Source organism: Entelurus aequoreus, linkage group LG04 (genome assembly GCF_033978785.1).
Source record: "Entelurus aequoreus isolate RoL-2023_Sb linkage group LG04, RoL_Eaeq_v1.1, whole genome shotgun sequence".
Lineage (NCBI taxonomy): Eukaryota > Metazoa > Chordata > Actinopteri > Syngnathiformes > Syngnathidae > Entelurus > Entelurus aequoreus.
The window spans coordinates 6,006,909-6,071,908 of record NC_084734.1 but is presented as its reverse complement, the minus strand read 5'-3'; the positions used below and the strand labels follow the sequence as shown (position 1 = coordinate 6,071,908).

Genomic DNA, 65,000 nt, shown 5'->3' with positions numbered 1-65,000 from the left:
AACACCACACACACAACAATTGACAGGAGACACAAACACCACACACAACAATTGAGAGGAGACACAAACACCACACACACACAACAATTGAGAGGAGACACAAACACCACACACACACAACAATTGAGAGGAGACACAAACACCACACACAACAATTGAGAGGAGACACAAACACCACACACACAACAATTGAGAGGAGACACAAACACCACACACAACAATTGAGAGGAGACACAAACACCACACACAACAATTGAGAGGAGACACAAACACCACACACAACAATTGAGAGGAGACACAAACACCACACACAACAATTGAGAGGAGACACAAACACCACACACAACAATTGAGAGGAGACACAAACACCACACACAACAATTGAGAGGAGACACAAACACCACACACAACAATTGAGAGGAGACACAAACACCACACACAACAATTGAGAGGAGACACAAACACCACACACACAACAATTGACAGGAGACACAAACACCACACACAACAATTGAGAGGAGACACAAACACCACACACACACAACAATTGAGAGGAGACACAAACACCACACACACACAACAATTGAGAGGAGACACAAACACCACACACAACAATTGAGAGGAGACACAAACACCACACACACAACAATTGAGAGGAGACACAAACACCACACACAACAATTGAGAGGAGACACAAACACCACACACAACAATTGAGAGGAGACACAAACACCACACACAACAATTGAGAGGAGACACAAACACCACACACACAACAATTGAGAGGAGACACAAACACCACACACAACAATTGAGAGGAGACACAAACACCACACACAACAATTGAGAGGAGACACAAACACCACACACAACAATTGAGAGGAGACACAAACACCACACACAACAATTGAGAGGAGACACAAACACCACACACACAACAATTGAGAGGAGACACAAACACCACACACAACAATTGAGAGGAGACACAAACACCACACACAACAATTGAGAGGAGACACAAACACCACACACAACAATTGAGAGGAGACACAAACACCACACACAACAATTGAGAGGAGACACAAACACCACACACACAACAATTGAGAGGAGACACAAACACCACACACACAACAATTGAGAGGAGACACAAACACCACACACACAACAATTGAGAGGAGACACAAACACCACACACAACAATTGAGAGGAGACACAAACACCACACACACAACAATTGACAGGAGACACAAACACCACACACACAACAATTGAGAGGAGACACAAACACCACACACACAACAATTGAGAGGAGACACAAACACCACACACAACAATTGAGAGGAGACACAAACACCACACACAACAATTGAGAGGAGACACAAACACCACACACAACAATTGAGAGGAGACACAAACACCACACACAACAATTGAGAGGAGACACAAACACCACACACAACAATTGAGAGGAGACACAAACACCACACACAACAATTGAGAGGAGACACAAACACCACACACAACAATTGAGAGGAGACACAAACACCACACACACAACAATTGAGAGGAGACACAAACACCACACACACAACAATTGAGAGGAGACACAAACACCACACACACAACAATTGAGAGGAGACACAAACACCACACACAACAATTGAGAGGAGACACAAACACCACACACAACAATTGAGAGGAGACACAAACACCACACACACAACAATTGAGAGGAGACACAAACACCACACACAACAATTGAGAGGAGACACAAACACCACACACAACAATTGAGAGGAGACACAAACACCACACACAACAATTGAGAGGAGACACAAACACAACAAACAAAAATGAATATTATCAACAACAGTATCAATATTAGTTACAATTTCAACATAGCAGTGATTAAAAATCCCTCATTGATATTATCATTAGACATTTATAAAAAAGAACAATAGTGTGACAGTGGCTTACACTTGCATCACATCTCATAAGCTTGACAACACACTGTGTCCAATATTTTCACAAAGATAAAATAAGTCATATTTTTGCTTCATTTAATAGTTGAAACTAATGTACATTATTGATAAAACATTGTCCTTTACAATTATAAAACCTTTTTACTCTGCTTGCATGTCAGCAGACTGGAGTAGATCCTGCTCAAATCTATGTATTCCATCAATAGAGTAGATCCTGCTCAAATCTATGTATTCCATCAATAGAGTAGATCCTGCTCAAATCTATGTATTCCATCAATAGAGTAGATCCTGCTCAAATCTATGTATTCCATCAATAGAGTAGATCCTGCTCAAATCTATGTATTCCATCAATAGAGTAGATCCTGCTCAAATCTATGTATTCCATCAATAGAGTAGATCCTGCTCAAATCTATGTATTTCATCAATAGAGTAGATCCTGCTCAAATCTATGTATTCCATCAATAGAGTAGATCCTGCTCAAATCTATGTATTCCATCAATAGAGTAGATCCTGCTCAAATCTATGTATTTCATCAATAGAGTAGATCCTGCTCAAATCTATGTATTCCATCAATAGAGTAGATCCTGCTCAAATCTATGTATTCCATCAATAGAGTAGATCCTGCTCAAATCTATGTATTCCATCAATAGAGTAGATCCTGCTCAAATCTATGTATTCCATCAATAGAGTAGATCCTGCTCAAATCTATGTATTTCATCAATAGAGTAGATCCTGCTCAAATCTATGTATTCCATCAATAGAGTAGATCCTGCTCAAATCTATGTATTCCATCAATAGAGTAGATCCTGCTCAAATCTATGTATTTCATCAATAGAGTAGATCCTGCTCAAATCTATGTATTCCATCAATAGAGTAGATCCTGCTCAAATCTATGTATTCCATCAATAGAGTAGATCCTGCTCAAATCTATGTATTCCATCAATAGAGTAGATCCTGCTCAAATCTATGTATTCCATCAATAGAGTAGATCCTGCTCAAATCTATGTATTCCATCAATAGAGTAGATCCTGCTCAAATCTATGTATTCCATCAATAGAGTAGATCCTGCTCAAATCTATGTATTCCATCAATAGACAATCGGAAAAATATGGTTTTTGAATCGAGAATCGTGTTTAATCGAAAAAAATTGATTTAGAATCAAATCGTGACCCCAAGAATCGATATTGAATCGAATCGTGGGACACCCAAAGATTCACAGCCCTAGCGCGCACGCGCGCACACACACACACACACACACACACACACACACACACACACACACACACACACACACACACACACACACACACACACACACACACACACACACACACACACACACACACACACACACACACACACACACACACACACACACACACACACACACACAGTAAACTATATGTATGTTCGAAATGAACTTCTATAAAAAGCATAACCTTTGAAGAAAATAGACATTCCTACAATAATTGCGAGTCAAAGCTCATACAGTACATGAATGGCGTGGCAGTGACGGTTGTAGAACCAACTGTGTGCTAATAATTAGTTAAATGTTAGTTTCATGTCCACCGCATGTTTTTTGTAGCCACTGACAAGCTTTTGGCACCGTTGTGGTTTTTAGCCGCTTTTCTTGCAGAATTGCTAGAACTCTTTGAAATGGTTTGCGGTCTAGTTGTAGAGTTAAAAACAAATCCATTCATCCTCTTACTACCGCTTGTCCCCCGGGGTTAAAAGTAAAAAGTAGAGATGTCCGATAATGGCTTTTTTGCCGATATCCGATATTGTCCAGCTCTTAATTACAGATTCTGATATCAAGCGATACGGATATATACAGTGGTGGAATGAACACATTATTATGCCTCATTTTGTTGTGATGGATGCATTAAACAATGTAACACGGTTTGACAAAATAAATCAACTCAAGTTATGTAAAAAAGTGCCAACATGGCACTGCCATATTTATTAATGAAGTCACAAAGTGCATTCTTTTTTTTAACATGCCTCAAAACAGCAGCTTGGAATTTGGGACATGCTCTCCCTGAGAGAATCCTGATACTCACTACAACTATGGCAAATACTATACTTTGACTTTCACAAAGTGCATTCTTTTTTTTAACATGCCTCTAAACAACAGCTAGAAAAACAATGAAGGCACAGTCCAGAGTAATAAAGTCATAGTCCTCATTTAGTGCAAGACTGCCAGGTATAAGAGGACATTATAAACTGGGCTCCATGTGCCCTGCTCTGATGTATTTGTATGACAAATGTTCTGCAAGCTAGTGGTGAGTGCTTGAAGTGGCCTGGCAGTCTTCTGAAATGCTGCGTTGAGACAGGCCACCTCCGCTCACTGCAAGCTGCAAAGTGTGCGCCATGCAGGGCGGACTAGCCATCGTAGCTTTTGCCACACCGCGTGCGTTGTCCCTGACCACAACGTGGGCTTTCACCCTATGGTGGTTTTTGTTGTATTTTAGTTTTTCTCAGCGGAGTCTTTAAGCGACAACTGTGTGGTACTACTTTTTTTCTGTGTTTGCTTTTCATCCATCTTCTTCTTGTATTCATGGTGTATGTCCTCATGATTCTTGAAGAGGTGGGAGATCTAATTGCTCGTATTAAAGGAAGACGTCTCGGTTCCTCCTCGCAAAACCAACTTTTTGCAGTCATTGCAAATTGCCAGTTTTTTATCCGTCAGAGACACTTTAAAATAATCCCAAACCATAGACATGGTGTCAGTCAGTCATCGAGCGAGCTCGCTTGTTAGCCATGGCTCCAGCACCGGCAACAACACAACTCTTCTTGTTGTTATGCTGCGGTTTGATGATGTCATCAAGCGTCGCCAGTAAACCTCTCATGCTGCAACTCCTGTGTTGTGAGTGGGACAGGGGCTGCTGACTGGGATATGCCACTGCTCTTTACTTCTGCCTACGGCCGTACAGCGGCGTTTTAAAAAGTCATTCATTTTACTTTTTGAAACCGATACCGATAATTTCTGATATTACATTTTAAAGCATTTATCGGCAGGCCGATATTATCGGACATCTCTCGTCCCCAACAAAAAAATCATCTGTATAATTGCTTTCCTTGTTTTTATTTCAAAAGAAACATGTGACATTTAATAAAGATGAGATACATTATTGATATGCACGACTGAAATGATTAAAATGCTGGTAAAACACTGAAAAAGTAATGGAACGCTCAAAGGCTTTTAGTTGAATAATTAGTTAAATGTTAGTTTCATGTCCACCGCATGTTTTTTGTAGCCATTGACAAGCTTTTGGCACCGTTGTGGTTTTTAGCCGCTCTTCTTGCAGAATTGCTAGATTTCTTTGAAATTGTTTGCGGTCTAGTTGTAGATATGAGTTTTTAAAAAATCCATTCATGCTTTTACTACCGCTTGTCCCCCGGGGTTAAAAGTAAAAGGTTTTACTTCTTTAAAAAGAGCCCGCCCACCTTGTGCTGTGAAACAGGATGAAATGATGCTACCGCCACCATGCTAGACACTTGCTACAGACGACACACAAAACATGCACGCCGTACCTTTCACAATGCAGCATTTCCAGAGGGAGGATTTGGATCACGTTTAGGCATCGGTCCACTTCCATGGCTTTCAAAGCCACGGTGTGCACGTTTCTGCTGCTGTAAAACAAGCAAATAAAAATGAGAAACAGTCAAAAGTTCCATTTGAAGCTTTGATAGTTGAAAACAAGCAGACGTGAGCGGACGTTGTCTAAGAAATGATCTTTATTTATAAAAACATCAGTATGACAAGTTACATAACTTCGGTTTTTTTTCTCTTTAAAAAAAAAGCAACTGTCAGAGGCAAGGCAGGTATGAATGGTACATGGATAGGCAACATTACAAATATATCATGTGTGTAGACAACCGGAAAGAACAATAATAAAAAAAAAATGTGCATAATGATCTTACCCACCATTGCAACACAGGACACTCAAAGTACAAATAAACTAGACAGAAAAAGGGCAGTAAAGAAAGAAACCAAAATGGATGACAAAAATATGCATCTTGTCTGCCTACTATAAAAAAACTGTACTGACTCGAGTCTCCTCTAAGCAAATACACCTCGTACTATCTTCCGTCGGCGGGTTGGAACACCAGCGTGTGCCAAGCACGAGCATTCAGTCGACTAGAAGGTGAAGTCATCCTAAATAGCAGACACAAGTGATTAAACAGGAAGTGGTTCAAATGTGCACTTATTGCCAGCTTCACTTCCCAACGTCATCAATCAAGCCAGATGTGGAATTTTGGAATTAAAAAAAAAAAACATACAAATTTCTTACACATTGAAAAAACCCCCAAAAAAACCCATTAAGAACAAAATTGACAGACATGAGCACAAAAATAAACAATGTGTCTGCGCTTGCATACAAAAATGAATTCAACAACAACAACAACAAAAAAAGGTCCATAGGTGTTTCTCCCCTCACACACACACGTCTGCTTTTTCTTGTGTACACCTGTGCCAACCCCAAAGCGGAGAAAATAATTCTACACAACACTTCTATACAAACATTCTCCATCTACAGGGCGACTCGTCGGGTCTGACGGGCCGCATCCAGCCCTCCCGACAATCCCCTTGAAGGGACCATTTAAATAAAAGCCAAAACTAATGCGGTTTTGTTTGTATATGTACAGTATATATCCTACACTGAGAGGTCTACACACACAATCTCATTGTTAGGATGCAAGCAGAAAAATAGCAAAGAGGGCAAAAACACCAGAATTAAATGATTGTCAACAGAGGTGATTGCCTCTAGAGATTTATAACTTAATACAAAGAGTTCTGCTGCTACGGTCAAATAGTACAACATAAAAGAAAGAAAAGTATGTCTTGGTGTTGCAAACTTAATTCAGCTGCAACACGACCACGTTCTTTGGATGCCAAACAGTCGTCTCATTGGTCCGCTGGGAGATGGTACAAGGAAGAGAAAGAGAAGGGGACACACACACACACACACACACGAGGAGAGTGTGTGTGTGTGTGTGTGTGTGTGGACCATCCTTCCCTTAGTAGCCGGGCAGGGATGGCCCAGTTTGGGTGATGCACACGATCAGTTTTTCTGCAGAAAAAAAACAAAAATAAACACAAATTGATTTTTGACATTTTAGCTTATAAACTGTCTCTCTCAAAGTGTATTATTTACATTTGAACACACATGAGTGTACACTTGCTTCCAGTCACATGATGCTTGCCCTATATTTCCAGGAGCCTACAATAACACAATATTGTCAAACTATATCAGGGATATTCAAATAAATTGTCTTGGGAGCCACATTTCCAAAAAGCTAAGGACTAGGGGGCGGTCTTCTTCCTTCACTATTAGTCTGCTTTTGTTTATGCTGTAGAACCAGTGTTCTCTACAGTGGACATTTGATTTGGGTCTATTTACTTTGTCAGAGCTACAGAAGCACTTTGCTGGTTTTGAAGACCTTCTGCAAAAGTAGCTGGTCAGAGATCATATCTATTACAGTAGTCCGGTACTAGTATAGTACTGCGATACTAATCAATCATATTCGGTACTATACCACCTCACGTCATGACAATGCTGGTTTTACGAGCAGAGGAGCATATTGGGCAGCGCACACCCACAGAGTACTTACAAGCAGACACAGTGTGTAGACAGAAAAGGGAGAATGGACGCATTTTGGCTTAAAAAGTCAAGATAAAGGTGAAGTTATAACACTGAAACACCCTCAGGAAGAGCTGCTTTAAGACATGGCTAGCTAGCTAGCAGCTAACATCCATCCACATTGTTTTAGCTACTTCTAAATCACTAATCCTCGCCTCCATGGCGACAAATAAAAGTATGTTTCTTACAAGTATCATTATCACTGCAGGACGAGGAATAGCTAAACATGCTTCACTACACACCGGCATCACAATGTCAACAAATGCCATGGGTGGAGCTACACCTGACATCCACTGTAATGATACCAAGTACAGGAACGTATCTAGTCGATACTACTATGAATACATTGATAAAATATTTTTTGTTTTTTTTAAAGTTTAAATTATGTTTATAAAGTCAGTAAATATGTCCCTGGACACATGAGGACTTTGAAAATGACCAATGTATGATCCTGTAACTACTTGGTATCGGACTGATACCCAAATTTGCAATATCATCCAAAATTAATGTAAAGTATCAAAAAAGAGAAAAATAAGTGATTATTACATTTGAACAGAAGTGTAGATAGAACATGTTGAAACAGAAAGTAAGCAGATATTAACAGTAAATGAACCAGTAGATTAATAAGTAATTTTCTACCACTTGTCCTTAATGTTGACAAAATAATAGGTAGATCAATGACAATATGTTACTGCCAATGTTCCCTCTAAGGTGCGCGCTTGCGCAATTGCGCACTGCTCACGCGTCCTCTGCGCACAGCAAATTAATGCCGCGCAGAAAATCAAAAATCCCACCTGAACTTTAAACAAAATAAACACATTACAATTTATTCTGTATGATTTTGCAATGCAACTCTGTGAGTGACAGGTGACAACAAGAGTGGCCCCAATGAATAAAACAATCTTTGTCAACACACTTCAATTATCGTCTGTCGAGACACTTTACGGACAGGAATTCCATCAATCACTTTATTGAGCAAAACTGTTTGTAAACACACCAAAAACATGGGAAAAAAACTTTTATCTATAAAAACTGGTAATTTTCTGCCATACAAACCAGGCTTAAACCAACAACATCATCCGTGGTTTCAACAGAAGCCGCTCGCTCCGTCTCACCTGCACCAACACCTGGCACTTAGCCAGTGCTGCGTTTATGGCCACACAAAAAGTCAGACAACCCCAACGCCACACAATGTGTAAATGCCAGGTTGTAACACTCTGACTCCACAATCACATGTGTGCTTATTTTACTGCCATTTATTAACAATGTTAATCTAAGGATATTATTCATGAAATATTGTCACTAGATTACATAAATGCTAATAAAAAGATGTATTTTACAGACAGAAAGTTACAGGAACTAAATGTAATCTCTGAAAGGGGTAACATTTCTTTTAAAGGCAGGACCCGCAGCCAGACATACAATGCTAGCACATAGCTCATGAAAAACATGTTTTTTTGTTATTGTCATTGTAAGAGGGCAAAATCCCTTCCATCCATTTTCTACCGCTTGTCCCATTCGGGGTTGCTGGAGCCTATCTCAGCTGCATTCGTGCGGAAGGCGGGGTACAGGCTGGACAAGTCACTACCTCATCACAGGGCCAACACAGATAGACAGACAACATTCACACACTAGGGACCATTTAGTGTTGCCAATCAACCTATACCCAGGTGCATGTCTTTGGAGGTGGGAGGGGCCTATCCCCAAGTGCATGTCTTTGGAGGTGGGAGGGGCCTATCCCCAGGTGCATGTCTTTGGAGGTGGGAGGGGCCTATCCCCAGGTGCATGTCTTTGGAGGAAGCCGGAGTAGAACCCCCGCAGTCATGGGGAGAACATGCAAACTCCACACAGAAAGACCCAGAACCCGGGGATCGAACCCAGGACCTTCGTATTAGGAGGCAGACGCACTAACCCCTCCGGCAAAATCACTTGTATCAGAAAATGATTTGAATAAAACATTGAAATGGTTCTGCAGGTGTGATGTTGCTCACATGTGCTCCACTGAATGCTCAGGGAGTTTGTGCCTTTGCTCACACATGAAGAATTAGAGGGAACATTGGTTAGTGCATACGTCAGCACCTAAATTACGAGTCTTTGTTTGCTTACTTACTACTAAAAAGACAAGTTGTCTAGTATGTTCACTATTTTATTTAAGGACTAAATTGCAATAATAAACATATGTTTCATGTACCCCAAGATTTTTTGTTACAATAAAGCCAATTATGCCATTTTTTGTGGTGCCCTTTATTTAGAAAAATATCGAAATACATTTTGGCACTGGTACCAAAATGTTGGTATCGGGACAACACTAGATTAATTGTCCAGCCCTACTTCAGTTACATCATTACACAAAGTAAATAGGTCATTTTGAGGTAGTAACAGAGCAAAGGAGCATTGGTACGTGTCCATGCAGGACGAGAAGTCAGTAGGACATACCATGCTGTTACATGCAGAAGGGGGGTAGAGGGGGAGGGCTAACCATCATAGGAGTCCAACAGAGGCAGGGAGCCCTTTCTTCCCCCATACACCCCTCTCTGAGAGACAACCACAGCAAAAGAAAGAGAAGAGGGGGGGGGGGGATAGATAGTTTTAAGTGAAACAAGTTAATTGTGAGGTTGTAAAAAAAGTGACTGGGTTTAGTGTTGTTAAAGCGAGCGGTCCAGCAACGAGGATGATCAGTGTTTATAAAGTACCGGTAAAGTGTCTGTGGTGTCGTCGAGAGTGTGTCTCCTCTCCCTCTGGTCCAGTGTTGAGTAAGCCTCTGGAGAAGGATGACATGAATGAGCGTAAAGGGACACACTTTTAACACGGTGTTGTTTAAAAGCAAGCCACACACACCAGAGCCGAGGTCATTAAGTGGAATCATATTTCGCTTCTCTCCTGTGGTGGGACAAAAACAAGGTCAACTCCCACATATGGATGCTCTTCTTAGGGTCAAAGGCAGCAACACCCACCTCTGTCCAGCAGCGGCGTGGTGGTCTCTCCATAGGTGCCGTTGACTCGAGTGCTCGGGCCGTTGGCTGTGATGGAGTTTAGGTTGATCTGGAAGTCCGACTTCTTCCAACCGTCTTTCTCAAGAGGCCGACGCAGCTCCTTGTGGGCCCAGACCAGCTGCAGCACCTGACCTGCCGCTCGGACCTCACGATCAGAGCGCTTGCTGTACAACGAGATGTTCAAAGATGTTTTGAAATGTAATTGGATGAACAAAGTGAACATGCTTCTTACGTACCCGTTTTTATTAACAAGCACAAGCCTTTCGATGCCCTGCGAGGCCCTGAGGGTCTTTGCCGCCTCCAAACTGCTGCCTAGCACCTCAGCCAGCGTGCTTAGTACTGACACCACAGTCTCCTCTGACAGAGCACGCCCAGATTGGCCTCCGGGTAGATTTGCTACAAGGTGGGGCACCGCATGCAGACCTGCACAAGAAACACAGCTCACCTCAGAAGGATGCATTTTAGGGTTGTCCTGATACCAATAATTTAGTACCGGCACCAAAATGTATATCGATACTTTTCCAAATAAAAGGGAACTCCAAAAAATGGCAATATCGGCTTTATTTTAACAGAATATCTTCCACTACATTAAACACTCAGTCAAAGAACAATTTTACAAGGTTAAAATATAAATTAAAAGGCGTTGAAATGGCATCAACCCTGAAGGGAACGTATGCCCTGTGCTCCTCGACTCCAGTCTGCACCGGACCAAACAGCAGGACAGGTGTAACAACTACATTATTACCTGTCACTCTTTATAACTCATTGGGCAGATCTGAATGCTTATTCTTTAAATGTTTACCTAAGTTTGAAGCAAAGGTGCTAATACTAATCGCCACATTTGGCGAGGCATGTTTTAAAGCAGCTGTTGTGAGAGTAGCGTATGTGTGTGTGCTCCTTTAAGAATGGCAGTATGTGGGGTGAGTGTGAGTAAGTGAGTGGGCAAGTTAGGAGAGGTAGCGCTAGCATGTGCAGGAGTGTCAATAGCATGGTGGATGTCCGGTTGTGCCCTGTTGAAATTATAAATAAAGTGACCAAGTTGTAACTGTTAAGTGCAGGTGAATAAACATGACGTTTATTCTCGTTCACAACTTTTAATCTCAGAGAAAAAAACGAAAACACTCAATCCCCACTTCCCGCCCAAAAACACTGCACATGCGTAACGTGAAAGGTCTCCCAATCAATCCAATCCACTTGATTTAAATAGCACATTTAAACAACAAGAATGTTTCCAAAGTGCTGCACAGCCATGTTAAAAACAAAATTATGCTCCACCAATGACTGAATAAAAACAAAAAATAAATAAATATAAAACCAATATGAATAAATATGATTAAAAACGATTTTAATGGGTAAAACCAATTAAAACAGTTAATAGAAATCAAAATTTATAAAAAAAAAACAGAGGACAACTCACGTAGTGTTAAAAGCCAAAGAATAAAAGTGGGTCTTAAGATGAGACTTAAAACACTCCACTATGGAAGCAGTTTGAACATGGAGGGGCAGAGTGTTCCAGAGTTTAGGGCCGACCACAGAGAAGGCTCCCTGGTTCTAAGTCTCGTCCTGGGCACCACGAGCTGGAGCTGGCTCTCGGACCTCAGAGCGCACGCAGGAGTGTAAATTTGGATGAGGTCCGAGATATACTGAGGTGCCAGTCCATGTAAAGCTTTAAAAGCAAACAGCAAGGATTTCAAATCAATTGTAAAATGAACATGGAGCCAGTGCAAACTCTGAGGAATTGGGGTCATATGCTGGCGTCTCCTGGCCTGTTAAAAGTCCTGCTGCCGCGTTCTGCACTAACTGCAACCGGGAGAGAGCTTTTTGGCTAATGCCAGCATAAAGTGCATTGCAGTAGTCCAGGCCACTTCAAATAAAAGTATGCACCACTTGTTCAAAAAGGTTAAAAGATAAAAACGGTTTTACCTTTACTAAAAGACGAAGATGATAAAAACACGATTTTAAAACGCCATTGACTTGTTTGTCAAGTTTCAAATGGCTGTCTGAAGCAGCCAAGCAGGAAAAGTGTAAAACAGTACTTGCAGCGCAATGCCTCCCTGTTTGAAGTGTCACCTTTATTGTTGGTTTTGAAGCCAAAATACCACTATATTGTACTTTCCCACCCTCTTTATTAACCAGTACAATTATAGTTTTTTGCCATTTTTCCTCTACAAGATGTTATTACTTGTATGCACTTTGTGAGTGCGTTTTGACACACACAGCATCATGCGCCTCGGCTCTGTAGTCACCGCCACAAAGCGACACTCGGGTGAAAGAACGGTACCGGTACTTTTCAAAAGGTGGTATAGTACCGATTTCATTTGATTAGTACCGGTATACCGTACACCCCTAATGCCTTTTAACACCAACAGAAAAAAGGACCGTTGATGTCCAATCTCACCAAGAAGTTCAGAGTTCCGGTTGTCAATGGCGAGGTTTCTTAGGGCTCCGGACATTGCCCTCACCACACGATCATTGCTGTGAGCCAGCAGTTCAGTCATCATAGGGAGACCCTTCTCTAGACGCACAGTAGCACGGATGTAACGGCCAAACTGAAGAGGGAATCAGAGGAAAATTGTGAATATTATTTTGCTGTTGTCTTATCAGCAGAATCAGAGAATACATGGCTTCAAAGTACAAAAACAACAAACGGTAATACTAGAGATGTCCGATATTGGTCAACAGCCATACAGGTCACACTGAGGGTGACCGTATAAACAACTTTAACACTGTTACAAATATGCGCCACACTGTGAACCCACACCAAACAAGAATGACAAACACATTTCGGGAGAACATCCGCACTGTAACACAACATAAACACAACAGAACAAATACCCAGAACCCCTTGCAGCACTAACTCTTCCGGGACGCTACTATATACAGCCCCCGCTACCCCTACCCCCCTAACCCCGCCCACTTCAACCTCCTCATGCTCTCTCAGGGAGAGCATGTCCCAAATTCCAAGTTGCTGTTTTGAGGCATGTTAAAAAAAATAATGCACTTTGTGACTTCAATAATAAATATGGCAGTGCCATGTTGGCATTTTTTTCCATAACTTGAGTTGATTGTATTTATTTATTGTTTAATGCATCCAGCGGGGCATCACAACAACATTAGGCATAATAATGTGATAATTCCACCACTGTATATATCGGTATCGGTTGATATCGGAATCTGTAATTAAGAGTTGAACAATATCGGACATCTCTAGGTAATGCTACTAATTTGTAAAAGTACTAACAGTCCATCGGCCTGCACACAGGTTCTGGATGGCCCCGGCAGCAGCTTCCAGCACTGAGGGGTTCTTGCTCTCTCTTAGCAGCGACGTGTAAAGTCGAACAACTTCTGGTTGGAACAGCAGCTCATAACCTGAGACAGAGATATTATTTCATCATGAACATGTATCCATAGTACACATGCTTAAGTGTATATAGACAGACCTTTGGCAGGCGTTGTCCTCTTTGGAATGTCAACTTGGTCTGCACTTCCATCATCGCCGTCTTTCTTTCCTGCAGAAACAAATAAGGAAAGACATGATAGTTAAGGAACAATCATATAACAATTTTAAAAAGATTGTTCACTGTGTTGTCAAATGCAACCACATGTGCAGTGAAACGAGCAAAGTCGGCATGCGATGGTTTTCATGTAAGCACCATGCATGTGCAATATGAATTCAATTGTAGGAAATAACATTTGGTGTTAGTGGAACAATGACCACAGAAACGCATGACAATCTTACCTTTGGAAAACCATTCATCTAAAAAGGCGGAGGAGAAAGGAGGAGAGGAGAAAAACAAACAGCAGGAGAGTGAAAAACTGCCACCAACAAGCCCAGACACCTTGTAATTGACCATCAGGTCTCCGCATACTGACCTTTGCCCTTCCGAGAGCCAAAGCAGCCACCCTTGTTGGATCCAGGTGCAGGTCCCTGGTTGATCGGCGCGCTTTCAGCGTAGCGATCACAGCTGGGGACCTCACGGTGAACTTGGTAGGACAGATTTCTTAAGAGGCACATGCAGTTCTCCACCAACTGCAGCAGGCACACAAGCATTTCAATCAAATGTTGTGTTTTTACAACCTTTTTTGAGCCAAGATGCATTTTTTTCCATAGAAAAAATGCGTAGGCACACCACCAGCAGAAATCATTAAAAAATGAAACTCAACAGACAATAAAAAGTCGTCGCAATTGTTGGATATGACTTTAAAGCATAACCAAGCATGTATCACTATAGCTCTTGTCTCAAAGTAGGTGTACTGTCACATCACACCCTGACTTATTTGGACTTTTTTGCTGTTTTCCCGTGTGTAGTATTTTAGATCTTGTCTTGCGCTCCTATTTTGGTGGCTTTTCCAGTTTCATGTCTTCCTTTGAGCGCTATTCCCCGCACCTGCTTTCTTTTAGCAATCAAGAATATTTAAGTTGTTGCTATCTTTTTCTGTGTGGACATTGTTGTCATGTCATGTACGCATGTACTTTGTGGACGCCGTCTCTGCTCCACACGCAGTAAGTTTTTGCTGTCGTCCAGCATTCTGTTTTTGTTTACTTTGTAGCCAGTTCACTTTTAGTTTCGTTCTACATAGCCATCCCTAAGCTTTAATGCCTTTTCTTAGGGGCACTCACCTTTTGTTTATTTTTGGTTTAAGCATTAGACACCTTTTTACCTGCACCCTGCCTCCCGCTGTCGTCTGCTTATTGTGATCACGACAAACCATCGTCGTCTCACGCGACGTGTTCCCGACATCTACAAAGCAATTAGCTACTGGCTTCCACCTACTGATATGGTATAGTATAACATGGTTACTCTGCCGAGCTCTAGACAGCACAGACACTCAACAACAACACATTATAATTACTGGTTTGCAAAAAATATTTTTAACCCAAATAGGTGAAACTGGATAATCTGCCATCACAGTGGTTGAAAAACACAGCTTTAGTGACAATCAAAATGACGTATCAAGGGGGAGAAGTTACCTTATTGTCCACATCTTTGCGGTTGATCTGTGACTGAACAATGTACATCAGCGAATCCACTAATCCTGTGCACTCTCTTAGCTTCCGCCGTGCCTCGCTGCGCTCTGAACTCACATTCCTGTCGCACAGAGGACAAATTTGAACATTTAATTACACATTTGTTTAAATGCGGCCCTGGCCGCAGCTTTTCCTCTGCTGCTCATGTTGGTACCTCAGGCAGCCAGCAGTGTTGGTCAAAGCGGTTTCCCACTCCAGATGGCGTGGTTTGCAGCTTTCCTCTCCTCCATTGCTCCCGCGCTCCCAGCCCGAGTGAGGCACTATCACCTCATCTGCCAGAGCGTGCAGGGCGTGGTCCACGATCTCCATCTTGACGGAGTCGTGGGATGAAAGGTTCCACAGTGTGCCTGGAATGACATCAGTATTCCAATATTACATTGCATTGCTGGCAATAGAATAAAGATTACACCTACACATGAAACGGTGCCATTTTAGGGTTTTGCAGACCAAGCCCTTTGGGGTCAGAAAAACAGGCTTCAGCAAGATTTAACGGCCTCTAGTGTTGGGTTTGTATCCTGCACTTGAACTCAAGTAGTAAACATACTTCCCTTTTCTAGCAGTATGACACATTAGCGGTAGTCTGATACTAAATGCAGGGAATTACATGTGGGGAAACACGCAGCAAGACTCAAATAGTCTTTCCTCGCCACTTATTGTGCTTTCAGTGCATCTTAGATTTTAAAGTACCATTGAGTACGTTGAGATTTGATTACCCAATTAAGTTTCATGTTGAACCTACAGCAGTTTTAGAGTGTATAAAGTGATTTAAAAGCCTATAAGTGTTTATATACAGTACAGGCTAAAAGTTTGGACACGCCTCCTCATTCAATGCGAATTAACAAAAAAAGGTGAAAGCACTAAAAACATGTTTTATATTCTAGCTTCTTCAAAATAGCCACCCTTTGCTCGGATTACTGCTTTGCACACCCTTGGCATTCTCTCCATGAGCTTCAAGCACACTTGTGAAGTGAAAACTATTTCAGGTGACTACCTGTTGAAGCTCATGGAGAGAATGCCAAGAGCATGCAAAGCAGTAATCAGAGCAAAGGGTGGCTATTTTGAAGAAACAAGAATATAAAAACATGTTTTCAGTTATTTCAGCTTTTGTTGTTAAGTACATAACTCCACATGTGTTCATTCATAGTTGTGATGTGACAATCTACAATGTAAATAGTCATGAAAATAAAGAAAACGCATTGAATGAGAAGGTGTGTTCAAACTTTTGGCCTGTACTGTATGTGTGTGTGTGCAAGCTGTGTAGAGTGGTTATAATGACGTTAAATTCGTATAAAAGAATACAAAATCATGAATAAAATAGCGCCCCTACGTTGCAAAAATTCACCGACCCCGGGCAGCGGTGTCCAGAACGTAATCCTGCTATAAATCGAGGAAAAAAACGTATCGGGGAAATAGTATAAAGAGTAATAAATAAAGGTTTCTCACAGAGCAACTGGTAATTAAGGATCTTATCTGGAAACTAATTAACTTCTGGAAAAAGAATCACATAATTATGCATACTAAAATGTTCATACATCACGTGAGAAAAGTGTGGTGACAAGTACCGGTGATAGTGTCCGTGAGGTCCTGGTCACGGGTCTTCCTCAGCAATCGAATAAGAGCTGGCACACCATCGCAGTTCTTGATGGCAATCTTGTTGTCTTGGTCCCGTCCATATGAGATGTTCTTTAGTGCCCCGCAGGCCGAGTGGTGCACGTCTTTGCTGGGGTGGTCCAGCAGCGACACTAAGGCGGGTATACCCTTTAGGCGGCGCACCTCTGATTTAACCTGCGCATAATGAACATTACATTAGCACCATCAAATCGAGGAAAACGACTGAATGATTATGACCTTTCACCTTGTCATTTTTGAACGTGAGATGCTGGAGGAAGGCAGCTGCGTTGGTTTTGACCGGATCCAAGCGATAGTTCAACATAGCAATCACCTCAGGCAGCTCTGGTTGTCGCCATGAGGCAGGAGGACCTTTCCTTAGGGTGCTGTCTAATGAAGCCATGCTTCCTCGCTCCATGCTCATGGGTACAGCCCATGCATATGGGTCAACTCCTCCCATATCACTATCCAGAGTATCTTCACAACTTCTGTATCACAAGGAGATAAATGTTTGTGTGAAAACAAAACGTGTGTCTGTGCTGCATTGGCTTCAATGTTTTACCTGAGTCGTCGTCTATCCATACCACCAGGGCCAGGTCCCAGCCGTGGCATGGTGCCATAACCGCCGGGGTGCATGGGTGGAGGCCCCATGCCGTAGTCGTCATATCCCACACTGCGCTGGTCATCTTCCAGACCGTAATGACCATGGTTGTATCGCATCTCCATTGCAGAGCCCATGGCCCTCATTCCCCTGCCCACCTGGGGCTGTGCCGCATAGGGGTCCATCTGCTGGCGGCTTGGGGCCCGATAACCAGAATCCAGAGTTCTGTAGCCATCAACTGGCCTATAGAAAGACACAATGTGGCAATGTTTGGATTCTAAATACTAAGGAAGACAATTTTGTGTGATTGTGTCACAATGCTTCTTCACACTTGACTTAAAGGCCTACTGAATTTTTATTTAAACGGGAATAGCAGATCCATTCTATGTGTCATACTTGATCATTTCGCGATATTGCCATATTTTTGCTGAAAGGATTTAGTATAGAACGACGACGATAAAGTTCGCAACTTTTGGTCGCTGATAAAAAAAAAGCCTTGCCTATACCGGAAGTAGCGTGACGTCACAGGAGGTAGGATTCCTCACAATTCCCCATTGTTTACACCAGCAGTGAGAGAGATTCGGACCGAGAAAACGACGATTACCCCATTAATTTGAGCGAGGATGAAAGATTCGTGGATGAGGAACGTTAGAGTGAAGGACTAGAGAGGCAGTGCAGGGTGTATATTTTTTCGCTCTGACCGTAACTTAGGTACATGCTGGTTCATTGGATTCCCCACACTCCTTTTTCTATTGTGGATCACGGATTTGTATTTCAAACCACCTGGGATACTATATCCTCTTGAAAATGAGAGTCGAGAACGCGAAATGGACATTCACAGTGACTTTTATCTCCACGACAATACATCGTTGAAGCTCTTTAGCTACGGAGCTAACGTGATAGCATCATGCTCAAATGCAGATAGAAACAAAATTTTAAAAAACCCTGACTGGAAGAACAGACAGAAGATCAACAATACTATTAAACCACGGACATGTAAATACACGGTTAATAATTTCCAGCTTGGCGAAGCTTAACAATTGAAGCTAACTTACCTACGGAGCGGCGGCGGGCGTTGTAGCTTTCGACGACACCCCGGCCGCCATCAAAGTCGGCAAGAAACATATATTTCCCCAAAGTTACGTACGTGACATGCACATAGCGACACGCACGTACGGGCAAGCCATCAAATGTTTGGAAGCCAAAGCTGTACTCACGGTAGCGTGTCTGCTATCCAGCTCAAACACAACACAACCTCCTGGTTGTGTTGCTGTAGTCAGCCGCTAATACACCGATCGCACCTACAACTTTCTTCTTTGCAGTCTCCACTGTCCATTAAACAAATTGCAAAAGATTCACCAACACAGATGTCCAGAATACTGTGGAATTGTTCGATGAAAACAGAGCAGTTTGTATGGTGACACATTGGGTACGAATACTTCCGTTGCCGTCGTGACGTCACGCGCATACGTCATCATACCGAGACGTTTTCAGCCGGATATTTCCATGGGAAATTTAAAAAGTCACTTTATAAGTTAACCCGGCCGTATTGGCATGTGTTGCAATGTTAAGATGTCATCATTGATATATAAACTATCAGACTGCGTGGTCGCTAGTAGTGGCTTTCAGTAGGCCTTTAAAGAGTATCTTCACAATACATCACTGCTACCAATAGAAACAAGTTGTCGGACTCCCTCAAACTTACTTTGACTCAGACTTCCTGGCAACAAAAGTGACCGTTTCCATGACATGAACAAACATTGCAGTGCGGAAATGAGTTTGTTGCCCACATTTCATTACCGCATTTGTTGTATTTTGCTTTCGTCTTAAAGAGGAACTTACTGCACGAACTAAAAAAAAAAGCTAGCAAAACAAGTTTGAAAGACATTTTCCTTTATTTTTTATCAACCTGCTCTCCCAATCCCTGAATCGTCTATAACCTCACACTTTGAAAACTCCTTCTCTGTACTAAGAAAAGTGGTACCTGTAGCGTTCATCCATGTGTGAGCCCCGGCTTAAGCTTGTGTATGCCTCTGATGGTGGTCCTCCCCTGTAGTCATCGTAGGCCCCTACTGGGCTGTAGTGGTAGTTTCTGGGCACCGTGGCAGTGGGGTAGTCTCCTCCTCCCATGTGCCTATATGGACGGTCCAGTGTGGCGCTGTAGCCCCCCATAGACATGCCGCCGTCAATGGACATGGAGTCTGTCGGCATGACTGTGCGTGAGATCGGCTTCTTCAGCTGTAGAAGAGATTCAGACAATTACGTTAGCGCTCTAGGTTTAATGTGGACATGTAAATATCCGGATCACAACATTTGAACAACCGTCGTCTTCAGGTTACATTTTTCTTAGTTATCTCTTGAGAATGGCACACATAACCCACCCCATTGTCTGGCCGTCGTGTGGTTCCTTCTTCAGAAAAAACTGAGTGTGCTTCATGGGAGTCATCCTCTGGTGTGTAGCTCTCATCTAGAGTGCTGTGTGCTGGGTCCACCATCCTGTACTATAGCAGACAGACCCCCACCCCCACCCGTATATGAATGCAAATATTCACCAACTAAATGATTGAACAAGTTGTCAAATTACTCTTAAAAACAATTACCTGTGTGCCGTTAAGGTAGGAGTCTGTCAATTTCAGTCGTTCTATGTCTGCATCCCCTAAACGCCCGTTCTGGAATGTGACAAGAGAGATGAGTGTAATCGGGCGAACAACCAACTGCATATTTACTAAAACAGCATTAAATGTGAGGTTATGGGCTCTTTCCGACAGTCTAGTCTCTTATGAAACAATAAGAATAGGCTCGTTCACTGGTCTGTGAATCACTGCAAGGCATGAGGGAGGACATTTTGGAATGCAGCCGTGCATCTTTCACACCCTATTTCCTCCACGGCCTCCCTTGAAAATCGGTTACATAATCAATGTCTGTCATCTTGTATAGACTTTATTAACCCTGACTAACACTCGGTTTGATGCAACACAACAGCCTCAGTTACTGCGTAAGCATGCAGCTTTCGTATTTTCAAGCCTATTCTATGGAAAGAGTTGCACTGTAATAGCAAAGGGGTATTTTTTCTTTGAAAATGGGAAGTGCAGATTGTACGAGAAGTGGAGATTTCCCTGTAAGCAATTTCTTCTCATACCATCTTCATCAACTCTCTGAATTTTTAGTGCAGTATTCGGATGCAAGGCACGATTGTTATTCTCACTGGAAATAAAATACACTTGAGCTACACTAATCAAGCCTGTCCAAGGTTTCTCACAGTCAAAACATTCTAATGAATGTCAAGTGAGCCCAAAAGGAAGACAAATATTTACAGATAGAATTGAAAATAACGTTCAGTCTCCGCTGCCAAGAGATGCCTGAACAGCATGATCCACAGGCACAATGACACAAGATACACTGATCATTAACAGCCTACAGGCAAAGACAACATGGACAGTAACTGAACATATGTAGTTTCCAGACATGAACTACGCTTGTTGACAAAGAACGCCACTAACACAACTATAAGCTCTCTTTAAAAAATGTCAACCCAAACATATTAGCCAGGTCGGCCAAAGACCACAGCTCATTTTGTATTGGGCCTCTGCTTTTTTGTAAAAAAATAATAATTAAAAAGCTATATTTCCTTGGTGATATAAAACACTAAGATGTTAATGTTTTCTTTAAATAGCTTAGATCGACCTACATTGGATTGGTTTTAGCTTTCTGACAGAAGTTTTAAGACGGGGGCAAAGCATGATATAAAACACTGGCTATACCAATTTACAGAGCTTGATGTCAATCAATATGCACCATAACTCACATGCTAGCTTTCAACAAAACACAATAATTGAAGACAAAGCGTATGCGACAGCCATGCCAGATGGCTGCATTCCACAGCGTGCTGGAACAGGAAGAGGAAAATAACTGAGATTTCATATCTGGGGGTTGAATAGATGTGTGCATTTGGTGAGTGGCAGCGAAGGCATGCTGACAAAAGTGTGATGATGATGAATATTGTGACAACCTCAAGCACGATGATGGTAACTTCATATGTGCAATACATTTTCAGAGAGATGCAGATAGCAATGCAGTGTAAATGCAGACTGACAAACATGGACCACTGGTGGAGTGAAGGCAGGGCGGAGATGGGAGCAGGTTTACTGATGACTGAAAGGCGATGATGATTTCAATGACAGTATGATCCATGTAAATGTTCAGGCAAAAAAAAAAAAGGTCCATAGGAGGCTCTGGACTAGGCGTTTTGTGATTTTGCTGGCGTTACCTGTGTGTGAGGGAGGGAGCGACCCAGCGTTGAAGGGCTGGTGGCAGGGAGGCCCACTCTCCTCCTCTCATCTTCCAACGCCCGAGTCAGCTGTTCAAACTGCACCTCCTGCTCCCTTACAGACTCCAGCAGAGCTGCTGCGCTCTCACACTGCTCCATACACACTACACGGCCCCCAGGGGGAGAAGGGGGGCGTTATAGGTTACACATAAAATCTCAAGGATCAAGATTTGAAGGTTCCAAAACTACATACGGCTTATTTCTGTCTTACTATTTGGGAATTGGCCGACAAAAAACAACAAGCTAAGAAGTACAATACAAATAAATGAGATTTAAAACATTTTTTTATCTATATTTATCCCTGCTTTTGCCACAGAACACATGATAGGGGAGCTTTGACAACATCAAACAACAATGTTTGGGGCCAACATGCCATTGTTGCATTTTCAAACACTACTGAAAAAAACTGTTTTCGGCAAAATTAAGTTGCATACAGTACAGGCCAAAAGTTTGGACACACCTGCTCCTCATTCAATTTGTTTTCTTAATTTTCATGACTATTTACATTGTAGATTGTCACATCACAACTATGAATGTACACATGTGGAGTTATGTACTTCACAACAAAAGGTGAAACATCTGAAAACATGTTTTATATTCTAGTTTCTTCAAAATAGCCACCCTTTGCTCTGATTACTTTTTCGCACACTCTTGGCATTCTCCTGATGAGCTTCAAGGGGTAGTCACCTGAAATGGTTTTCACTTCACAGGTGTGCTTGAAGCTCATGGAGAGAATGCCAAGAGTGTGCAAAGCAGTAATCAGAGCAAAGGGTGGCTATTTTGAAGAAACTAGAATATATGTTTTCAGTTTTTCACCTTTTGTTGTTAAGTACATAACTCCACATGTGTTCATTCATAGTTGTGATGTGACAATCTACAATGTAAATAGTCATGGAAATAAAGATAACGCATTAAATGAGAAGGTGTGTCCTAACTTTTGGCCTGTACAATTTCTACAACATATATATTTTACTTGTTTACGTCTGTGCATTTTATGGTGGTGCTGGTATAAAAGTATTATAGAGGTCCTTTCCAATCAAAGAGTTAAAGCTCCCCATCCAGGAACAGAGAAATACACACCTGTGGGCGTGGTTTGATAGAAGAGGTGAGAGATCACGCCAAGGTCAGATGTCAAGCTCTAGTTGTTCATTGGTAGAAGGTCAATGAAGCACCAAGCCCAGAAACAGGAGGGAGAAAAGGACTGCTCAGAGAGAGAGAGAGAGAGGGAGGGAAAAAACAAAGAAGTGTTTCAGCAAAGGATAGGGCTGTTTGAAAAGCGGTGAAAAGGCCAAACTAGTGTCAGCGGGGGATGTGTTTGCTCTCAAGGAGACCAACCTAATGTTCAACAATCCCTCTACCTAGCTGTTGTTATCTCGCCTGAGCTCTCAATGACAAGACAGCCCAACAAGCACAAGCTCAGACCCCGTTATCAGCCAACTGATTCACCCTCAGGAGGTTGGTCAGCTGCTCTCCACAAGGTGAATCAACTTAGCTGTGGCTCAGCAAACACCTGCATGACTGGTTTGACAAGGTAGCAAGGAAGGAGGGGGTGGGGGGGGGTTGTATTTTCAACAGGTCTCTGTCTTGCCAACACGCACAGGGACACATGGGTAACTGTAAAGCCAGAATGAGTTGGGCAACAAACAGGCTTCATATTACATTCCAGGCAGCAGGTGTCCGAGTGCATGACAGGTGGCGTGTTAAAAGGTTTAAATGAAACAATGAGTAATAAAAGGTCACACATTATCACATTTTTCATTAATCTCAGGGATCTCACAATTATGTACAAGAAGTGCGTTAAACCATTGGTTTGGATTACAATTTGGACAATGTATAAGTCCAACTGGTAGAACTGGGTATCATCATTATGGCCAATTTCCCAAATCCATTAGATTTAAATTCATAAGGTTCTAAACATATTCATGGAGATTTGATTTGCACTCAGTTATTGTGACCAAAATGATCACGGTTATCATTATCGCGGTAATTTTAAATGTGCTCAAAACTTTCAAAAACTACTTCAACCAATTCAAAATGTATATATGGACCTCAAGTAGAAAATTGAATGTGCATATTAAAGCAACACAAGCATTATAAACAAAGTATTATGGCAGAAACAAAATAATACTATAAATATATAATAATAAATTACAATTTTGAAGATGGCACCTTATTAAAGTTAAAGTAGCAATGATTGTCACACACACACACACACACACACACACACACACACACACACACACACACACACACACACACACACACACACACACACACACACACACACACACACACACACACACACACACACACACACTAGGTGTGGCGAAATTATTCTCTGCATTTGACCCATCACCCTTGTTCACCCCCTGGGAGGTGAGGGGAGCAGTGGGCAGCAGCAGTTGCCGCGCCCGGGAGTCATTTTTGGTGATTTAACCCCCAATTCCAAGCCTTGATGCTGAGTGCCAAGCAGGGAGGTAATGGCTCCCATTTTTATAGTCTTTGGTATGACTCGGCCGGGGTTTGAACTCACAACCTACCCATCTCAGGGCGGACACTCTAACCACTAGGCCACTGAGTAGGTGGCCTAGTCACCTACGTCTTAGGGACATAAGACATAACTGCACTTTTTGTTCATATGGATACAAATAGTGTTAATATATGAGGTCAAGTCTTATACATAGGACTGCACAATTATGGGCAAAATAATATGATTATTTTTATCTATATTGAAATCATGATTATTAATCATGATTATTCATAGTTAGGTAAAACAGTGTTGGGGTGTGAACGTGACGCCATCAGTCCAACTGGATATCATCATTACGGCCAATTTCCCAAATCGATTAGAAGACCCAGGACACGTTGGGAAGACTATGTCTCCTGGCTGGCCTGGGAACGCCTCGGGATTCCCCGGGAAGAGCGGGACGAAGTGGCTGGGGAGAGGGAAGTCTGGTCTTCCCTGCTTAGGCTGCTGCCCCCGTGACCCGACCTCGGATAAGCGGAAGAAGGTGGATGGATTAGATTTAAATTCATATGGTTCTAAACCTATTCATCTAAATTTGATTTGCACTCAAATATTAAAAATGTTTCAAATCTGTAAATAAATAAAAAAATACAACTGTAGTAGGGTTTTTAAACTTTGGACAGTTTAAACTTTAAGTCCTAAAAGTGCAGTTTTCAAATAATAAATTAATTGCAAGTGAAAATGTACTTTCATTGCAACACTCCATCACTACAAATTGCATTACGGTATTGTTTCTGTAACGAATAACAGTAAATATGTAAGCTATTCTTCTCATAGTCAGACAAGTTGTACAAACAGGCGAGCAATTTTATTAGGAAGGCTGGTTTTTAGGCGCACAAGACAACAATGCTGTGATGGAAGATGTAGACAAAAGTACAGTACCTCTTGAGTAGGGCAGAAATCTAAATCACAATTAATTGAACCCTTTACCTCAATTTCAACCAATGCACGATTATTCCACTCATCTACTCCTCTACTATTTGATCAATGTCACACTTATTGTGGCCAAACAACAAAGAATCCTAACGGGGTTCAAGCTGCTCACGTTGTACTGTTGACTGAGTGATTCACTTTTCTGCTTCCGTGTAGCGGACTGAATAGGATAGTGTTACTTTCCTGCTGGGTTTCTGGTAGACTTCATATTTTGCGACATCTGGCTTCCTACATGTAACAACACAATCCGTACTGTATTCCAAGGTGATGGTGCATTAGTAGAGAGACAATCAAAAAGGAGGGAAAAAAGAATCAAAATAATACAGTTTGTCTTTGGTTAAAAGATTTGAGTGAAGTTTTAAATATTTTTCGATTAATCACAGAGCCATCCTTTCTTCAGTGATGATTTTGCAAGACTCTTAGTTACAAACATAATCAATTGTAAGGACTCAGATTCAGTCAGATTTGGATAATCATTCCGTAGTGTGGTTCACTTGGAGCACAAGCCGCTTGAAGCCGTACATTTTTGCCAACAAAAAGGAAGCTGGCTTCCATTATTATTTGTCTGCATGGTCCGCTGGGAGTCGGGTGATAATATTATGCTAGTAGGTCCCTCACTTTCTTACGTTTTGCCCTGGACGGCTTGTTGTCAGCATAGTCCATGTGACACTGCTGCTGCCGAGGTGTAATCAATATTATGCCTTGTGAATCGATATTGCAAAATGAAAAAACATATAGATCCATCCATTATCGATCAAAAGGATTTTTTTACACAGCACTAACTACAGGGAACACAGCGCTTCGTGTGTTTGTAGCTTTAATGGTTATTATCTTTGTTTGTCCATGCCTGTCTCCAAGTTGTGCACTTTATCCTCTTTTTACATTGACACCAACTCTGCACTTGTCCAACATAGTAGATGTCATCATATACAACAACATAACATTCAGGAGTGGGATGGGAGGACATAAAAGTTAGCAGCACTAGCGGAACGGTCTTGCGTAGGAATGGGAATCGACAACTGGTTCTTGTTTAGAACTGGTGTTCTGTCCATAACTGCTACACATCAATGTCTGCTACCAAACACTAGCTACTGAGCAAGCACAGAGGCAAATATTTCACATATTTACCTCTAAACAAAATACTCATTTAAAGTAACCGCCTCATATGCAAGCAAATAGAGGTTTTAAATGATGTTTCTTTTATTGTATCTTCTGACCAGCAAGCATGAAGACAATTTGTAGTGAGATAGTTTACATTGTACATTGACAGTTAAGCACGAAGACAAATACAGCGTGAGGAAGTTCACACTGACGCAAACAACGGTATAGCTTACATTTTAGTTTTAATCACTGTTTTACGCTACTGGTAGTTTTTTCCGAGGAAGCAGCAGAATTCAACAGAACACCGGCTTCCAGTGTTTTGATTCCTTGGAATCATTTGCCAGTTTGGCTAACGATTCCCTTATCGATTCCAGAGCGTGGAAGTGGAAGAGAAGCCAGAGAGGTATTCACGGGAAAGCATTAGGAAAATAATGGCAACACTTTCAAAGTGGATAGTTCATCAAAAAGGAAAAATAGTACCACACAGAGAATGTAAAAACTTAGAATGAATGACACGTTTTCAATCCTGTCTGAGCCGGACGTGAATCTCCACCAGCCTGTCATGTTAGCACCGCATTGTAAAATATGTTATTATGAACTGTTAACATGAAATTAATTCAATACTTATCATTCAAATCGTGACGAAAGAGTGTATAACTGGCAGGCTGCATTCCTCCTCTCTGTCTGAGAATTGTTCTGCACAGTGGAGACACCGTAATTATTCAGATAAAGCTTATATCCTTCCTGAAAAAAACAGATATACTTATTTTTCTGCAAAATCGTTAATATGTATAGCTGATGGTTGCACGGAATCGAAATGTAATTGGAGTTAGGGCTGGGCGATATGGCCTTGTATTAATATCTCGTTATTTTAAAGCCATGTCACGATACACCATATATATGTGGATATGTTTAGTCCATGTCACCATACACCATATATATATGTGGATATGTTTAGTCCATGTCACGATACACCATATATATGTGGATATGTTTAGTCCATGTCACGATACACCATATATATGTGGATATGTTTAGTCCATGTCACCATACACCGTATATATGTGGATATGTTTAGTCCATGTCACCATACACCATATATATGTGGATATGTTTAGTCCATGTCACCATACACCATATATATGTGGATATGTTTAGTCCATGTCACCATACACCATATATATGTGGATATGTTTAGTCCATGTCACGATACACCATATATATGTGGATATGTTTAGTCCATGTCACGATACACCATATATATGTGGATATGTTTAGTCCATGTCACGATACACCATATATATGTGGATATGTTTAGGCCATGTCACGATACACCATATATATGTGGATATGTTTAGTCCATGTCACCATACACCATATATATATGTGGATATGTTTAGTCCATGTCACGATACACCATATATATGTGGATATGTTTAGTCCATGTCACGATACACCATATATATGTGGATATGTTTAGTCCATGTCACGATACACCGTATATATGTGGATATGTTTAGTCCATGTCACGATACACCATATATATGTGGATATGTTTAGTCCATGTCACGATACACCGTATATATGTGGATATGTTTAGTCCATGTCACGATACACCGTATATATGTGGATATGTTTAGTCCATGTCACCATACACCGTATATATGTGGATATGTTTAGTCCATGTCACCATACACCATATATATGTGGATATGTTTAGTCCATGTCACGATACACCATATATATGTGGATATGTTTAGTCCATGTCACGATACACCATATATATGTGGATATGTTTAGTCCATGTCACCATACACCATATATATGTGGATATGTTTAGTCCATGTCACCATACACCATATATATGTGGATATGTTTAGTCCATGTCACCATACACCATATATATGTGGATATGTTTAGTCCATGTCACCATACACCGTATATATGTGGATATGTTTAGTCCATGTCACCATACACCATATATATGTGGATATGTTTAGTCCATGTCACGATACACCATATATATGTGGATATGTTTAGTCCATGTCACGATACACCATATATATGTGGATATGTTTAGTCCATGTCACGATACACCATATATATGTGGATATGTTTAGTCCATGTCACCATACACCATATATATGTGGATATGTTTAGTCCATGTCACCATACACCATATATATGTGGATATGTTTAGTCCATGTCACCATACACCGTATATATGTGGATATGTTTAGTCCATGTCACCATACACCGTATATATGTGGATATGTTTAGTCCATGTCACGATACACCATATATATGTGGATATGTTTAGTCCATGTCACCATACACCGTATATATGTGGATATGTTTAGTCCATGTCACGATACACCATATATATGTGGATATGTTTAGTCCATGTCACCATACACCATATATATGTGGATATGTTTAGTCCATGTCACCATACACCATATATATGTGGATATGTTTAGTCCATGTCACCATACACCATATATATGTGGATATGTTTAGTCCATGTCACCATACACCATATATATGTGGATATGTTTAGTCCATGTCACCATACACCATATATATGTGGATATGTTTAGTCCATGTCACGATACACCGTATATATGTGGATATGTTTAGTCCATGTCACGATACACCATATATATGTGGATATGTTTAGTCCATGTCACGATACACCGTATATATGTGGATATGTTTAGTCCATGTCACCATACACCGTATATATGTGGATATGTTTAGTCCATGTCACCATACACCATATATATGTGGATATGTTTAGTCCATGTCACCATACACCATATATATGTGGATATGTTTAGTCCATGTCACCATACACCATATATATGTGGATATGTTTAGTCCATGTCACCATACACCATATATATGTGGATATGTTTAGTCCATGTCACGATACACCATATATATGTGGATATGTTTAGTCCATGTCACGATACACCATATATATGTGGATATGTTTAGTCCATGTCACGATACACCATATATATGTGGATATGTTTAGTCCATGTCACCATACACCATATATATGTGGATATGTTTAGTCCATGTCACCATACACCATATATATGTGGATATGTTTAGTCCATGTCACGATACACCATATATATGTGGATATGTTTAGTCCATGTCACGATACACCGTATATATGTGGATATGTTTAGTCCATGTCACGATACACCATATATATGTGGATATGTTTAGTCCATGTCACGATACACCGTATATATGTGGATATGTTTAGTCCATGTCACCATACACCGTATATATGTGGATATGTTTAGTCCATGTCACCATACACCATATATATGTGGATATGTTTAGTCCATGTCACCATACACCATATATATGTGGATATGTTTAGTCCATGTCACCATACACCATATATATGTGGATATGTTTAGTCCATGTCACGATACACCATATATATGTGGATATGTTTAGTCCATGTCACGATACACCATATATATGTGGATATGTTTAGTCCATGTCACGATACACCATATATATGTGGATATGTTTAGTCCATGTCACGATACACCATATATATGTGGATATGTTTAGTCCATGTCACGATACACCATATATATGTGGATATGTTTAGTCCATGTCACGATACACCATATATATGTGGATATGTTTAGTCCATGTCACGATACACCATATATATGTGGATATGTTTAGTCCATGTCACGATACACCGTATATATGTGGATATGTTTAGTCCATGTCACCATACACCGTATATATGTGGATATGTTTAGTCCATGTCACCATACACCATATATATGTGGATATGTTTAGTCCATGTCACGATACACCGTATATATGTGGATATGTTTAGTCCATGTCACCATACACCGTATATATGTGGATATGTTTAGTCCATGTCACCATACACCATATATATGTGGATATGTTTAGTCTATGTCACGATACACCATATATATGTGGATATGTTTAGTCCATGTCACGATACACCATATATATGTGGATATGTTTAGTCCATGTCACCATACACCATATATATGTGGATATGTTTAGTCCATGTCACGATACACCATATATATGTGGATATGTTTAGTCCATGTCACCATACACCGTATATATGTGGATATGTTTAGTCCATGTCACCATACACCATATATATGTGGATATGTTTAGTCCATGTCACGATACACCATATATATGTGGATATGTTTAGTCCATGTCACCATACACCATATATATGTGGATATGTTTAGTCCATGTCACGATACACCATATATATGTGGATATGTTTAGTCCATGTCACGATACACCATATATATGTGGATATGTTTAGTCCATGTCACGATACACCATATATATGTGGATATGTTTAGTCCATGTCACGATACACCATATATATGTGGATATGTTTAGTCCATGTCACCATACACCATATATATGTGGATATGTTTAGTCCATGTCACCATACACCATATATATGTGGATATGTTTAGTCCATGTCACCATACACCATATATATGTGGATATGTTTAGTCCATGTCACGATACACCATATATATGTGGATATGTTTAGTCCATGTCACCATACACCATATATATGTGGATATGTTTAGTCCATGTCACGATACACCATATATATGTGGATATGTTTAGTCCATGTCACGATACACCATATATATGTGGATATGTTTAGTCCATGTCACCATACACCATATATATGTGGATATGTTTAGTCCATGTCACCATACACCATATATATGTGGATATGTTTAGTCCATGTCACCATACACCATATATATGTGGATATGTTTAGTCCATGTCACCATACACCATATATATGTGGATATGTTTAGTCCATGTCACGATACACCATATATATGTGGATATGTTTAGTCCATGTCACGATACACCATATATATGTGGATATGTTTAGTCCATGTCACGATACACCATATATATGTGGATATGTTTAGTCCATGTCACCATACACCATATATATGTGGATATGTTTAGTCCATGTCACGATACACCATATATATGTGGATATGTTTAGTCCATGTCACGATACACCATATATATGTGGATATGTTTAGTCCATGTCACCATACACCATATATATGTGGATATGTTTAGTCCATGTCACGATACACCATATATATGTGGATATGTTTAGTCCATGTCACGATACACCATATATATGTGGATATGTTTAGTCCATGTCACGATACACCATATATATGTGGATATGTTTAGTCCATGTCACCATACACCATATATATGTGGATATGTTTAGTCCATGTCACGATACACCATATATATGTGGATATGTTTAGTCCATGTCACGATACACCATATATATGTGGATATGTTTAGTCCATGTCACCATACACCATATATATGTGGATATGTTTAGTCCATGTCACCATACACCATATATATGTGGATATGTTTAGTCCATGTCACCATACACCATATATATGTGGATATGTTTAGTCCATGTCACGATACACCATATATATGTGGATATGTTTAGTCCATGTCACCATACACCATATATATGTGGATATGTTTAGTCCATGTCACGATACACCATATATATGTGGATATGTTTAGTCCATGTCACGATACACCATATATATGTGGATATGTTTAGTCCATGTCACCATACACCATATATATGTGGATATGTTTAGGCCATGTCACGATACACCATATATATGTGGATATGTTTAGTCCATGTCACGATACACCATATATATGTGGATATGTTTAGTCCATGTCACCATACACCATATATATGTGGATATGTTCAGTCCATGTCACCATACACCATATATATGTGGATATGTTTAGTCCATGTCACGATACACCATATATATGTGGATATGTTTAGTCCATGTCACGATACACCATATATATGTGGATATGTTTAGTCCATGTCACGATACACCATATATATGTGGATATGTTTAGTCCATGTCACGATACACCATATATATGTGGATATGTTTAGTCCATGTCACCATACAGGATATATATGTGGATATTTTGCCTTAGCCTTGAATGAACACTTGATGCATATAATCACAGCAGTATGATGATTCTATGTGTCTACATTAAAACATTCTTCTTCATACTGCATTAATATATGCTACTTTTAAACTTTCATGCAGAGAGTGAAATCACAACTAAGTCAACTCAGCAAAAGTGTATTTATGAAACAGTTATTAAGCAGTGGCACAAACATTCATGTCATTTCCAAACCGAAACTGCAAGATTGTCAGAGACATTTTAAAACAAGCTATTAGTGCACTTTTGTGCATGATGTCACTAAGATGACATATCGAAACAACACTAAAGTGCACTTTTTGTACAGAACGCCACTACAATAGTTAAAAACAAATAAAGTGCACTTTTGTGCATGATGTCACACAAGATATTTCAATAAGTGTCACATAAAAATAAGCTGCATATCAAATAGTGTATGTCCTACGGTGTTGATGTGGAAATAGTTGCTTTGGCATTTTGTTGGTGTGGCACCGAACGGAAATGTTGACATGCACAGTTTGAAGCACTCTTCATTCTCTAGCGCAGGGGTGTCAAACATACGGCCCGCGGGCCGGAACCGGCCCCCAAGGAGGTTCGATCAGGCCCGCAGGATAATTTGAAAGTGGAAAAAATGCATAAAAGACATGGAATTAATATTTTAAATTCGCTGCAATTCATGGATTATCCGCTAAGGGGCGCACTCTTTCCATCAGATTAGAAGACAAGCCGCATCACTGAGACAGACTGAAAACAGCAGACGGTATCAATGCGCCATCTGCTGCTTGTTACGACGTTGTTAATACCTTGGTCTCTACCTCTCCGCTACACCCTCATTAGCCAAAATGTCGTTATCCAAACGGAGAAAAGTAGATAAGGAGTGTAGAATTTTCAAAGAAAAATGGACCACGTCCTATTTATTTACAGAGATGCACGGAAAACCTTCGTGCTTGGTGTGTTTGCAACAAGTTTCGGTATTGAAGGAATATAATATTCGACGCCACTACGAGACTCATCACAGCGAAAAATATGACGGCTTGCAAGGACAACTGAGAAGAGATAAGATTAACAAATTGCTGGCGGGTCTGAGGAAACAGCAGTCAACTTTCATCCAGAGCCGAGAAGTCAGTGAAGCAGCGGTAAAAGCCAGCTACCTAATTGCTAGCGAAATAGCATTAGCATCGAAGCCGTATTCCGACGGTGACTTTGTTAAACGATGCATGATGAAGGCGGCTGAACTTGTATGTCCCGAGAAGCGACAAGCTTTTGCCAATATTAGCCTGACGAGGAATACTATAGCAGAGAGGATTTCGGAACTATCGGCAGATTTAGACAGTCAATTGAAACAGAGAGTTAAGTCATTTATTGCATTTTCCGTGGCAATTGACGAGAGCACTGACATCACAGACGTGGCCCAACTGGCCATATTTATTCGAGGAGTTGATGAGACATTGACTGTTACTGAAGAGTTTCTTGAGTTGGTGCCAATGATGGACACCACAACAGCCGAGGACATTTTTGGCTCTGTCGTTGCTGCATTGGACAGAGTTGGAGTGGACTGGTCCCGCGCTGTCAGCCTGGCTACAGACGGCGCGCCATCCATGGTCGGAAAGAAAGCAGGTGTCGCGACAAAGTTCAAAGACAAAGTACAAGCCCTTAATGGAGGAGGTCGTTTCTGGACATTTCACTGTATTTTGCACCAGGAGGCATTGTGTTGCAAGTCGCTGAAAATGGACCACGTCATGGAGGTGGTTGTTCGCACTGTAAATTTAAATTCAATTTAATTTAAAATCACTCTGCTTAGTTTGTAAGGTGTACGCAGGGATTACATTTAGATTTTATATGCGTATGTGTAAGTGGTTTAAAAATTCCTTTCTTTAAAAGTCTCATTTAATCTTAAAGTGCATTACTATATTTTTCAGTACCAATTAAAGTTTTGTGCCTTTGTACAATCAGTGGGATCAGTTGCAATGCATATTTGTGAATGATAAAAGTAAATTGCACATTTGTCTAAGGAAATATGAGGTGTTTCATGAAATGTTTTGTAAAAGGATAGTTCATTAAATTTCAATATTTTCCTAATGTTCTTGGGCTTCTTTACACCAAAACAAAGGAAAGACATGATATTTTGGTTATTTATAGCAGAGTATGGTATAATTTTAATGGTCCGGCCCACTTGACATCTCCCTAGGCCGTATGTGGCCCACGATGCGAAATGAGTTTGACACCCCTGCTCTAGCGGGTGACTTTTCAAATGATGCTACATTAGCAGTGCTGCTACTTTTTGTAGCAACGCTTTTGCCGCAAAAATGTTCAACATCTTCCCGCTTGAAGCCAAACCACCGCCAGACGATGGACCCCCTGCTGTTTTTCTTGGGAATTAATTCTTCCTCCATTTGTTACCAGATTCGCACCTTCTCTCTCGTATTACCACTCGCACCACACCGCTAGCATCACAGCTAATGTTACCATGTCGCTACCTGTCTGTTCGGCGTGTGCCGTTGCTCACGTGACGTGTGTAAGAAGGTGTGCTTGTTTTAAGTCTCTGTGAGAAGGAGAGACAAGAAAGAGGGAGAAACGCATGCAGTTTAATGCCCGCAGCTAAAAGCAACTGCGTGAGAACGTATACCGTATTTCCTTGAATTGGCGCAGGGAATATAGTATTCGCACGTCTAGAATTACTGCCGGGTCAAACTCGTTTCTCAAAATAATTAACGCATGCTTGGCCTTATCGCCGGTTTATTATTGAAGCTGGATCAAATTCGTTTCGCAAAATATTAATTTTATTATCGCATGTCTATAATTTTCGCCGGGTCAAACTCGTTTCGCAAAATATTTAGCATATGGCTAGAACTTCCACCGGGTCAAATTCGTTACGTCACGAGTGACGCATCTGTCCTCCTTTTCAAAATGGAGGAAGCTGATTTCAGTAGTTTACTATCGCACAAAGGAAAAAAGATAAAGAGCTTTTCAGTAGGATTTAAGGTTCAAGCTATTGAATACCGGTACAGTATGCTAAAGAGAACAGTAAGCAGCTATGTTTTATTAATATACCGTAGCTGCGTGTGTGAAATACTGTATAAGTCATTAAATCACTCCCGCCTCCTGGTGGTAGAGGGCGCTGCCGCGCTAGTGATCCTTCTTGCGACTTCCTGTACTGCAGAAGAAGTGAACACACGCAGCAAGAGATTTATTTTTTCCCTCTGCCTGAACTTCTAACATGGAGGATCACATACAGGTATCTAAAATAAAACAGTTTTCTAAACTGGACTTTCAATCGAAGCAGGAGGTAATAATTAAAGGAATATCTCCATCGAAACAGAGACTTTTAAAACTGAAGAAAGAAAATAAGGAAGACTTCTATAAACAAGTTATCGATGCTTTTGGTCAGAAGGAGCTGCAAATGGACTCCATTTATAAGTACAGGTAAGACCATAATAACGTTTTTGTTAATTAAATGTGCTTTTCATGATGGTATGCTTACATCACACTCAAAGCGCACGCCTAAATTTTATGGATTCCTTTTGGTAAACGCCGGAGTGAGAAGAGGTTTTAAAATAATTACCGCATGCACGGCCATCCCGCCGGTTTCCGGTAAACGCAGGTGTGACAGGAGGTTTTAAATTAATTAACGCCCCTGCGGCTATTCAAGGAAATACGGTACTCCAATATCACCATATAGTCATTTTCTATAATCGCACAGGGACAAACCCGCGATATATCCAGTATATCGATATATCGCCCAGCCCTAATTGGAATCGTTAAAATTTTAACAATTCTCATCCATAGTCCTGCGTGAGGTGATGGCCGTCAGGGGCAGGTCCCAATCTGTGTCATATCCCCGAGAAAGCAAACTTTTCCTTCATAGTGTCATGACACCACGGACCTTAAAAAGCAACCATTGTAGTACAAAACTGTAGCAGACAAGGGAGATGACCGATTTTTTTGGTGATCATTAACAGGCTCTAGGGACAGACCTTCTCAGGATGTTACAACATCCTTACAAAGTCACAATTTTGCACAGTAGGGGAATTTTAAATAAGAGAGGGTGACAAATAAGTTACAGTTTTAGCTGCCCGGGATGACGTCTGACAAAATATTACCAAACAACGGTTTATCAGTCAAGGTGGAGACAGCTGAGTGTCTCTTCCTGTATGTCTGTCTGTCTAATGAATGAGTCAACACACCAAGAAATCCATGCTTGGGGGTGTGCTCAGTGCGGGAAAAGAGAGGAAAGCACGATGGTGTGATGAGAAAACAAGGAGTGGCTTTGCAAGCTACAAGAAGAACCAGAAGCACTATTCGCGTGTGAGGTAGCAGATGATCAAAAGAGCACGTCACGCAAAAGCCCCGGAGCGATGACCTTCCACCTGAGTAGAATACATGCTATCCAGTGCCACACATGCCCATTTATGGTCACAACCAGGAGTGGGCTGCTTTTGTACCCTGCAGACAGACAGGCAAACAAATCAGACCAGCAGAGAGACTTGGCCAGAACAAACGAAAAAGGGGAGGGGCTGAGGAAGATAAGTAAAGTTGAAGTAAATTAAAGATAAAACTAATCTGGCATTCCTAACATTGTCTTCTATCAATTAGGCCCAACAGCCCACCCACTCATGCACAGACAAACGACCTTAGTGTGACCAGTTCACCAAACATTAATGCTACAGTGGCTCCTGCCATATCTCAACCCAAGACCAGAGTAAACAATCATCGTTAGCTACACACTATCTTTTTCACTAATGAGCATAGCTGTCATTCACACTAGATGAATTGTAAACAGTGATATTTCCTGGGTTGTTGTTGTGTGTTGGTACAGGGAACACGCAGCTGTCTGTCGAAGGAGAAGATTGGCGGAACAATGAGAAGCTTGTGCAGCCTGGAGCATGAACTACGACAAGAGCGAGGCTGCACAGGAGTCAAGCGTGCAGAGCTGCATCCATGTTTTGTGTGGCTCAGACTTCTCTATTCCGCTTTCGCAGGTGTTGGTTTTGGCCTTGGAGGTTGGCGGCCATTATCACCGAACAATGAAAACAATTGCTGCTGTCCCACTGCCACCCCGCCATTCCCCTTCCATCCACTTCCTGACAAACAGGATGTTATGAATTCGACATCAGAGATGAATGTGAGCGATGTGAGAGCTACCGCGGAAACCCTCTTCCGCTTGGTGCATATAGGCATCAACCATCAGAGCGTGTAGCGTGCACACTCGCTTGCTACTCGTGCTCCAACTGTAGATCATGCAACCACAAAACACTTCTTGTTTCTAATATTGTTCTCATATTATTAATTTCTGTTCTGCTTTCATAGAAGAAGTGTCAGAAGAAGCTTGGCATTTTAACCACTGACTAATGTGGATTTTTTCTTCTTCTGTGTAGACACAGATTGTTTAATCTTTATATAAACGACATTGGTAAAGTTACAAAGGACTTAAAGTTAGTTTTAAAATACGTCCTGGGCCAAAAATCACTTCATATTCTCTACTGCTGACTAGTGTTACATATCTGACTTATTGTGCAGAAATATGGGGAAATAACTACAAATGTGCGCTACATTACGCTACGTTAACTGTGTTACAAAAAGATCAATTAGACCGATACATAATGTTGGATATAGAGAACATACACTTTATTTATTGAGTCAAAAATATTAAAGTTCGATGATTTGGTAAAATTGCAAACAGCTATAATGATGTACAAAGCAAACTATATAACCTGCTACCAAAGAATGTACAACAATTCTTCTCTACTAAAGAGGAGAAATATAACCTTAGAGGAAAATCTAATTTAAAACATTTATATGCGCGTACAACACCTAGAACTTTTAGTATATCAGTATGTGGAATTAAATGATGGAATGGATTAATAAAGAAGTTCAACATTGTACTGATATGATCCAGTTTAAGAGGTTGTTCAAATGAATAGTGCTTACAAAGTACAAAGAAGAAAAATGACGAGAAATGCTTTCAACCTTATTGAAAATAAGATATTCTTCATCTCAGTATGTTAATAATGACTGACTTAATTATATATTACAAAACTGTTGTATTACTCATTCACGGATGTCATTTTACTATAAAAAAGTCAGTAAATGAATGTATATATTTGTAAACGCTCTGAAGTGGGAAAGGGGTAGGATTAAATAAACTTTGCCTCTTCTTACTCCTTTTCAGACATGATGTAAAGTGAAATGATATGAAATTGTGTGATGTATTATGCTGTAAGTGTGTTCATGTTCCAAATAAACTAAAGAAAGAAAGAGACTCATGACCCTCCTTGCAAAGCTGGCGTAATACAGTTGATCAAGAGGCATTTAGGTAGAAAAGCTTAAAGAAATAGTCTTGATTGTTCAATATTTGAGTGCATGTTACTCAGCTATTCAGACAACAATGTCTATGTGTTGAGTAATTCAAAAAAAGGAATACTATGAGGCTTTTCCCTGCGATGAGGTGGCGACTTGTCCAGGGTGTACCCCGCCTTCCGCCCGAATGCAGCTGAGATAGGCTCCAGCGTCCCCCGCGACCCCGAAAAGGGACAAGCCGTAGAAAATGGATGGATGATGTTTTTCCCTCTACATTGAAAACCCTTACTTGTGGTCTACATCACATTTAATGCTGGTGCTTTGGTCAACATTTTGCATATATTGTGTTTTACAGACCATCTTCAAGCCGCTTTCTGACAGTCTCTTCAGGATACGCCATTTTGTGGGCGGACGTTTTTACACACAAAAGCCCTCCTACAGGTCAAGCCCCCTCCTACAGGCGTCTCCACCCCGTCAGCCATGTTTTATAGCTTTCATACAAAGTAATGATAAATGGGTTATACTTGTATAGCGCTTTTCTACCTTCAAGGTACTCAAAGTGCTTTGACACTATTTCCACATTCACCCATTCACACACACATTCACACACTGATGGCGGGAGCTGCCATGCAAGGCGCTAACCAGCAGCCATCAGGAGCAAGGGTGAAGTGTCTTGCCCAAGGACACAACGGACGTGACTAGGATGGTAGAAGGTGGGGATAAAGTCTACTGATAGATAGGCTATGCTACTTTGTATTAGAAATTGCAACAGCAGAGGATTTTTACCATGCATGTGCATGTACAAGCCAGTCTGCCTCACAACAAGAGAATAGAGAAAAAGAAGGAATTTATGGACTACAACCGGGTAAAAATGGCGGACTTCCGCAAAGCTCTTCAGGCAAACCTGTGCTGTAGAAATACCTGCTGAGGTAACTAAGGAAAAATATGTGACTAAATTCATTTGGAGCATGTCTTGAAGTAGGCAAGATTACAGATGAATTGTTAACATCTGTGCCATGCCTCAATGGTTTGACTTCAAATTTCATGGAATTACGGAAGATCTCGAATACACTAAAACTTGTGCCAACACTGGAAATGATTAGATTAACAGAACCAACCAGCATGCTTGTACAAAATGTGGCACCGAGTACATTGAACATATCAACCTCTCCATTCATAAAATATAGAAATGTAAACTTCAAGCCACCTTAAAAATGAGAAAGTGAATGAGGCAATATTTTGATGACAGCTCAAAGTGGTCAAAATGTCAAGCAGGGGATTTTAAAAAAGATCAAATGCACACTTCTCAAACATCTGATCGCACCACGAGTCTTATAGTTTCACCCGATTGTGACCAGTCGGCATGACTCACTCAGTCCTGCTAGACCACATCCGTCATTGTACACATTTGAGCAACAAGACTGCCTTTTGTCACCTTAAAATCACTGACCATTGTGCAATAAATGCATTATGGAAAAATAATTAGCGATTGCTCATCTTTTTGCAAACTTGCTGGTGCGATTCCACTAGCACTGGGTGAAGAAGAGCGTGGCTTGTAATGGGATTGAAGAGTTAGCCCCCTAATCCAGTGAGTTCCACGCAAACATACATGTTCATGTGCACACACGGACATTAGCCCCCTTTGGCTTAACCTGGACACCTCATGAGAGCAGACAATTGGGGAGCAAGCATCAACAATCAGACAACTAAAAGACACACATTTAGTCAACTAAATAAGGAAACATAATAGTTATTAGTGGTAGATGTTTACTTTTAGCAGCTCTCTGTAGGCTAAATGTTCCATGAAAAAAAAAGTTCTGGAAAACAACATTTTGCTTTTTTTTTTCCGCAATTTAAAATGAAAACAGTTGTACTTTATGTACAAAAAGCAAAAAAGGGTCAGGGTTGTGGTTTAGGTTTTGAATATCTACGGCACAGGTGTCAAACTCAAAACCCGCGACATCATTTTATCTGGCCTGCAAACCCCTGGAAATGATACGTGTCAATAAAGTACTTTATATTTTCCTCAATAAATTTAATTTATTTTTTCCTTTTGACAGAAAAAATATATGTACTGCTTGAAATTCCATACCTTTTAAACCTTAATAGTATCCCATATTGCAACAAATATTACAGTATATTATCATACTTTCCAAACATCTTTTTGTCTAAATAAAAATACTTAACTTTACAGCAAACTACCCATCAAATTAATACAAATGACAATACATTTTACATTGTTCTTTACAGCATATTACTGTAAATTGAAAAAAACGACTACTGTTTTTTGCGTTAAAATTCTGTTGACTGAGCTGCCAGTTTTTGACTGTAAAATCTACGGTTGTTTTTAAACGGTGTATTACTGTAAATGGAAATATGGTACATTTGTTTTTACAGTAGAAAAACTGGCAGCTAAGTTGGCAGAGTAAAAAAATAACTTGTACCGTTTTCCATTAACAATATAATGCTGTAAAAACCAATGTCAATTTAACAGAAAAATTCTGGCAACTAAGCTGCCAGCTTTTTCGGTAAAACCCCCCACAAAGAAACAGTGGTACTGTTTTTCCATTTACCGTACAATGTTGTAAACCCCCCACACCCCCAAAAAACACTATTTTACAGGAACATTTTGTAAATGTAAAGATCTTACTGTAAAATCGACAGTCTACTTAAAACAATTGATATAATTATTAATTAAATCCTTCGGCAAATGCATACATTACTCGCTGTTACAAGCGATGGTAGCCATAACTGCCATGTGGCCCTCAATGAAAACCAGTTTGACACCCCTGCTCTACGGAGTCTGCATGCCTTATGCGTGCTTGCCTGGGTTATCTCGGAGTACTTTTCTCCCACATTTAAAAAAACATCCATATTAAGCTAATTGCAGACTCTACAGTTTTCATTTAGTGCAACAGAGTGTGAATGTGTCTATATGTGACTGACTGGCAACCAATCTTCAAAAACAGCTGGAATAGGCTACAGCTCACTCCAGACCCTAAATGGATTGACGGACTGTTATCTGTTACTTAACCCTGGCAGGGCACAAACAATAAGATCATATACTTCTAGACAAAAGATTGTAAAAAGAGAAGCGGCTCATGCTGTTACACTTTGACAGTTGTGTTTGATTAGTTGAGGGTCACTGCTGACAACTGAACAAAATCTGTTTTTATCATCTGAGAAATATTCCTGTCAAAACGGGATCTGGAAATGATCATTGGCACGTTCATTTCATCTCGTATTGACTATTGCAATTCTCTCTTCACTCTTTTCAACAAGTCAACGCTAAAGAGACTTCAGCCGGTACAAAATGCAGCTGCCAGACTTTTGACGGGTGCACCCAGAACAGCCCACATCACCCCAACTTTATCCAGTTATTGGCTTCCAGTCAAATTCCGCATTGACTTTAAAATGTTAGTCCTGCCTTTCTGTGCATTGCATGGTGGGGCCCTTCAATACATCACTGACTTGTTATGCCCCTACTCTTCAGGCCAAGATCATTTTAAAACCCTGGCATTCCAGGCTATAGCTCCCAGACTCTGGAACAACTTGCACCAGTCCCTCCGTGACCTTGAGCGTGTTGCCTTTTTTAAGAAACATCTGAAACCTTCTTTTTAGTAAAGCTTTTAGTTAATGCACCTTTTAACTGTCATTTTAATCCACTCTGTAGGACGTTGGCCCTGTTGTTTTAATTAAATTGTTGTTTTACCTCACCTATGTTTTCTACAGCGCTTTGTGATATTATCTGTGAAAAGCACTTGATAAATACAATTTACTTACTTAAGCCATGTCTACACTAAGTCGGATAACCCCTTAAAAGGGATCATTATTTAGCCTAAGCCCCGTTTCAGCCACACTAAACCAGCGTTTAAGGTCCCCCTCCTCGGACACATTTTTACACGGGTAAGTGCGCTGTGTATTTATTGAATCTCCGGCTCTTAGCTTTGTATGGACTCATTGATCGTTTCCAAACTGAGTTCGGAGAGGAAGTGACGCCAGAAATACCGCGCCCACGCAGGAAGTGACATCAGAAAGAACACGACACAGCCAGCTTCATAATAAAGCGGCTTCGTAACTCGGAGCTAATCACTGGCAATATGGAGGCGAGTCATCCAGACATGCCCGTGTTTGTCCTTCTTCTACATGTACAGACGCTTGTAGCAATCACACATGAATACTTTAATAGAAGGAAACGCGCGATTGCAGCTATTTGGGATACAACACATCTCAGACGGCAAGAGAACTTACCGAAAAACTTTGTCCATTTGTGGAAGGAGAGTCAATGAGAATGCGGGCTCCCGTGGATGTGATAAAAAGGGTAGCGTGTGCTTAGTATTACCTGGCCGTCGAGGGAAGACTATGGGAAACGGCGAATGCATTTGGACTGGCAAAGCAGACTTATCAGTTATTCTCCGCCACGTATGTCACGGGCTCAACGTCGAGGTCCAGAGTATATGAAGTCAGCAAAAACGAATGGAGTGTCCTGACCAGATATCTAGATCCAGAGATTGATTGTTGTCAAATGTTCTTTGTCACATGGTGTGCTTTCACGTGTTTTATTAAAGATTTGATTAATATATGACGGCTCAGGTGTGATTCACTACAATAGGGCCCCACAGCGCACTGGAGTCCAGTTCATTGAAATACCACAATACCGGATGTTGTTCAGATAAGTTATATTTAAGAACTTGCATACAAAGCAACACCGAAGGTGACTATGACGTGTGCATTTTCCCACGCATGTGTACCAGGTCGCGTTGCGCCGGCGGACGGAGGGAGGCGGGGGTCTTAAACGGTAGGCATTGTTGTGTGTGGACATGGATAGGTGGGATTGATCCTGGATAACCTTACGGGGCCTGCCTTACTAATCTCCAACCAAAACAAGTTAGCACAGCGACCCACCCAACAGGTTCACCACCCCCAAAGAAACATGGCAGAAATGTAGATTTCCATGTTACCTGACAGTGCAATCCTGGAGGGGGTCTCCTTCAACAGTGCAATCCTGGAGGGGGTCTCCTTCAACAGTGCAATCCTGGAGGGGGTCTCCTTCAACAGTGCAATCCAGGAGGGGGTCTCCTTCAACAGTGCGTGGTCTTCCTCGTCCTGCAGGCGCAGGAAGGCGATAAAAGCGATTGAGTTAAAAAGCTGAAGTCACATGATCCTCTTTGAAGGCAGCAGAATGTTTGTCTTTGCACTCTCAGCCAATAGCAGGGCTGCTTCACCAATACAACTCTCGTCCAGAGACACTTCTTTTTTTTTAAACGACTCACGAACAAAAGAACACCGCCAAGCACGACGTCGTACCCGGCTCCCACCGAGATAAATGACAAGGTTGGACATGGAATGAGGCCGACTTGAGTGGAATGCTGGCCCCGCACTAGTGTGACCTGGTTCCGCCCGTCCTGCCTAGTTAGCATCACATAGCACGGCGAGCTAGCCTTAGCATAGCCGCGCTGCGCTTTTCGCCACGCCAGCTTTTCCGTTATTTGGGTAAAGGTAGCATTGCCTAATGGTATGTAAGTGTGTTTAATGTGCGCACTGTGGTGCCAAATAAACAAATAAAAAAACCGGGTTGAATTTAGTTAGCGAGCTATTGCGAGGGGGGGAGGGGAAGGGGGGGGGGGTCCCTCGATGGCTATCTGACCACTCCTTTTATCAACGCTGCAGTGCACGCACTCTTTCCCGCAACAATTTAGCAGCGTTCCCACATGTGCTTACCTAAGTCTTAGACGACTCTCCCCGTCCGACTATTCCGTTTATTTGTCTGCTCCTCCCTTGGCGTGTGGGTCAAGCTCGTTTAGCGGCCAGGCGACATCACAGAGTTTTCTATCAAAGAATGGGGGCGGAGCTTACTTACCGTAAAAGACGCAAGTCCGCGCAAGCCGAATTTGTCCCTGCGCGTTGTCTGCCAGGAGCCACAAGGGACTGCAGCAGCCGCCGTATCTTTCTTTTACTACGCTGATCGTGTTTGTGGGATTTCAAACACTTTAAAGTGTCCGCCTCTCTCCTTATTTCTCCTCCCACATGAGCTCACGCTGATGTCATTTCATTGATTGCCCAAGAACAATAGCCTGGGAGGAAGCCTGGAAATACACAACATTCCACAGCCACACGACAAAAAAATAAAAACTTGACACAACAATACTACTACATTCAACTATTATAATGAGATAAAAGGGGCTATTCTGTGCAATTATCTTTCTCTTAACAAAAGCCAAAAGCAGTGAAGTTGTCACGTTGTGTAAATGGTAAATAAAAAGAGAATACAACAAATCATTTTCAACTTATATTCAATTGAATAGACTGCAAAGACAAGATATTTAACGTTCCAACTGGAAAACTTTATTTTTTTGCAAATATTAGCTCATTTGGAAATTGATGCCTGCAACATGTTTCAAAAAAAGCTGGCACAAGTGGCAAAAAAGAGTGATAAAGCTGAGGAATGCTCATCAAACACTTGATCAGGATGATGTCTGGAGTCTCTTCAACTTGACACTAAATAAAAGGAAGAAAAGCCAAATATTCATACAAATAATAACTACAAACCCCAAAAGCAGTGAAGTTGTCACGTTGTGTAAATGGTAAATAAAAAGAGAATACAACAAATCCTTTTCAACTTATATTCAATTGAATAGACTGCAAAGACAAGATATTTAACGTTCCAACTGGAAAACCTTTGTTATTTTTTTGCAAATATTAGCTCATTTGGAAATTGATGCCTGCAACATGTTTCAAAAAAAGCTGGCACAAGTGGCAAAAAAGACAGAGAAAGTGAAGAATGCTCATCAAACACTTGATCAGGATGATGTCTGGAGTCTCTTCAACTTAAAACGAAATAAAGGGGAGAAAAGCCAAATATTCATACAAATAATAACTACAAACCCCAAAAGCAGTGAAGTTGTCGCGTTGTGTAAATGCTAAATAAAAACAGAGGAAAATGATTTGCAAATCCTTCTCAACTTATATTCAAGTGAACAGACTGCAAAGACAAGTTATTTCATGTTTGAACTGGAAAACTTTTTTTTTTTTGCAAAAATTAGCTCATTTGGAATTTGATGCCTGCAACATGTTTCAAAAAAGCTGGCACAAGTGGCAAAAAAGAGTGAGGAAGTTGAGGAATGCTCATCAAAGACTTATTTGGAACATCCCACAGGTGAACAGGCTAATTGGGAACAGGTGGGTGCCATGATTGGGTATAAAAGCAGCTTCCATGAAATGCTCAGTCATTCACAAACAAGGACGGGGCGAGGGTCACCACTTTGTCAACAAATGCCTGAGCAAATTGTTTAAGAACAACATTTCTCAAGCAGCTATTTCAAGGAATTTAGGGATTTCACCATCTACGCTCCGTAATATCATCAAAAGGTTCAGAGAATGTAGAGAAAACCGAAACCAACATTGAATGCCCGTGACCTTCCATCCCTCAGGCTGTACTGCATCAAAAAGCGACATCAATGAGTAAAGGATATCACCACATGGGCTCAGGAACACTTCAGAAAACCACTGTCAGTAACTATTGGTCGCTACATCTGTAAGTGCAAGTTAAAACTCTACTATGCAAAGCCAAAGCCATTTATCAACAACACCCAGAAACGCTGCCGGCTTCGCTGGGCCTGAGCTCATCTAAGATGGACTGATGCAAAGTGGAAAAGTGTTCTGTGGTCTGACGAGTCCACATTTCAAATTGTTTTTGGAAACTGTGCCTAAAACAGCACAAGGGAGACCCCCGGACTGTTGAACAACTTAAGCTGTACATCAAGCAAGAATGGGAAAGAATTCCACTTCAAAAATGTGTCTCCTCACTTCCCAAACCAAAACTGAGTGTTGTTAAAAAGATGTAACACAGTTACAATTGTAAGTTAATGATTATTTGCAAAAAAAATCTGGTTTGTTAGTGTGAAGATGAAATATCTTGTCTTTGCAGTCTATTCAATTGAATATAAGTTGACAAGGATTTGTTGTATTCTCTTTTTGTTTACCATTTACACAACGTGACAACTTCACTGCTTTTGTGGTTTCGTATTTCCAAACAATTTTGGTGGGGATAAATGAAAATAGCTGACTTTATATTCTGATCCCTGTTCTTGAAACTAACCTAAAATATAAATGCTACACGAAAACTGACACATTTGTTCCTTGTGACCAAAAACCCCCACTGAAAATGACATTTATGATCCCGCATCTATCCTAACGTAAACCTTCACAATAAAGTTGGACTGCTACACCTAAGTTGTCCACCAGATGGTGGTATAATTTCCCATTCAAAGCATGCAGCTAACTTTCGCTCCCTTGTGCTGTTTTTTAATTTTTTTATAAAGGTGACTCAAAGATGATAGCTCAATGTTGGCGGTTTTTGTGCCATTTTACGCATTGAAATCCGAAAGGACGCACATCGCCCAAATCCCGCGAATCCCCGGGACACAAATTTCAAAACATTATTTACCGACCCTGCCTGTCAAAAAACTCCGGTTTGCTTGTATTTTTGATCGATTATCGCTTTCCGTCGGTCTTTTGTTTTGTTTATATTTGTGCCAAAATGTGATTGCCTGCCAAAAATGTATTTCCTTGGCGGAAGCGTGCAGCGCTGGCTAAACCTGCATTGCTTGGCCTGGTGTGTCCACAGACCAACACTTTATCTTCCTGGTTGTTGTAACGCTACGTGTTTGACATTATTTCAGACTTTATTGTGTCCGGAAAAGCACAGTTTGCCTTTTCTGTGGCATTAATGAGATTTAAAGGACTGTTAGTCCCATGTTGAGGTGATAAAACCTCTTTCCTGTTTGGAAGATGCATACAATTGTAACTGTTCTTTCTTCCTGCACGTAATACATATTTATTAAGTGATTGCATGTATTCATTTATGTCAAATGTTCATTAAATGTAACATTGACTGGCAAAAAGTGATTCAGCGTAATATTTTGATATTTACACGCGCATATTTGACTAGAATACACATTACAAACATCAAAATCAAGTACCTACTGTACTGTTTACTTGTTGAAATACCCTTTTTAGATCTAAAATCTACCCAAACGACCACTTTGCTGCTGCCAAAAAGGTATTTCAAGTAATATTTTGTTACTGACAAATCTCTGCATATTTTTACTAGAATAGCCGTATGAGTAGGGGTGTGGGAAAAAATTGATTGGAATTCGAATCGTGATTCTCACGTAGAGCGATTCAGAATCGATTCTCATTTTTAAAAAATTGTTTTTTTTGTAATTTATTTTTGTAATTTTATTTTTTTATTTTTTTATTTTATTATTATTTTTTAAATTAATCAATCACAATACACAGCAATACCAAAACAATGCAATCCAATTCCAAAAGCAAAGCCGAGCCAGCAACACTCAGAAGTGCAATAAACACAACAATTGAGAGGAGACACAAACACCACACACAACAATTGAGAGGAGACACAAACACCACACACAACAATTGAGAGGAGACACAAACACCACACACAACAATTGAGAGGAGACACAAACACCACACACAACAATTGAGAGGAGACACAAACACCACACACAACAATTGAGAGGAGACACAAACACCACACACAACAATTGAGAGGAGACACAAACACCACACACAACAATTGAGAGGAGACACAAACACCACACACAACAATTGAGAGGAGACACAAACACCACACACAACAATTGAGAGGAGACACAAACACCACACACAACAATTGAGAGGAGACACAAACACCACACACAACAATTGAGAGGAGACACAAACACAACAAACAAAAATGAATATTATCAACAACAGTATCAATATTAGTTACAATTTCAACATAGCAGTGATTAAAAATCCCTCATTGACATTATCATTAGACATTTATAAAAAAGAACAATAGTGTGACAGTGGCTTACACTTGCATCACATCTCATAAGCTTGACAACACACTGTGTCCAATATTTTCACAAAGATAAAATAAGTCATATTTTTGCTTCATTTAATAGTTGAAACAAATGTACATTATTGATAAAACATTGTCCTTTACAATTATAAAAGCTTTACTACTCTGCTTGCATGTCAGCAGACTGGAGTAGATCCTGCTCAAATCTATGTATTCCATCAATAGAGTAGATCCTGCTCAAATCTATGTATTCCATCAATAGAGTAGATCCTGCTCAAATCTATGTATTCCATCAATAGAGTAGATCCTGCTCAAATCTATGTATTCCATCAATAGAGTAGATCCTGCTCAAATCTATGTATTCCATCAATAGAGTAGATCCTGCTCAAATCTATGTATTCCATCAATAGAGTAGATCCTGCTCAAATCTATGTATTCCATCAATAGAGTAGATCCTGCTCAAATCTATGTATTCCATCAATAGAGTAGATCCTGCTCAAATCTATGTATTCCATCAATAGAGTAGATCCTGCTCAAATCTATGTATTCCATCAATAGAGTAGATCCTGCTCAAATCTATGTATTCCATCAATAGAGTAGATCTGCTCAAATCTATGTATTCCATCAATAGAGTAGATCCTGCTCAAAACTATGTATTCCATCAATAGAGTAGATCCTGCTCAAATCTATGTATTCCATCAATAGAGTAGATCCTGCTCAAATCTATGTATTCCATCAATAGAGTAGATCCTGCTCAAATCTATGTATTCCATCAATAGAGTAGATCCTGCTCAAATCTATGTATTCCATCAATAGAGTAGATCCTGCTCAAATCTATGTATTCCATCAATAGAGTAGATCCTGCTCAAATCTATGTATTCCATCAATAGAGTAGATCCTGCTCAAATCTATGTATTCCATCAATAGAGTAGATCCTGCTCAAATCTATGTATTCCATCAATAGAGTAGATCCTGCTCAAATCTATGTATTCCATCAATAGAGTAGATCCTGCTCAAATCTATGTATTCCATCAATAGAGTAGATCCTGCTCAAATCTATGTATTCCATCAATAGAGTAGATCCTGCTCAAATCTATGTATTCCATCAATAGAGTAGATCCTGCTCAAATCTATGTATTCCATCAATAGAGTAGATCCTGCTCAAATCTATGTATTCCATCAATAGAGTAGATCCTGCTCAAATCTATGTATTCCATCAATAGACAATCCTTTTCAATCTTGGCAACAATCCTTTTTGAATGGAGAATCATGTTGATATTGAATCAAATCGTGGGACACCCAAAGATTCACAGCCCTACGTATGAGCATTACATAAATCAAAATCAAGTACCTACTGTACTATTTACTTGTTGAAATACCCTTCAAATCCATTTTTGGCAGCAGCAAAGTGGTTGTTTGGGTGGATATTTGCTGTAAAAAGTGTATTTCAACAAGTAAACAGTAGAGTAGGTACTTGATTTAGATATATGTAATGTGTATTGTATGAAATATGCAGAGATGAGATGTGTGAGTGGTCCTCCTCAGCCAGAGAACTTGGATTTTGGGGCGGCAGCAGTAAAGTTTAGATCCATGAAGGAAAGAAGAAAGTGAATGAATGTTTATAACTGAATACATTTACATATGCATATGTCTTTTTTTTAATGAATTAAGTAACGTCACATATGGAATGTGAGATATAATAGGACAATGCATACATTTATCATTTGTTTTCAAACGCTTACAAAAAAAGTGGGAAGCCCAAAAATGTACTGTGGGACCCCATTTTTAGGACCTGATTTTGAAAATTCCTAGCGCCGACACTGAGAGCTGTATGTTCTATCGAGATAAGATGGGATCAACTTTATTTATCCACAAAGGGGAACTTATGTGTGTGCAGTGCAGGTGCAAAACATCCACAAAAATAAGGTGAAAACATGAAAACAAGAAGGAAACATCAAAGAACACAAAAGACGTAAAAAAAAAAAAAGCACAAAGCTGCCACTTCAAAGGTGACATTTCTACATACAGCTACAAAAGTAAAAAAACAAAACAATGACGAACCACATTTTTTAAATAAATAATACATATTGCGCATATATGATTGCACCATGCAGAGACAAACAGCAGCAAAACAAAAACAGTTTTTACACCCAGTGTGTTTGCACTTGACCATTTTTAGATGAAAAACCAGTGGAAGTATGTAACATCCATCCATCCATCCATCCATTTTCTACCGCTTATTCCCTTCGGGGTCGCGGGGCGGCACTGGAGCCTATCTCAGCTACAATCGGGCGGAAGGCGGGGTACACTCTGGACAAGTCGCCACCTCATCACAGGGCAGTATGTAACATACTGGGATTGAAATTGTTCAAATCTCCACAGCATAATTCATATTTTGGTAAACACTTTAGTCTGGGAACATATTCTAAGTAACAAAGACTTCATTTAGAGTTATTTGGACACTAGGGGAACATATAAGGGTTAGGGTTAGGGTTACTAATAGGGTTAGGGTTACTAATAGGGTTAGGGTTACTGATAGGGTTAGGGTTAGGGTTAGGGTTAGGGTTACTAATAAGCAATCATTCTGAGGTTATTGAGGGAAGACTCTTAGTTAATGGCTTACTGCTTCTATAATAAGGCCATGCAGAATAAGGCATTAATAAGTACTTAATAAGGACTAATTAAGAGCCAATATGTTACTAATTTGCATGTTAATGAGCAACTAATTAATGGTGTTCCCCATACTAAAGTCAATCAATCAATCAATGTTTATTTATATAGCCCTAAATCACAAGTGTCTCAAAGGGCTGTACAAGCCACAACGACATCCTCGGTACAGAGCCCACATACGGGCAAGGAAAAACTCACCCCAGTGAGACGTCGGTGAATGACTATGAGAAACCTTGGAGAGGACCGCATATGTGGGTAACCCCCCCCCCCCCCCCCCCCCCTCTAGGGGAGACCGAAAGCAATGGATGTGGAGTGGGTCTGACATAATATTGTGAAAGTCCAGTCCACAGTGGATCCAACACATCAGCGAGAGTCCAGTCCGTAGTGGGACCAGCAGGAAACCATCCCGAGCGGAGACGGGTCAGCAGCGCAGAGATGTCCCCATCTGATGGACAGGCTAGTGGTCCACCCGGGGTCCCGACTCTGGACAGCCAGCACTTCATCCGTGCAACTCCCCCTCCATAAGGGAGAGGGGGGCAGAGCAGAAAAGAAAAGAAACGGCAGATCAACTGGTCTAAAAAGGGGGGGTCTATTTAAAGGCTAGATTATACAAATGAGTTTTAAGATGAGACTTAAATGCTTCTACTGAGGTAGCATCTCTAACTGTTACCGGGAGGGCATTCCAGAGTACTGGAGCCCGAATAGAAAACGCTCTATAGCCCGCAGACTTTTTTTGGGCTCTGGGAATCACTAATAAGCCGGAGTTCTTTGAACGCAGATTTCTTGCCGGGACATATGGTACAATACAATCGTCAAGATAGGCAGGAGCTTGACCGTGTAGTATTTTATACGTAAGTAGTAAAACCTTAAAGTGGGACGGCGTGGCGTAGTGGGTAGAGCAACCGTGCCAGAAACCTGAGGGTTGCAGGTTCGCTCCCCGCCTCTTACCATCCAAAAATTGCTGCCGTTGTGTCCTTGGGCAGGACACTTCACCATTTGCCCCCGGTGCCGCTCACACCGGTGAAATGAATGATGAATGAATGGTAGGTGGTGGTCGGAGGGGCCGTAGGTGCAAACTGGCAGCCTCGCTTCCGTCAGTCTACCCCAGGGCAGCTGTGGCTACAAATGTAGCTTACCACCACCAGGTGTGAATGAATGATGGGTTCCCACTTCTCTGTGAGCGCTTTGAGTATCTAATAATAGAAAAAGCGCGATATAAATCGAATCCATTATTATTATTATTATTAAAGTCACATCTTAGGTGCACAGGAAGCCAGTGCAGGTGAGCCAGTATAGGTGTATATATATGTATATAAAGGTATATACAGTATAGGTACATATATATGTATATATGTATGTAAGGTATATACAGTATAGGCGTAATATGATCAAACTTTCTTGTTTTTGTCAAAAGTCTAGCAGCCGCATTTTGTACCAACTGTAATCTTTTAATGCTAGACATAGGGAGGCCCGAAAATAAAACGTTACAGTAATCGAGACGAGACGTAACGTAACGAACGCATGAATAATGATCTCAGCATCGCTTGTGGACAAAACGGAACGAATTTTAGCGATATTACGGAGATGAAAGAAGGCCGTTTTAGTAACACTCTTAATGTGTGACTCAAACGAGAGAGTTGTTTTAGTAACACTCTTAATGTGCGACTCAAACGAGAGAGTTGTTTTAGTAACACTCTTAATGTGTGACTCAAACGAGAGAGTTGTTTTAGTAACACTCTTAATGTGTGACTCAAACGAGAGAGTTGTTTTAGTAACACTCTTAATGTGCGACTCAAACGAGAGAGTTGTTTTAGTAACACTCTTAATGTGTGACTCAAACGAGAGAGTTGTTTTAGTAACACTCTTAATGTGTGACTCAAACGAGAGAGTTGTTTTAGTAACACTCTTAATGTGCGACTCAAACGAGAGAGTTGTTTTAGTAACACTCTTAATGTGGGACTCAAACGAGAGAGTTGTTTTAGTAACACTCTTAATGTGGGACTCAATCGAGAGAGTTGTTTTAGTAACACTCTTAATGTGTGACTCAAACGAGAGAGTTGTTTTAGTAACACTCTTAATGTGCGACTCAAACGAGAGTTGTTTTAGTAACACTCTTAATGTGCGACTCAAACGAGAGAGTTGTTTTAGTAACACTCTTAATGTGCGACTCAAACGAGAGAGTTGTTTTAGTAACACTCTTAATGTGCGACTCAAACGAGAGAGTTGTTTTAGTAACACTCTTAATGTGCGACTCAAACGAGAGAGTTGTTTTAGTAACACTCTTAATGTGCGACTCAAAGGAGAGAGTTGTTTTAGTAACACTCTTAATGTGCGACTCAAACGAGAGAGTTGTTTTAGTAACACTCTTAATGTGCGACTCAAACGAGAGAGTTGTTTTAGTAACACTCTTAATGTGCGACTCAAACGAGAGAGTTGTTTTAGTAACACTCTTAATGTGCGACTCAAACGAGAGAGTTGTTTTAGTAACACTCTTAATGTGCGACTCAAACGAGAGAGTTGTTTTAGTAACACTCTTAATGTGCGACTCAAACGAGAGAGTTGTTTTAGTAACACTCTTAATGTGCGACTCAAACGAGAGAGTTGTTTTAGTAACACTCTTAATGTGCGACTCAAACGAGAGAGTTGTTTTAGTAACACTCTTAATGTGCGACTCAAAGGAGAGAGTTGTTTTAGTAACACTCTTAATGTGCGACTCAAACGAGAGAGTTGTTTTAGTAACACTCTTAATGTGCGACTCAAACGAGAGAGTTGTTTTAGTAACACTCTTAATATGCGACTCAAAGGAGAGAGTTGTTTTAGTAACACTCTTAATGTGCGACTCAAACGAGAGAGTTGTTTTAGTAACACTCTTAATGTGCGACTCAAACGAGAGAGTTGTTTTAGTAACACTCTTAATGTGCGACTCAAACGAGAGAGTTGTTTTAGTAACACTCTTAATGTGCGACTCAAACGAGAGAGTTGTTTTAGTAACACTCTTAATGTGCGACTCAAACGAGAGAGTTGTTTTAGTAACACTCTTAATGTGCGACTCAAACGAGAGAATTGTTTTAGTAACACTCTTAATGTGCGACTCAAACGAGAGAGTTGTTTTAGTAACACTCTTAATGTGCGACTCAAACGAGAGAATTGTTTTAGTAACACTCTTAATGTGCGACTCAAACGAGAGAGTTGTTTTAGTAACACTCTTAATGTGCGACTCAAACGAGAGAGTTGTTTTAGTAACACTCTTAATGTGCGACTCAAACGAGAGAGTTGTTTTAGTAACACTCTTAATGTGCGACTCAAACGAGAGAGTTGTTTTAGTAACACTCTTAATGTGCGACTCAAACGAGAGAATTGTTTTAGTAACACTCTTAATGTGCGACTCAAACGAGAGAGTTGTTTTAGTAACACTCTTAATGTGCGACTCAAACGAGAGAGTTGTTTTAGTAACACTCTTAATGTGCGACTCAAACGAGAGAGTTGTTTTAGTAACACTCTTAATGTGCGACTCAAACGTGAGAGTTGTTTTAGTAACACTCTTAATGTGCGACTCAAACGAGAGAGTTGTTTTAGTAACACTCTTAATGTGCGACTCAAACGTGAGAGTTGTTTTAGTAACACTCTTAATGTGCGACTCAAACGAGAGAGTTGTTTTAGTAACACTCTTAATGTGCGACTCAAACGAGAGAGTTGTTTTAGTAACACTCTTAATGTGCGACTCAAACGAGAGAATTGTTTTAGTAACACTCTTAATGTGCGACTCAAACGAGAGAGTTGTTTTAGTAACACTCTTAATGTGCGACTCAAACGAGAGAGTTGTTTTAGTAACACTCTTAATGTGCGACTCAAACGAGAGAGTTGTTTTAGTAACACTCTTAATGTGCGACTCAAACGAGAGAGTTGTTTTAGTAACACTCTTAATGTGCGACTCAAACGAGAGAATTGTTTTAGTAACACTCTTAATGTGCGACTCAAACGAGAGAGTTGTTTTAGTAACACTCTTAATGTGCGACTCAAACGAGAGAGTTGTTTTAGTAACACTCTTAATGTGTGACTCAAACAAGAGAGTTGTTTTAGTAACACTCTTAATGTGCGACTCAAACGAGAGAGTTGTTTTAGTAACACTCTTAATGTGCGACTCAAACGAGAGAGTTGTTTTAGTAACACTCTTAATGTGCGACTCAAACGTGAGAGTTGTTTTAGTAACACTCTTAATGTGCGACTCAAACGAGAGAGTTGTTTTAGTAACACTCTTAATGTGCGACTCAAACGAGAGAGTTGTTTTAGTAACACTCTTAATGTGCGACTCAAACGTGAGAGTTGTTTTAGTAACACTCTTAATGTGCGACTCAAACGAGAGAGTTGTTTTAGTAACACTCTTAATGTGCGACTCAAACGAGAGAGTTGTTTTAGTAACACTCTTAATGTGCGACTCAAACGTGAGAGTTGTTTTAGTAACACTCTTAATGTGCGACTCAAACGAGAGAGTTGTTTTAGTAACACTCTTAATGTGCGACTCAAACGAGAGAGTTGTTTTAGTAACACTCTTAATGTGCGACTCAAACGTGAGAGTTGTTTTAGTAACACTCTTAATGTGCGACTCAAACGAGAGAGTTGTTTTAGTAACACTCTTAATGTGCGACTCAAACGAGAGAGTTGTTTTAGTAACACTCTTAATGTGCGACTCAAACGTGAGAGTTGTTTTAGTAACACTCTTAATGTGCGACTCAAACGAGAGAGTTGTTTTAGTAACACTCTTAATGTGCGACTCAAACGAGAGAGTTGTTTTAGTAACACTCTTAATGTGCGACTCAAACGTGAGAGTTGTTTTAGTAACACTCTTAATGTGCGACTCAAACGAGAGAGTTGTTTTAGTAACACTCTTAATGTGCGACTCAAACGTGAGAGTTGTTTTAGTAACACTCTTAATGTGCGACTCAAACGAGAGAGTTGTTTTAGTAACACTCTTAATGTGCGACTCAAACGAGAGAGTTGTTTTAGTAACACTCTTAATGTGTGACTCAAACGAGAGAGTTGGGTGGAAGATAATACCCAGATTCTTTACCAAGTCGCCTTGTTTAATTGTTTGGTTGTCAAATGTTAAGGTGGTATTATTAAATAGGTGTATCATTATTTGGTTGTCAAATGTTAAGGTGGTATTATTAAATAGGTGTATCATTATTTGGTTGTCAAATGTTAAGGTGGTATTATTAAATAGATGTTGGTGTCTAGCAGGACCGATAATCAGCATTTCCGTTTTCTTAGCGTTGAGTTGCAAAAAGTTAGCGGACATCCATTGTTTAATTTCATTAAGACACGCCTCCAGCTGACTACAATCCGGCGTGTTGGTCAGCTTTAGGGGCATGTAGAGTTGGCTGTCATCATCACAACAGTGAAAGCTAACACGTATGATGTCATCATCACAACAGTGAAAGCTAACACGTATGATGTCATCAGCATTGATTGATTGAGACTTTTATTAGTAGGTTGCACAGTGAAGTACATATTCCGTACAATTGACCACTAAATGGTAACACCCGAATAAGTTTTTCAACTTGTTTAAGTCGGGGTCCACTTAAATTGATTCATGATACAGATATATACTATCATATATACTATCATCATAATACAGTCATCACAGCATAACAGTGAAAGCTAACACGTATGATGTCATCAGCATAACAGTGAAAGCTAACACATATGATGTCATCAGCATAACAGTGAAAGCTAACACGTATGATGTCATCAGCATAACAGTGAAAGCTAACACATATGATGTCATCAGCATAACAGTGAAAGCTAACACGTATGATGTCATCAGCATAACAGTGAAAGCTAACACGTATGATGTCACCTAGCGGCAGCATGTAAATACTAAAGAGTGCAGGGCCAAGAACCAAACCCTGGGGAACTCTGCACGTTACCTTGACATAGTCCGAGGTCACATTGTTATGGGAGACACACTGCATCCTGTCAGTAAGATAAGAGTTAAACCAAGACAAGGCTAAGTCTGACATACCAATACATGTTTTGATACGCTCTAATAAAATATTATGATGGACGGTATGGAAAGCGGCGCTAAGATCAAGAAGCAGCAACATAGATGACATCCATGGTTAGCAATAGATCATTAGTCATTTTTGCGAGGGCTGTCTCCGTAGAGTGATTTGCCCTGAAACCGGATTGAAAAGGTTCACAGAGATTGTTAGACGCTAAGTGTTCATTTAGCTGCTGTGCGACTATTTTTTCGAGAATTTTGGAAATAAAGGGAAGGTGGGACACCGGTCGGTAGTTTACCATGAGGTCAGGATCGAGGTTAGGTCTTTTGAGTAGAGGATGAATAACCGCTTTTTTGAATGCTAGGGGAACAGTGCCGGAGGAAAGTGATAAGTTTATAATATTTAGCACTGATGGACCTAATAATACAAACAGTTCCTTGATAAGTTTCCCAGGAAGTGGGTCAAGTAAACATGTTGTTTGTTTTATCCCACTTACACGCTGTAATAATTCCTCTAATGTTATTTCATCAAAAAGAGAGAGACTATTTTGGAGGGCAGTGTCCGTCGTATATACAGTCGTATTTGTGTTAATAGGCTGTTTTACTGCCGTCTGACTTGCACCATTAGGGAACAATTCAAGTATGTAAATAAACATTTATAAAATCATACTCTGTAAATAACTCATTTGCAATGTATATACACTATATATATAGTGTATATACACTATATATATAGTGTATATACACTACATATACTGTATATACACTATATGTAGTGTATATACAGTATATATATAGTGTATATACACTATATATATAGTGTATATACACTACATATACTGTATATACACTATATGTAGTGTATATACAGTATATATATAGTGTATATACACTATATATATAGTGTATATACACTACATATACTGTATATACACTATATGTAGTGTATATACAGTATATATATAGTGTATATACACTATATATATATATATATATATATATAAATATAAATATAAATATAAATATATATATATATATATATATATATATATATATATATATATATATATATATATATATATATATATATATATATATATATATACACACTTAGGACCCTGCATGATGTAGACCAGGGGTCGACAACCTTTACCACTCAAAGAGCCATTTTTGAAAGTTTCACAAATTAATATAAATTAAAATAAAAACAATGCATAGAAGCTTAATTGCCTTGTGCTATGTTAACCAGTGGCCTCAGACACACCAGGGGTCTCAGACACACCAGGGGTCTCAGACACACCAGGGGTCTCAGACACACGCACCAGCACGCATTTCAATGTGGAAATTTGATGTTAGTGCGGCCCGCGTCTTTCAAAGTAAGATGACACTTGATAGCGTCATACTTGTCAACCCCCTCTAAATTCTGGGAAGCTCCCGAAAACCAGAGTGATGGCGCTACTTTGGCGCCCTCTACAGATCGACCGTAAAGTGTACCTACTCATCCATGAGTAGACTGCAGCTTCAGCTTGCTCACATAAGTGACAGCAAGGCGTAGTAGTTCAACAGCCACACATCTTACACTGACGGTAGTCGTACAAAAACAACTTTAACATTGTTACGTTACAAATATGCGCCACACTGTGAACCCACACCAAAAAAGAATGACAAACACATTTCTGGAGAACATCCCACTGTAACACAACATAAACACAACACAACCAATACCCAGAATCCCATGCAGCCCTAACTCTTCCGCTCAACCAACGCACAGAGAGGGGGGCGGGGTGGGGGGGTTTGGTGGTAGTGGGGGTGTATAATCTAGACCGGAAGAGTTAGGGCTGCATGGGATTCTGGGTAATGGTTGTGTTGTGTTTATGTTGTGTTACAGTGCAGATGTTCTCCAGAAATGTGTTTGTCATTCTTTTTTGGTGTGGGTTCAAAGTGTGGCGCATATTTGTAACGTAACAGTGTTAAAGTTGTTTGATACGGCTACCGTCAGTGTAAGCTGTGTGGCTGATGAGTAAGTATGCTTTGCTGTCATCTGTGTGTGCAAGTAATAACAACATGCAACATGTGGCTAGACTGACACACTGAATTTAAATGCCGTAGAGGACATTCACTGCAGTGCCATCAGGGCACGCTCTTTATTTAGTAAGTGGACTCAAAACAGGATTATATTTGCCCTGGGAGTAATCCGTGGGAGACACTGATGTCCATAAATCTCCTTGGAAAATCGGGAGGGTCGCCAAGTATGTAGCTGAGCCGCATCAGAGCGGTCAAAGAGCCGCATGTGGCTCCGGAGCCGCGGGTTGCCAACCACTGATGTAGACAAACTATATTTTACATGTTGTGTTTAGTTCAAACTATATTTTACATATTGTGTTTAGTTCAAACTATATTTTACATGTTGTGTTTAGTTCAAACTATATTTTACATGTTGTGTTTAGTTCAAACTATATTTTACATGTTGTGTTTAGTTCAAACTATATTTTACATGTTGTGTTTAGTTCAAACTATATTTTACATGTTGTGTTTAGTTCAAAACTATATTTTACATGTTGTGTTTAGTTCAAACTATATTTTACATGATGTGTTTAGTTCAAACTATATTTTACATGTTGTGTTTAGTTCAAAACTATATTTTACATGTTGTGTTTAGTTCAAACTATATTTTACATGTTGTGTTTAGTTCAAACTATATTTTACATGATGTGTTTAGTTCAAAACTATATTTTACATGATGTGTTTAGTTCAAACTATATTTTACATGTTGTGTTTAGTTCAAACTATGTTGGCCATTAAAAACAATGTATTGCTTGTATTATAATGCATGTAATACCGAATATGTCCACCAGAGGTCGCCCTTGAATCACTGCTGGATTAAAGTATATATATAGTGTATATACACTATATATATATATATATATATATATATATATATATATATATATATATATATATATATATATATATATATATATATATATATATACACTATATATATAGTGTATATACACTATATATATACTGTATATACACTACATATAGTGTATATACACTATATATACTTTTCTGTCTTGCCTCTGGTGAGGGCGGTCGCATCTCTCTCCGCTCCCTCCTTCCCTGCTTGCTCTCTTTGTTTTTTGTCTTGTCTGAACTATTTTGAAGCCTCTTTTTTTGAGCTGTCCTCAAATCTAAACATCAAAATGAATTTGATCAACTGGACTCTCGACGCAATTGACACAGTCTTTTCGACAAGGAAAAGAGGCTCGGGGGAGCCTGGCTGCCCTGATGGAACCATTGCTGCGGGGTACGTGAGAGATTCTTGGAATACTTGGAGAATCATGTGCCTCTCAGTCCTTTCCATCGAGGACGTGGAAGACATCTACCTATTTGGAGCTGTGATCGCAGGGAATTTGCTGATTGGGCTGGGCATTGCTCTGGTGTATCGTCAAATTCGGAAGACGATGGCAGCCACTCAAGGGGCCAACAGGCTGTTCAACGCAATGGAAGGATTGGGTCGTGCTGTGGGATCACAGACTGGAGCGATTGCTGATTTGAATCGCAAGGTAGATTCCATCTTGATGATGTTACAGAAAGAATAAATTGGAATTGTCAGAGCCAGCATATAGAGCAGGAATGTCATTGTTTTGACTGCTCGAAGAAAAAACAACATCTTAATCTACGATTTGACTCCCTCGAATGGCCTTGAGGAACAGGCTGTTTGAAAACACTCCCCTGAGGACTCCTCAAAGATGGACGCTTTTGACCTTTCCCTTTTTTTCAAAAGCACCTGGGTCGGACTCTTGAACTCTTGAACTCTTGGGGCCGGCCTCGGCCCATAAAGACAATCCAACATCTCACCCAAGTTAATTGGGCATACATGCACGCACATACCCCTCCCCAAATCAACGCCTTCACCACTGCTTTATTCCTCCGGGGTTGTGGGGGCTGAGCAGCGCTCAACAGCAGCTGCCGGCCTCCAAGGTCCTGTTGGATGACTCTGTTGCGAGTTGTTGTGATTAAATGTACCTTGTTTATGTGTGCCATGCTATGTGAGGTTTTTTTCCTCGGACTCAGTCTGGACCATTCCTGAGGGTCCAGCCTCAGACTGATATTTTTTTTTACTTCCCCCCTCCCCCAATGTCACCTTTTTCCCACCTTTTTGAGGAGCGCCTAAGTGAGGCTGATCCGTTGGCGGTCCCGTCTTGTCTCCCTGTAACGTATGTCTGCTCTTAGCGGGATTGTGCCGAAAATGTAATTTCAGTTCTTATGTGTCTTGTACATGTAAGAATGGACAATAAAGCTGATTGATTGATTGATTGATATATAGTGTATATACACTATATACACTATATATATATATAGTGTATATACACTACATATAGTGTATATACACTATATACATATATATATATAGTGTATTTACACTATATATATATATATATATATATATATATATATATATATATATATATATATATATATATATATATATATATATATATATATATATATATATATATATATATATATATATATATATATATATATATATATATATAGTGTATATACACTATATATATATGTATATTTATACATATATATACTTAGGACCCTGCATGATGTAGACAAACTATATTTTACATGTTGTGTTTAGTTCAAACTATGTTGGCCATTAAAAACAATGTATTGCTTGTATTATAATGCATGTAATACCAAATATGTCCACCAGAGGTCGCCCTTGAATCACTGCTGGATTAAAGTATATATATAGTGTATATACACTATATATATATATATATATATATATATATATATATATATATATATATATATATATATATATATATATATATATATATATATATATATATATATATATATATATATATGTATATACACTATATATATATATATATATATATATATATATATATATATATATATATGTATGTATATATATATATATATATATATATATATATATATATATATATATATATATATATATATATATATATATATATATATATATATATATATATATAGTGTATATACACTACATATAGTGTATATACACTATATATAGTGTATATACACTATATACACTATATATATATAGTGTATATACACTATATATAGTGTATATACACTACATATAGTGTATATACACTATATATATATATATATATATATATATATATATATATATAGTGTATATACACTATATATAGTGTATATACACTACATATAGTGTACATACAGTATATATATAGTGTATATACACTATATGTATATATATATATATATATATATATGTATAGTGTATATACACTATATGTAGTGTATATACAGTATATATATAGTGTATATACACTATATATATAGTGTATATACACTATATATATAGTGTATATACACCATATATATAGTGTATACCGTATACACTATATATATATATATATATATATATATATATATATATATATATATATATATATATATATATATATATATATATATATATATATATATATATATATATATATATATATATATATATATATATATATACTTAGGACCCTGCATGATGTAGACAAACTATATTTTACATGTTGTGTTTAGTTCAAACTATGTTGGCCATTAAAAACAATGTATTGCTTGTATTATAATGCATGTAATACCGAATATGTCCACCAGAGGTCACCCTTGAATCACTGCTGGATTAAAGTATATATATAATCAAGCATGGAGTGATAGTTTAATAACTTATAAACGCATGCTTACCTCAGCTAAAGCTAAATATTACTCAAATCTCATCCACCTCAACAAAAATGATCCTAAATTTTTGTTTAGTACAGTAGCATCGCTAACCCAACAAGGGACTCCTCCCAGTAGCTCCACCCACTCAGCAGATGACTTTATGAATTTCTTTAATAAGAAAATTGAAGTCATTAGAAAAGAGATTAAAGACAATGCATCCCAGCTACAACTGGGTTCTATTAACACAAATACGACTGTATATACGACGGACACTGCCCTCCAAAATAGTTTCTCTCTCTTTGATGAAATAACATTGGAGGAATTGTTAAAATGTGTAAATGGGACAAAACAAACAACATGTTTACTTGACCCAATTCCTGGGAAACTTATCAAGGAGCTTTTTGTTTTATTAGGTCCATCAGTATTAAATATTATAAACTTATCACTTTCCTCCGGCACTGTTCCCCTAGCATTCAAAAAAGCGGTTATTCATCCTCTACTCAAAAGACCTAACCTCGATCCTGACCTCATGGTAAACTACCGGCCGGTGTCCCACCTTCCGTTTATCTCGAAAATTCTCGAAAAAATAGTCGCACAGCAGCTAAATGAACACTTAGTGTCTAACAATCTCTGTGAACCTTTTCAATCCGGTTTCAGGGCAAATCACTCTACGGAGACAGCCCTCGCAAAAATGACTAATGATCTATTGCTAACCATGGATGTCATCTATGTTGCTGCTTCTTGATCTTAGCGCCGCTTTCCATACCGTCCATCATAATATTTTATTAGAGCGTATTAAAACGCGTATTGGGATGTCAGACTTAGCCTTGTCTTGGTTTAACTCTTATCTTACTGACAGGATGCAGTGTGTCTCCCATAACAATGTGACCTCGGACTATGTCAAGGTAACGTGCGGAGTTCCCCAGGGTTCGGTTCTTGGCCCTGCACTCTTTAGTATTTACATGCTGCCGCTAGGTGACATCATACGTGTTAGCTTTCACTGTTATGCTGATGACATCATACGCAAATACGGTGTTAGCTTTCACTGTTATGCTGATGACACCCAACTCTACATGCCCCTAAAGCTGACCAACACGCCGGATTGTAGTCAGCTGGAGGCGTGTCTTAATGAAATTAAACAATGGATGTCCGCTAACTTTTTGCAACTCAACGCTAAGAAAACGGAAATGCTGATTATCGGTCCTGCTAGACACCAACATCTATTTAATAATACCACCTTAACATTTGACAACCAAACAATTAAACAAGGAGACTCGGTAAAGAATCTGGGTATTACCTTCCACCCAACTCTCTCGTTTGAGTCACACATTAAGAGTGTTACTAAAACGGCCTTCTTTCATCTCCGTAATATCGCTAAAATTCGTTCCATTTTGTCCACAAGCGATGCTGAGATCATTATCCATGCGTTCGTTACATCTCGTCTCGATTACTGTAACGTTTTATTTTCGGGCCTCCCTATGTCTAGCATTAAAAGATTACAGTTGGTACAAAATGCGGCTGCTAGACTTTTGACAAAAACAAGAAAGTTTGATCATATTACGCCTATACTG

The 65,000-nt window shown here is 39.8% G+C and overlaps 1 protein-coding gene across 8 annotated transcripts; it reads right to left on the bottom strand.

Annotated features, from left to right (window-relative positions):
• Positions 1-5,705: 5,705 nt before the first annotated feature.
• LOC133648226 (catenin delta-1-like) lies at positions 5,706-45,094 on the bottom strand. Of its 8 annotated transcripts, none has more exons than XM_062044104.1 (23): positions 44,982-45,094; positions 44,083-44,227; positions 23,269-23,389; positions 22,129-22,292; positions 20,462-20,530; positions 20,243-20,362; positions 19,846-20,099; positions 17,823-18,104; positions 17,508-17,748; positions 17,215-17,437; positions 15,807-15,999; positions 15,596-15,713; positions 14,497-14,653; positions 14,363-14,380; positions 14,064-14,132; positions 13,865-13,992; positions 13,022-13,172; positions 10,860-11,046; positions 10,585-10,787; positions 10,469-10,510; positions 10,324-10,391; positions 10,110-10,164; positions 5,706-7,060 (listed from the first exon to the last, which is right to left on the bottom strand). In XM_062044104.1, the coding sequence occupies exons 4-23, from the start codon at positions 22,285-22,287 to the stop codon at positions 7,008-7,010; spliced, it is 2,790 nt and encodes a 929-aa protein (XP_061900088.1). In that variant the 5' UTR covers positions 22,288-22,292; positions 23,269-23,389; positions 44,083-44,227; positions 44,982-45,094; the 3' UTR covers positions 5,706-7,007. The 8 variants fall into 8 exon arrangements, with proteins under 8 accessions (XP_061900088.1, XP_061900085.1, XP_061900090.1 ...); XM_062044101.1 differs by lacking the exon at positions 44,982-45,094 and adding an exon at positions 44,843-44,965; XM_062044106.1 differs by lacking the exons at positions 10,110-10,164; positions 44,982-45,094 and adding exons at positions 7,145-7,210; positions 44,843-44,965.
• Positions 45,095-65,000: the final 19,906 nt, after the last annotated feature.

Bases quoted from the DNA above. Each gene is read 5' to 3' on its own strand.
- LOC133648226 (XM_062044104.1), bottom strand. From the start codon at position 22,287: ATGGAGCAGTGTGAGAGCGCAGCAGCTCTGCTGGAGTCTGTAAGGGAG. The intron at 20,531-22,128 runs GTAACGCCAGCA...GTCACATTCCAG, and splicing joins GCTCCCTCCCTCACACACAG to AACGGGCGTTTAGGGGATGC. The intron at 15,714-15,806 runs GTACCAACATGA...TCTGTGCGACAG, and splicing joins AACACTGCTGGCTGCCTGAG to GAATGTGAGTTCAGAGCGCA.